The sequence below is a fragment of the Mastigoproctus giganteus genome, chromosome 3, assembly GCF_048544385.1.
Source record: "Mastigoproctus giganteus isolate SK-2022 chromosome 3, ASM4854438v1, whole genome shotgun sequence".
NCBI lineage: Eukaryota > Metazoa > Arthropoda > Arachnida > Uropygi > Thelyphonidae > Mastigoproctus > Mastigoproctus giganteus.
Genome location: NC_143577.1, coordinates 36,260,866 through 36,332,954, shown reverse-complemented (window position 1 = coordinate 36,332,954; position 72,089 = coordinate 36,260,866). Strand labels below are relative to the sequence as shown.

Here is a 72,089-nt window from a genome sequence, read left to right as displayed (position 1 = left end):
GACCGAACCACGTGGTACCATCGGAGACAATTGTAGGGTAATCTCCAGTGCTGCGGTCTCCTGCCCTGATTAAACGGCATGCTGTCCCAATTAAGCGAAGTAAACCCTGGCTATTTTCTCGATTGGTTTCTGTTTTTTAAGATTTGCCCCAAATAAACGGCTGCCCCGATTAACTGGTGGCCCAAATAACCGGAATCCACTGTATTTTGATTTTATGGTTTTAAATGCATGCCAATTTTATCTGGACAAAGAAATGATGGTTTGGTGTGTATTTATTTATTTTTTTCTTCAGATAATTCCTTTGTGTTCATAAAATGATGATGACAGAAAAGAAGTTTATTAATTTTAAATCAGAACAGTAATATTCCAGATACTGTTACAAATTAAATAAGTTTGGCTCAACTGACAAAAAAAGAATTAATGACCCTTACCTCCTAAACCGAAAAATAAACAGACCCAGGTACCTTTAAATTGCAACACCAGTGCATAAGTTATGATTTTAATGGTAAATGTAGTGGAGGTAAAATCCTGCTCATTTTAAATATGTTAACATTGAATATAACTTTATTAGTTAAAGACTTTGCAACTAGTTTCATTAGTGTGCACAGTTATTGAAAAGGTTTTATATATATATATATAGTAAAATTTTGTGGTTGGTGCTAATAATTTTTCTACAAGTATAGTATATTATCATGTACTTCCTTTTCACTCTATAGAATACCTTTTTTCCTTATGTGTGGAGTTTAAAATTTTTCCTTAGGTATACATTTTTGAAATGCAAGTCACACATTCTTAAAATTAACATGAAGTGCACTGAAATTTTTGACCATCTTTATAATATGATGTTATTTTAAATGGTGTCACCTTCCCTTGGAGTGCTTTACTATAAAGAAATATTGGATTTCATGATTGTGCAATGGGAAAATAACATGCTTTGTAGAATGATTATCATTTTACATTTATTTGTATGTTGTTTTTTGCTTAACAGTGTGGTATTTTGCTAATAAGGGATATCAACCACCAGTTATTTGAAATTGTACAGGATTTGGATGAAGTAGCAGTTAAACACTATCATAAAGCAAAAGGGAGGAAACAATATATTAGTAGTCAGTGATAAAATCTCAGGATTTAAAAAAAATATATATAGTTGTTGTACAGAAAGTATGTAAACCTGATACAATTTATACGTACCTCTCACAAACTTTATGAATGTTATATAATGGGAAGAAAATTAAAGGATGAAAGTTATTGTAATCTGATATGTTTCAGATTTATTTTATAAGAATTACATTAATTAGAGAGGTGAATGAATTTTACATAAACATGGTTAAGACCCAGGTATAAGGATAACTTTGCATGTGTATAAAAATATGGAATCACTGTACAGTCAGTCCTCGTATAATACAACAGTTGTATTCCTAAAAACCATTGTGAAATATAAATAACAGGCCTTATGGGAAAAATAGGGATAGGTGCCAACCACCCAAGATTGAACACACATTTGTAACCAAATAATCATAATAAAATACACAGTTGAAATATGTTAAATTCATAATTTAATAATTTAAATTTAGGTTCTTGCCTTAAAAATAAATGAAGACAGGTTGAGGAAAAAGGTGTGAGAAAGGGCTGAAGCAGCGGAATTATGGGAAATGTTGTGGTGGCAGGTTGTCATCATCTGGGAGGTGGAAGAGATGCAAATGAAGGCTTTGGACAAAATGTGGCCACACTAGAACTACAGGGCTGTGGCTCATTTTCTTTCTTTCTTGGGTGTTTTTATAAAAAAGACAAATCTAGTTTCTGTTATTTTCCCAATCTTTAACAAAACAGCTGCTTATGTGGCTGCAAAGCAGATTGAATTGTACAAAGTGCTGTTCTGCATTGTAATCGTTATCTTCTAGCCACTGCATACTTTTCTCAAATGAATTCAAAAACTGAAGATAATGCTGAAGTAGAAGCTGTTTTACATTGGCTTGCAGGCATTCATGGTCATCCTCCCCACCTTCCCCTTCAGCAACAAGTTGTTGCAGTCCTATTAGTTGAAAGTTTCTCTTCATGGGACTGAAGCAACTCATCTAAGTCTTCCTCCAATTCCTCAAAGCCAACCTGCTTTGCAAGGGCAACACAATGCACTTTTAATTTAGGAAGCTCCTTTACAGGATCAAAGCCTTTAAAATCGCAAATAAAATCTGATAAAAGTAACATTTCCTGTCATCCACCATCTTCTGCTACTCCTAAAATAAACACCCAGGGTAGACCTTACAATCCCTTTTAATGCTTGTGGATTGGCTGCATGATAAACAACAGGCTTCAGTTTCAATCAGCACTTGCATTTGCTTAAAATTCCTTAATAAGTCATTCTATCCTTAGCAGCCTTGAAGCCTGTACTTCCTCACTTGAGATATATGTTTATGGTGGTTTTTTTTTTTTTTTTCAATATAGTCCTGTTTCATCAAAGTTGAAAATTTGGTCCAGTGTATAGCCCTCTTCCTCAACTGGATTTTTCAGTATCGGTGGAAATGCCTTTGCTGCTGCTTCATCTGCACTTGCACCTGATAATGTCACATTATGGTAAACGTAACATTTCCTGAAATTTAAACCAGCCACTACTGGCAGTAAAGGAAGGCACTTGAGAGTTTCAGCTTTATTTCTGAGGTCTTCAAATATTGCCAATGCTTTTCTTTTATTGTAAGCAAACTTGTTCCTGATCTCCTATATACAGATAACAGATGCTATCTCTTCTAATTCTTTGTCTTGATGGTGTAATGAATTTTGTTATACTGTTATTCCTGCTATAAAAGTTGCCTTTATTTTCTTGCATTCTTTCTAATTGTTCTCAGCATTGCTAATTTTGGCCTGTAGCACACACAATATCACGTTCTTTCATTTTGCTCAGTGTTTCACAATTTCGTATTTTTTCTCTCTGAACCTGCAGTATCTTCACCAGCATGCTTCCTTTTCACACTTTTTTCAAGTTTTTTTACTAATTTTTAGGAAATTAAGCACAATTACAGTATAAAACAAACAAAAATGAGGAGGCATACTTGATACACACAAACAAAGTAGTGCACATGTAGTAACTGAGAAAACAGTAAGTATTGCATTCAGTTGGGGTTCCACTGCGTTCTTGTAAATGCAAAGGCAAACTGTGCATAAGTGAATTCGATTCGTGTTATATGTGACATTGTCCCCTTATTTATAAATCGTGTATGATTGAATTTGTGTAGTGTAAACGACTGACTATACAAGGACTGACTGTATTTCAAAAACGTGCATTCTTATGTGTGTAAAATTTATTGTCATATCCTGCAAAATCTTGGTAATGTATACCTAGATTTTTATTTATATTTTGTCAATAATAGTGACTGCATGGAAAGTTTGAGAAACTACTCATCAAACCTTGACCTCAATAAACCTGATAGTAGAGTTTTCAGTTGTAAAAATACAGGGTGAATAAAAACTTCCCCTAGTTACATAAATATTTGAAAACATGAAATAAAAGTAACATTAAAATTGCATGATAAAATTAACACACAGTGGGCTGTTAATCGGTCATTATGAACATACTGTAGAATGCAGAGTTGAAGTCTGCTAACAGTTTTACACATTTTGGTATCAGTCATTGTAAATTAGGACTCGCTGATTTCTTTAACTTACTGAATAAACTGGGTTTTGTCATACATCAGCAAAGGAACCATCAGCCTCAATGTTGAAACTTGTTCATGTATGGATCATGTCAAGTAATCCTTGACATACAAGTTTTAGCTCCTGATATTAGATGAGTATCTGTGGAAAAATGCCCAAATTTGAATTTGTCAGTGGTCCACTGTGAAGCAACAATTCGAGGGTTTAGTATCAGACAACGTTAACTACAAAATCATTTTGTAGTAAATGTTTTTGTAATTAACCAAGAAAAAGTCATTTGACCTTTTCTTGGTTTACCGGAAATGTGCTTATGGCCCAAGCTAACTTGTAAACTACCAGAGAAATACATTTCTATGACATATGCATTGTTATTTGTATGAAGTTATCTCAAAACAAAAATGCAATTTTGTAGTTGACACCAAATTGTAGTAGCTATTATCAGAGCAGTGTTAGTTAAACAAGCCAGGGTTGAGGGACTTATCAGTCCTGTATGGTCTGATGATGGGATCCAGCAAGGATTCTGAAACATCACCATTGTGATGTTTAGGAATCAGTTCAAAACACTTAAATTTGCATTATCCACATGGTAAAAAAGTGGTTCATTTTAGAAATTAATCCATGGATAATCACCAAATAGCATTATTTACAAATTATATTTGCAGCTATTGCAAAGAGGCCTGAGGAGTTGGAGGGATTGCTCATGTGTGTATCAAGGAGAGGGACAAAGTGATAAACAATTTCTGCAGGAGGTCATACTTTTCACTGGCAATTCCTTTCAGTTGACCCTTGTTTAACTCTGTGACCAAAATTATGTATGACGTACTTGACTTGTGGAATCTTGTAAATGTTCTGCTTTGCAAGTGTACAGAGATCAAAAGATAAAAGTCAGTCAGTAACAGTTCAAACAGCTGTCACATGCATGATCTGATTGCACATTTTTTGACACTTATGGTGATAGTGCTGATTACTTTTAGAAACCAGTGACATTCTTGGCCTCCTGTAAAGCAAATATGCACACATTAGTTGTCCATCTAACAAGAAAGGAAGTACTTATCAGACCACCAACCAAGTCCAAAAAAAAAAAGCCCAAAAGATCTATTGTATTTGAGGACCAAGGAAGAGGAGAGAGCTGTAATGTTCTGGCTGAAAAAAAATATGCAAGTGTTAGTTTGCTGACAGTGAGAGAATTTTTTCATTGTAAAATTAGAACATGAATTATATAGGCACAAAAATTTACATGCAACATTCCTTCATCCCAATTGACCAGGTCCATGAGAACGGACCAGGTCAATTGTGGTTATCCAAGCCACATTTTAGACAAGTGCTTATTGCAAGCGCAGGAGCTCATGATCCACCCAAGACCATCATCACTGCATGACAATATGCCTACACTCCCTACCATCCAGGCATGTCGGGCCAGATTTCAAAAATCCTCCGGGAATACCACAAAATGCGTGCAGCTACCCCTAGAAGCTTGCGTTCTCTGGTTTCTAACGTGAAGACTCCAGTTGCTCCTCTTATGCAGCAGGATGGTATACCGCATAACTTGCAAAGATTGTGGCAGCTGCTACATCAGGGAGAGCTCGAGACGCCTTCAAGACCACCTTGCAGAGCATGGCAGGTCAATCTGCCTTGGTGAGACTGACCAGTGCGCAATTACGGAACACTTCTGGTTGACCCATCAGGACCTTAACCCCAAGCAAAATTACTTTGTTTCTATAATTGAAGTTCCTTAAGCTTAAAATAGTATAAGACAAATGCTAAATTTAAACAAACCCACTGGTATTGTAGTAACACTGAATACCGACCAGTCTTCAACAAATGGATTGAGTAAACTAAATGCTGATGGCGTCTTTCTTGTTCTTAGACAATACATGTAAGTAGATATAAATTTAAATTGAAAAAGAGTGGTTGCAGGATAGATGTGTGAAATAAAATTTTGGCCAGAGAGTATAACTGATTGTTGCAACATTAAGTGGTTTGAATAAATTATTGGAGGAGATGGTCAAGTGATGTGGTAGTTTTTTTATTATTATTCTGTATATTGTTCATGGGCATATACACAACAGAGGTCAGTAAGCAGTACTTCTAATTTGCTTCCCTGCATCATGTGCCACTAATAATAATGCAACAATGATTAAAACAATTCAAATGAAATTTTATTCAAATTTATAATGCAAAGTTAGAAGATTGCTTTAATGCTGGAAAATTTCTTATAGGATGGCACATGCAGTTCTCCACACAACACATAAAATAGTGGTGAGCACTTACTAAGATTATGCATGTTTGAGTTTGTTCCGGTGTTTAGTGATATTTAGAATGTCTTGAGTATCCAAGACTTATTCAGATGTTTATTATAATTTAGATACAGCCACATTCTTGCTAGTGTGGTTCCAGGTTATCCCTTAATAACTTCATTAGGAATTTAGTTCAATGTCTTAATAACACTGAACAACAAATTGTGGGTCATCTTGTTATGGCATGAAAGTAAGTTTACTTTATTAATAGATTTTGGGATGCTAAACACATAAATAGTGTTTTAAAATGGCAGATTGGCTCTTATTTTTGAAAAAAAGTAGTTTTTTATTTATACAAGGTTTTTTTTTTTTTTATGGCAGTAAGATGTAGCTACAAACATACCTTTATTAAACACGGGATGCTTCCACTTGTATTCAGTTAGGCACCACAGTTTTGCGGGAAGAAATCCAGGTGCGAGTGCAAGAAATGCATCTTCAATGACATGTACCCCAGTTTTTTGTAAGTAATGAGATCTTCCACAAGCTTCTTGTAGTTGCTGGCTTTAACATTTCCTAGAAAACCAGTTGAAATATTTTGAAAGATTTTCCACGCTGATTTCTCGCTGTCACTAAGGATACATTTGAACTTTTCATCTTGGAAAAGTTGCCTTATTTGTGAAACAATGAAAATGCCTGCTTTAATGTCTTGGGAATTTCTCTTGTATGTGAATGCAGGACTGTTCCATTTCCAAAGATTTCATGAAATTATTCATGAGCCCCTGTTTGATGTGAAGTAGTGGAAGCAAATCTTTATTTGGATTTACCAGCAGTTCAAATGCTACATTCTTCATTCCAGGTGTTAATCTTCATTGAGGCCAACTCCTCTTCTCGTAGTGATATCCTTGGCACAACTGTCCCACTTGCAGAGAAAGCAACAATACTTAGTGCAACCTTTTGTAGTCCTAATGAAATTGCGATTACCTTTAAATCAACCTTTAAATCACTACATATCTGCCACTCATTTACAAAGTACTTATACTTCTGACAGTGTACACCTAAGAGGATGTTCTCTGTTTGCATGTGTAAGAGGTATTGAAAGCAGCATATTTCCGTTGTGTAATAACACAGCCTTAAGGCTAACCTTACACAAGTGTCTAGGAACAGTTGCCATTTTTCAGGAATGTGCCTCATGTTCATTGACGCCATTAGACCAACATCCTTACAGTTTTGAGTTCACCTTCTGTTTGATAGAATTTATCATTCATTATTTCAAGCACCTAGTTACTTTCACAGAATGATCTAGAAGGTTCTTGTTGTAGCCTCAAGACCAAAAGCTCTGCCCTATTCTTCGGCAGTTGGAGATACCTGATGTCATTAAGCTCACTTTCTGTGATCACATTTGGTTCAGAAGGATTCGAGGATTACTGCAACAGAGTTGGAGACGCACTTGAGGCAACAACTTATCACATGACATAGAGCAAGGCAACAGTTGCTGATCATATGATAAGAGTGTGGTGGTACTGAAATTATGAATTAGATAGTATGAATCAGAGCTGTAATACTCAATATGTTCTACGTTGATAATAATATTAGTAAATTAATAAGAGGAGTTTACCTCAATATAGTACGTGGAACACTTCCGTATGATACCCTCCAGAAATTAAAACGGAAAAAACGAAAAAATCGACAACTTACCGGTACATTAAAGTAAAATATAAATAATTAAATAATCAATTTAACACAATTCAAAATCAATTCAAAACCATTAAAATTCAAATTAACGCAATTAAAAGAATCTAACGAAAATATTCAAAACGATTTTCCTTCCTGAAGCTGACAATGCTTTTCGACCGACTGTCGTGATCACAGGAATGAAAATTACCGAATCAGGCTAAACCTGCAACTTAAATAGTGATTATGTGTCTTCGCGCATGCGTGTAAAGGTCCACGCATCGGAGATCAAATATGGCCGCCGAACATTAACAGAATTCTCGTGTAATTTAATTTCAACGGTTTCTGCAATTAATAGTCGTGTATAATTACGTTGAACGTTAAGTATTTTGGCCTCGTTAAATAAAAAAGTATGTTTTTCGTTAATGGCATGAAAGGCTAATTCTGACGCTGCTGAACGAGAAGCACGAACAGAGGCTTCGTGTTGATTTACACGGATATTAAGAGAAAACCGCGTGGAACCCTGATAAGACGAGTCGCAATCACCGCAAGAAATGTTGTATACTAGATCATTAATTTGTGTTGCGAACGCCGAAAGAACCGAGCGATTGTTCAGTATAGTGTGTAACTTCCGTATAGGCCTAGCTATAATTTTAAATTCGGTATCTTTAAAGAATCTGTTAAGCTGTTTGTGCCACTGTTCAACATATGGGACAGAAATAAAGTATTTTTTGATATTACTATTGTTGATTGGTGCAGTATTTTGTATCCTATCCTTAGCTTGTACCCTAATTCGATTTATTGTGTTAATGGGATAACCCCTGTTCAAGAATCTGCTAGTTAATATTTGTATTTCTGAGTCTAAAGCAGAATCCGTCGTTGAATATTTATAGGCATTTAGAAATTGATTAAAGATAATCGATCTTTTGTAGGTGAACGGGTGGTAGCTATTATAATGTAGAAGCATACCGGTGTTTGTGGGTTTTCGATAGATGCTAAATTGTATTTTGTTCGAGTCCCGGGTAAGCGTGAAATTTAGAAAGTTTAATGACTTAGTATCCGTATCTTCCCTTTCCAGTGTAAATTTGAGTCTAGAATGAATATTGTTAAGCGAATGTAAAATATCTTGGATAGTACTACTATCGGTAATAACTAGAACATCGTCTAAATACCTCCCATAGTATGTGATACGGGGACGAAAAGGTGTCAAATGTATCTGCTCAATCGTTGAGAGATAGATCTCTGACATTAAGCCACTCAGGCTCAAACCCATTGGTAATCCAAAAATTTGTTTGTACACCTTGTCTCGAAAGGTGATGTAGTTAGCCTCAACTAATAGTTTAATTAAGTGAAAAATCTCCTTTATAGGCAGCTTCGTATAATTAATCGGTGTCGAGTTTTTATTTAACATATCCCAAATAATATCTAATGTGTATTCAACGTTTACATTCGTATATAATGATGTAACATCTAATGAGAATAAATTGTCATTGTCGCCGAGTCTACAGTCTTTAAGATTATTAAATAATGTATCGTAATTCTTAATCCCAAATTGTATAACCTGTCTAAAAGGTTTTATAATGTTATATACATGTGTGGCTAAGGCTGAAAATGCCGAGTTCCTGTAGGAAACAATAGGTCGAATCGGAAATCCAGGTTTGTGTAATTTTACCTGACCAAAAAGTGCAGGAATATTGTATGTTCTGGACTTCAATTCCTTCAACTGAACCATAGTAATGTAGTCGTTTTTACGATATGTGGTTAACGTTTTATTGTATTGATTTACCAAATTGGTAAACAGTGTCGGGTCCACTTCACAATAAGTGGAGCTATCAGATACAACTGAATCTAACTTATTAATATAATCATGTTTATCTAGTATTACCACTGTATCTCCTTTATCTGCCCTCTGTATAATAATGTCCTTATTTTCTCGAAGTTCTCGTAAAGCTGAACTGTCATGTGTATTCAATTTAGGAAGTCGTGTTTCTTTTATGTTATTCACTACTTGGTTAACTTGTTGAATAAATACATCTTTTTGTGGAACACTACGAAGTCCAAATTCAAAATCAATTACGCATTGTTTTTTTGGCAGCTTTCGAGGTGGTAAATTATAATTTAATCCTTTGGATAAAAGTGAAATCTGGTCCTGCGATAGTGTACACGAGGAAAGATTTGTAACCTGTTGATATGTCGGTTCGTTGGATACTGGGTGAGGGGGTGTTCGTGAACTAGCCGACATATTCTGTGGTAGTGCGTTATGTGTCTGTGGGGGGGATGTCACCCAACTCGTGTGAACTTGGTCGCAAGCTCGCGACAATGTGTTAGAATTCGCATGAACGTGTCTTGAACTATTCGATAATGTTTGCAACTTATTAACGTGTCTGTTTTTTATTTCTGAGGCTTGTGCTTCCCGTCGCAAATCTATGGAGGTCTTCAATACAGACCAATCGTTCGGATGTAGATAATTTTTTATTATCGTTCGGATGTAGATAAAAAATTATCTACATCCGAACGATTGGTCTGTATTGAAGACCTCCATAGATTTGCGACGGGAAGCACAAGCCTCAGAAATAAAAAACAGACACGTTAATAAGTTGCAAACATTATCGAATAGTTCAAGACACGTTCATGCGAATTCTAACACATTGTCGCGAGCTTGCGACCAAGTTCACACGAGTTGGGTGACATCCCCCCCACAGACACATAACGCACTACCACAGAATATGTCGGCTAGTTCACGAACACCCCCTCACCCAGTATCCAACGAACCGACATATCAACAGGTTACAAATCTTTCCTCGTGTACACTATCGCAGGACCAGATTTCACTTTTATCCAAAGGATTAAATTATAATTTACCACCTCGAAAGCTGCCAAAAAAACAATGCGTAATTGATTTTGAATTTGGACTTCGTAGTGTTCCACAAAAAGATGTATTTATTCAACAAGTTAACCAAGTAGTGAATAACATAAAAGAAACACGACTTCCTAAATTGAATACACATGACAGTTCAGCTTTACGAGAACTTCGAGAAAATAAGGACATTATTATACAGAGGGCAGATAAAGGAGATACAGTGGTAATACTAGATAAACATGATTATATTAATAAGTTAGATTCAGTTGTATCTGATAGCTCCACTTATTGTGAAGTGGACCCGACACTGTTTACCAATTTGGTAAATCAATACAATAAAACGTTAACCACATATCGTAAAAACGACTACATTACTATGGTTCAGTTGAAGGAATTGAAGTCCAGAACATACAATATTCCTGCACTTTTTGGTCAGGTAAAATTACACAAACCTGGATTTCCGATTCGACCTATTGTTTCCTACAGGAACTCGGCATTTTCAGCCTTAGCCACACATGTATATAACATTATAAAACCTTTTAGACAGGTTATACAATTTGGGATTAAGAATTACGATACATTATTTAATAATCTTAAAGACTGTAGACTCGGCGACAATGACAATTTATTCTCATTAGATGTTACATCATTATATACGAATGTAAACGTTGAATACACATTAGATATTATTTGGGATATGTTAAATAAAAACTCGACACCGATTAATTATACGAAGCTGCCTATAAAGGAGATTTTTCACTTAATTAAACTATTAGTTGAGGCTAACTACATCACCTTTCGAGACAAGGTGTACAAACAAATTTTTGGATTACCAATGGGTTTGAGCCTGAGTGGCTTAATGTCAGAGATCTATCTCTCAACGATTGAGCAGATACATTTGACACCTTTTCGTCCCCGTATCACATACTATGGGAGGTATTTAGACGATGTTCTAGTTATTACCGATAGTAGTACTATCCAAGATATTTTACATTCGCTTAACAATATTCATTCTAGACTCAAATTTACACTGGAAAGGGAAGATACGGATACTAAGTCATTAAACTTTCTAAATTTCACGCTTACCCGGGACTCGAACAAAATACAATTTAGCATCTATCGAAAACCCACAAACACCGGTATGCTTCTACATTATAATAGCTACCACCCGTTCACCTACAAAAGATCGATTATCTTTAATCAATTTCTAAATGCCTATAAATATTCAACGACGGATTCTGCTTTAGACTCAGAAATACAAATATTAACTAGCAGATTCTTGAACAGGGGTTATCCCATTAACACAATAAATCGAATTAGGGTACAAGCTAAGGATAGGATACAAAATACTGCACCAATCAACAATAGTAATATCAAAAAATACTTTATTTCTGTCCCATATGTTGAACAGTGGCACAAACAGCTTAACAGATTCTTTAAAGATACCGAATTTAAAATTATAGCTAGGCCTATACGGAAGTTACACACTATACTGAACAATCGCTCGGTTCTTTCGGCGTTCGCAACACAAATTAATGATCTAGTATACAACATTTCTTGCGGTGATTGCGACTCGTCTTATCAGGGTTCCACGCGGTTTTCTCTTAATATCCGTGTAAATCAACACGAAGCCTCTGTTCGTGCTTCTCGTTCAGCAGCGTCAGAATTAGCCTTTCATGCCATTAACGAAAAACATACTTTTTTATTTAACGAGGCCAAAATACTTAACGTTCAACGTAATTATACACGACTATTAATTGCAGAAACCGTTGAAATTAAATTACACGAGAATTCTGTTAATGTTCGGCGGCCATATTTGATCTCCGATGCGTGGACCTTTACACGCATGCGCGAAGACACATAATCACTATTTAAGTTGCAGGTTTAGCCTGATTCGGTAATTTTCATTCCTGTGATCACGACAGTCGGTCGAAAAGCATTGTCAGCTTCAGGAAGGAAAATCGTTTTGAATATTTTCGTTAGATTCTTTTAATTGCGTTAATTTGAATTTTAATGGTTTTGAATTGATTTTGAATTGTGTTAAATTGATTATTTAATTATTTATATTTTACTTTAATGTACCGGTAAGTTGTCGATTTTTTCGTTTTTTCCGTTTTAATTTCTGGAGGGTATCATACGGAAGTGTTCCACGTACTATATTGAGGTAAACTCCTCTTATTAATTTACTAATAATGAAATTATGAATGCATTTTGCTGAGAGCCGTAGATGATATGGGTAATTCGCTAATATGAGACCCCAACTCTAATTCGAAAATGAGCCAATCCACAAATTTTAATGTGATTTCAGTGTTCAGCAGCATAAAATTAGTCAAGATTGGGTATTTTCATAGTGTAATATACCACTATTGGGTTAATGGATATTTGCTTCCAAGAAAGTACTTTTTTTTTATTCATACTTAGATGACCTCAGAAGAGTAGGAATAAAATGTATAGTCATCTCACTATCAATGTTTGTAGAATGGGTTATAGTGCACATTGATAAAATGGAAGTTTACCAAAATTTAGTTTAAACCAATAGAATGTATCATTTATTCTTTACCCTTGCCATGAGATGGCATATGTCAGATGATGCAATATTTGTTTCTGAAGTTCTGCTATGACCAAGGAAGAAATGTACCATTGAGAATTTGATTGTTGTATATTTCTTGGATGACTTTTATCCATGAAATATACAGCAAAAAAAACAGTGCATTCCTATCAATTGCATTGATCCTTGTCACAGCCTGTGACTAACTTTTAGACCAATAGGATTTGCAGATGTGACATTCACTGCCACATCATGTCAATTTGAAAGTTTAATGAGTGCAATTATGAAGCTCTCATTAAAATAAAGTAACTGGATTTGTCAAGAGTTAAATACTTTAGATCTTTATCATTCTCCATGGTGGTTTAGTAGTTTTGCTACTTGGTTTCAGAGGTCTATTTCAAATCCTATTGAAGATTGGAGCAATTCTTAAGGGCCTCTACAATCAGAGCTGTAATTAAACAATTTTGGGTAGAGGGTCCTCCTCACTGTTGGTTATTCTGCATTTAGTACATCCACCCTTCCTCAGTTTGAATTTATGCCCCTTGCATGTAGTCTGAGTGTGAAACAAGCTACTATCTTTTGTGGAAATGGGTAGTTTGAGGAACTAGACAATTGGAGGAGATGGATAAGCTTGCCCTCTTGCATAATTTGCCACTTAATATTAATACCAATGTCATTAATATATTGTTAATGCATTTAATGGATACATGTTTTAAATAAAAGCTGTTATAATAGTTTAAACAACAGCTGCTTGTTTTTAAATTGTGGAACTAAAATCAGGATTAGCACAAAGTCAACACATGCCATGAAGCAGTAGTGTTATCTATAAATTATGAATAAACTGATTTAATAATACAAATAATATTTGCAACTGTGAAAAAATTAAATAAGAAACAACTTCTACTGCAATTACTTTAATGCAACATATAACATTGAATAAGTAATGCAGAGAAAATGAAACTTTCAGGTATTTCCATTACTTATACACAGGTTTATTTAAAAAAGCTACTCAAGTAGTTTAAATAACATCAGTTGTTTTTAAATTGGGGAACAAATCAGATTTAGCACCAAGGCACCCCAAGCAGCACTGTATTTATAAATTCTAAGCATTGCTTTCATGTCTGCTTGTGAGATGAAAAAAACCCAGGGATATTCCAAGAAGGAAAAAAAAAAATTCAGCACTTGTGGATAAGACTCACTACTCAGTCCTGATTTCAAAGGCATCAAAATATGTTCTTAACATTATCAGCTGAATTCTGTTTCAAACTTTTTCAACATGCAAGTAAGCTGATGTAGTCACTATATTGCCACAGAATCAAACATAAAGTCAGTATTTTTTTTTTTTTTCCCCTTTCACTTAAAATGTATTATTCTGTCAGCTATTCCATATTTCTGTAGTTCTACGCTAAAAAAAAATATTTTTTTTCTATCTAGGTTATATAAGATGGAGAAAATCATGAGAAAAGGGGTGGGGGAAGAATATGCATGCAAATATAGCATTCTTTCCTGCTGGTGTTCAATTCTTAAAATGGAAAATAAATTAAAAATACATAGAATTTTATTTATAAATTGTTCATTTTATATCAAGGATGACTATTATTGTGTATCATATCTCTTTCTTATGTCATTTTAATTGGAGTAGAGGTAATGCTTTACAGATAACTAAATATACATTGCTGCCTTACCCTATTTAAATGCAGAAAGCTGGAAGACCTTGTATATAACAACATAAATCATCAATTCTCGGTACATCCTACAAGAGTTATAAATAAAAGAATCACAGTCTATACTCATTATCACAAACTTCTTCCTGGTGTCAAAGTAATTCACATTTTGCCATACAAAGTACATCAGCTCATGAATATGTCTTTTCTTTATTTTCTAAATTATCATTATCTTAAAATTATATTAATGGGTAAATCTGAAGCATCTGTACTTTTACAGATTCCTTTCTTCCGAATGAAATATTTTTCTAACTACAGAAAGAAAAAAATATTATTCAGCAATATACTTTAAAGGGGAAGAAAGCTTGAGAAAAACAGATCTGATTATTAAATACGCATACCTTGCGAAAAATGCTTTTGATATTAATTATACATATATATGGTTGTATAATATAGGCACATATCACATATTCACAGTATTTACAAAAACAAGTTCACTTTTAAAATATATGTTCCAGTCAGTTACATGGATCAATGGTGATTTTCTTCAACTGGCTCTGAAAGATAAAAGTAGTACTTAAAAAAGCAAAGCAAATGAACATAAAACTTTGTAGCTCAAATTGCTAATTTAAATTTCAAGGTATTATTTTAAAATATAACAATTGACAAAGAGAAATTCAGTATCACACCTTTGGGACTTTGATTGGTGTTGAAAGATATGGGGAACATAAGTTGTATTTTGAACAGCATAAAATATTCAAGCAGTAGACACACAAATGGAGATAAAACCTCTGTTTCTATCTTATTATTCATGCTGTTTTTTGATAACACATGGAAAATTACTTATGCCATAAAAAGAAAGATGAAGAAACAGGAATAAGAAATATGACATCAAAAAATTTATACTTTAATTTATCCTATCAAAAAACCAAACATGACAGACAATATTTAGTAAACATTAAAGTTTAAGCTCAATATGTTTAAAAAGTTTATTCTTCATAAAAATCTTAATTATTATTTGATAATAAAGTAGTAATGAAAATTTGTGGATGCAATGAAATATAGCATATGTAGATAAGTGAGTTTACATTTCATCTACCTTTGAGTTTTTAATAAGTATTTTTTATTAAAATATCTGACTTAATAACTAATTCATTTAGTGTTGCAGTTCACTAAAAATTAAAAAATCTTTAAATACTGCATGCAAGTAACACTGAACTTCTTTGCAACCATTTTGTCTGAGTATTCTCACTAAAGACCACCTGCTATCTGATGAGTGACCAGTTAGCCTTGTAACTGTCTGTTATAGCAGCGTCTCATCTTTTAAACAAATAGCTATTTAACCTTTTGGCAAGGACATCCCCAGATGTCCTCACTGAAAGGTTAATTTGTTTCACAGTAGTGCAATGCCAGAGCAACTTGTTGAAAAGTCAGAAGTTTGTTCTGCTATGTACATTAAGACCATAGCATTATCTAAGCCAGCAGTTCCCAATCGGTGGTTTGCACACCCCTGGGGGTTCTCAAAAGTGTTCCAAGGGGTTCACACTAAAAATTCTGTAATGGCACCTGCTTAAATTTACATAGGTATATATATATATTTTTTTTTTAAACTAAGAATAGTTTAATATTAATTTATGTGGTTCAGTTCAAAATTTATATTTAGTTGTGGTTTGGGTCACATGCCCTTACATAGTGAGTAGGCATGACCAGATGTTAGTGGGTGCAAACGTACCGGTACATATTGCACCGTTTGGCTGTGGTGTATAAAATTACAACTATTAATAAACAAAGATAGAATAAAGTAAAACAAAATTAAATAAAATGCCAATGAAAGAAACCATCTTCCCCAATTCCTTGTAATTAGTTTACTACCTAACAGTATATCGTGTTAAATGTTTTCCATACAAAATTTATTTTTTTCATTCTCAAAGACCACTGTTGTGTATGTCCTTACTAATAATTTTATATTATTATGCAATATTGCTTATAAAAACATAATATTGGAAATATTTTCTAACAAAAATTCTAAACTATTATTCGATTTCAGAGAATATAGGCTTAGTGGTTCGCAATAAAAATATTGTTGAAAGGGGTTTGCGAGTCATAAAAGGTTAGGAACTGCTGATCTAAACATTTTAAATCCTATTTGATGCAAAAACACAAGAAAGGACAAGACTGCTGAAAACTTCTTATAATTTATCATCATAATAATAATAATATTCAAAATTTCATTATATAAAATATATGTAATATTTGATTAAAACTGACAATATTTCAATTTAAAATTATAATGTTGCTACAATAAAAATAGCGTTGAAATATCTTCCTGTTCAAAAGCATGGCAGGGACCCAGCTTAATAAATTGTCTCTCCAAAAACAAGCATTTTAGGTACTGGATGAAATAAGATAACATTATAATAACTCTTCTAGCCTTCACTGTCATGTGAATAAAAGAAAATAGTGTTGACATTTATGATCTTTAATGACTTTCATTATCCCAATAAATTTTCTAATTATTAACTATAAAAATTAAAAACTAGTGCTAATAACAATAGTGATAATAATATTGATACTGTAGAAACTCTAATGATGCTCTTTTCTTCTGAATACTTGAACCTCTCCCCTTGAATTTATACATGACTATCTTTCTTATTGTGAATGATTTACTCTCCCCCTCTCTCTGTCCTCACACAAGGATAAATCACGACTGAGAAATATTCAACTTGACTGATAATAAATCCCTTAAAATTAGCTCACCTCAATATAATCAAAGGAAAGTTATTTTCCACATTTCCATTAAAAATAAATATTAAAAACTGGCTCCTATCCTACACCATATTTCTCTACTCACCCAGGTGGGAGGTTGATTCGGCAAACTCTAAAATCAATAATAGCTGTCCTCGATTTGAATAACATTGACAGGATTTTTTATCAAAATGCTATATAAACTTTATACACCTGTCTTTTTAACTCTAAGAAATGTTTGAAAGAGGCAACCTTCCCTGAATTTTGAAAGGTGGTATTAAAATTAATCCCCAAACCTGGTGCTCCTGCTTCTCTTTAGTAATGCAAGAGGATAGGCTAAGACCTATCCTCTTGCATTACTATCTAACTTGGGTAAACTCTTGGGCGATTTATTGCTGCCCATCTAGACTGTCTTTTTACTGAATGCTCTTTGTCCTCTCACCAGTTTGGTTAAACTTCTTTCCAGAATAAACAGCTGTACTTTTAAATATGAAATGGCTATTTTCATAGGTTTCTCTGACACCTTTAACTCCCTTTGGTAGGGCTTTTTGTTTGCCTCAGGATTGCTTAATGCTCCTCACAACTCCTTACAACTTAACTTGAAAGTAATTTCTCTGCCATTCTGTCCAGGTCACTTCTGGTACTCAGCAACTTAGTTGCACTGTCTCCCTTATATGCCCACAAGGTTTCAGAGCTAGGTCCTCTCATCTGGGACTTGGTTCTAGATGAGTGACTTCTCCATTTAACTTCCCCATGCTTCTAAAATCATGTATGCTGGCAACCTAATGCTTCTAGTCTTTGGAAATTCTTGTTCTTCTCTGGAAAGTACTAATAACATCATAAAGGATCTATATGCTCTGTCTGTTATTAATAAACTTCCCATTTCTCCTGACAAGACTAAACTCCTCTATCTGAAGGGCAACCTTAAAATTTCCAGGCCTCTTAACTATTAAACTTTTTGTTTGCTCTTGCTCTCCGTCGTTGACTCAGATTAAATTTTAGGTATCATTCTAGATTGTAAATTAAACTTTAAGAACCATGTCTTGCACCTTCCTGACAAAACAATCAAATATACTTCTATGCTTATCCATCTTTTGATCAGTCTTGGGATATTAACAACTGTACACTTCGTCTTTTGTACCAGTGGTGTTTGTTCTTATAAGTACCTATGGCACTGGTGCCTAGTTTTGGTATACTAAAAGTGGTATCCAAGAAAAACTCTTTCCCATTCAGAGATGTATCTTAATGATGAATCATTCTTGTCGCACAGTCTTGACAGTTGCACTACAAGTTTTAAATGGCTGCCTACCTTTGGGCCTCCAAATTGCTTATCAAAAGTTTTGCTTCTATCTTAGACATTCCATTACCATTGACTTTTTAGACCTGACTTAATATCCACTGTGATTCTAAACTGAAGTGACTCAATGCTGGAATGATCTGGTCCAACTTTGGCAAGGTCAGTAGTCTTCTTCCAAAGTTATATGGTCACAACTTCTATCGTTGTGGAAGTTGATAAGTTAAATAAATTTAAGGAGGAACTGGACAGGCATTTGGAGGGAATGGTGTGTTTTTTTTTTTTTTTTTGGCTGATGCTGCATAAGTTCATATGCTTGCTTTCTTGCATCACATGCCACTACTACTACTACAAGAAAATTTTTCCTATCTGTGTCTTTTGTTTTTACAAAAGTCTGTTCTAAAATGGTTCTGGCTGAATCTCCATACTCTCTTTTTTCTTCTAATGGATCACGATTCCCTTTGTGCTAACTTGCTATGCTTAATTTGTCTGATTCTTCCATCTGTAACTGTCAGCCCAGAAGACTGGTAACATGTTCTTTTCACTTGTCCATATACTTGGAGCTTCATTAGCCTCTGTCTGCTGCATCAACCATTTTCTCCTGGCATTGAATCATCTTTCTTGAATTCCAAAAAAAAAAAGTTTAACCTTCTGCAAGATTTTGCTCATAAAGCCTTCACCAGACGTGGACAACCCATCACTAATACTTCAGTTCCTGGAACTACTCTTATTCCGGCTCAGCTTAGGCCATCAACCTCCACTGTTTCCAGTTCATGCTACCACCACCGTTGTTTCTACTTCATGTAACCATCTTCATCACCACCTTTGATTTGGACAGTTCTTAATGATACCATTGCAGAATAGCCACTGTTTTCATGTCTACTATCTACTGCTTGTCTTAGGCTATTCCTGAGGGAAGATCATCTGCTAGACAGGATATCTTGTGTGGAATTTACATCTCTACCCTCTACTTTTAATTCTTGTCATTTCCTTTTCGTTTGTTCTATCAGGTGTTTACTTTTTATTCATCCTCCTTTTTCTGCTATACTTTCCTCTATTATGTTTATCTTTGCTGGTATTAGTCTACTGGTGCAGAATTTGTTCACAGTTTTACAATATATATATACAGGGTGATTCACTACCAGTGCGACAAACTTGCAGGTGTAGGGGACACAAAGACGAATCGGAATCACATAGCATTGCAGGGTCCGAAATGCCTTCGTCATGCGGTAGAGGACATTGAACGGGAGGTCGCGTGAACAGCGATCCTGCTGGAAGTCAGCATTTGTGAACCGGTTCCCGAGGCAGTAGGATGGATGAGTATTCAAACATTGAACTGGCCGACATGCACCTTGCGTATGGAGCTGCGGACTGTAACGGGCGCGCCGCTCTGTGCTTGTACCAGGAACGTTTCCCACACAGGCGTGCTCCTCATCATACGATTTTCGCATGTGTGCACAGAAGGCTACGTGAGACTGGTTGTTTCAAGAGAGGTACAATGAATCGAGAGCGAACGAGGACGCCAGACAATGAGGAGAATGTCCTATGTCTTGCAGAAGGCAGTAAGAGTACTTGAGCGATAGGCCAACGATTGGGTATTTCCCAATCCAGTGTATGGAGGATACTGTCAACAAACCAAATGAGTTCATACCATCTGCAACACGTCTAATCATTGGAGCCTGCAGATTATCCACTCCGGAGGACTTTTGCTACTTTGTTTCTTCAACAGAAATGGTTCGCAAATGCTGATTTCCAGCGGGATCGCTGTTCACGCGACCTCCCATTCAACGTCCTCTACCGCATGACGAAGGCATTTTGGACCCTGCAATGCTATGTGATTCCGATTCGTCTTTCTGCCCCCTACACCTCCTGCAATTTTGTCGCACTGGTAGTGAATCACCCTGAATATATATATTTTTGAATGGTTTGGACATTCAGTATGTGACACACAAGTTTAGCTGCGGCTGCCTCCTTTTTGGTACAGATGGGCACCAGGACACACCATCTTCATTGCCTCTTGCTTCTTGGTAGAAGTGGCTAAAAACCACTAAACAACATAACACATATACAGCACAAACAAAGCATAACAAATTCTGGCCCTTCTGCAGAGTTTTTGTATCATCACAGGGTACCAAGGCACAGCTGAACTAGTGTTTGGGAGCCACCCTACATAAGATACTATACATTTCATATGTACAATGGTGCTCAGTTAACAATGAGCCACATATTTTCATAGCATCGTGCAGATTCAAATGCATATGTTATCCCTGGCAGACATGGTTGCTGAAGCAAATATGTTGTACATAAGTGATTGAAATTTGATTCTTAGCTATATATATAAAAGTTGTGCAAATGAAACATAAGCCTTTTGGAATAAATGATGGCAATATTAATCTCATCATGTTACTTATCAGAAATTAAATCAATGCATGATACTCTCCTTCAGCTCACTGACAACCCTCTTCTTTGGGAAGAGTTGGAGATATGGTAGTTGAAGAGCAACTGGTTACTGCTGCAGGCCAAGTATTGTGTATCAATGTTCAGCCTACAGAAAGCTGGATATCAAGGATCACAGATATCACACAGTCTGATATATACAGCACTAAGTTGGACACTAGGGGCTTGGCGAGCCATAGCACTATGTGGGCAATACTACAGCAAGCAATAAATTTCCCAGTCACTTTACAAATATGGCTCACAAGTGCTGCATTGTTTCACTGTACTGATGAGCACTGACTGCAGCACTTGAGGGACAGCAAGTCTTAGCAGTAGTCTGTATTCATCACAAAAAAGAATGTTAACGTCAGCTTCTCTGCACTATATATCCACGATGATATACAGTGCAGTGAAGGTGATATTTTGGACCTGGGATGGAGGAAATGTTTCTTTTGCTGACTTATGCATTTGGTCTCTGGCTGTAATTTCATATTACAATTCATCACTTGGATATTTTGATATATGATCCAAGAAACATTCACCTTCCTTGCAATGGAACACTAGATGCTTGTAGTATGTACTTTTCTCCACTCAAAGTCTACCATATACAGATAACACAGAGTTATAATATTCATCATGACATGCTGGGAATATTTGAAAGTATCCATGTTGTTCACAGCATGTGAAATACATCCACCATTTCTGTGTCAAAGACTTATGAAGGTAACATGTTGCCAAAATCTTTCTTTCTTTTTTTTTTTTTTTTTTTTTTTTGATTTGGTAGTTGTTGGCGCATCGGCTTCTGTGGCCATATTGCACCTCCCAAGGTTTTTGCAGTACTTTGATCCAAGCCCGAGGCGGGAATCGAACCCGCGACCTTTGCCAAAATCTTTCAGTATTTGTGATTAAGTTTTGCTGTCTTATGCCTACCTACCAGATTTAAACAATTTTATTTTATAAATATAATTTATAACGTTAATAAACTATATACAGAATTTATTTTATAATTTTATTTGTGCTTTACAATAAAACTTTGTCCAATTCTATGTCAAGAAAATATTGATGATGGTATTACACAATGTCAAAATTTTCTGGTGATCGTGAGCAGTGTTATTAAGAGCAACAATCACAATGTGTTACTAGAAGACTTGGATAAATTATGCATTTCATTTAAAAAGAAAAGTTAAGCTTTAATGCTAATTTAACATGCTCAACACAGTTAAGGATCTAAAGGTAATAATGCAATAAAATAAAGCTGTCTCTATATGGGATTCTATCAGTGATATATACAGATGTAATAAAGAAGTAATTATCCCACCATACAAATCAATGGTCAGAAAACACCTTCATAGTGGATGCAAGTCTGAAAAACCTTTCGAGCTTTTTTGAAATTAGATTTTTGGTCACTAAGAAATAAGGTCCACATACTAAAAGTGGAAAAGGGCATAAAGTTATCTACAGGATTCAGTTATGATGGTATGCACTGGCACCCCAACGGACCTATTAGACCGAGATGATGATGGACTACGCTGGACATGTACTGTATTTCCACTCTCATGTTTTACTTAAACTGTGTAAAAAGTCTGGAAAGTTGATTTCATAATGCCATCAAAATTTTTGAAGGGATTTGTTTCCAAAATTGAAGAAGCTTTTGAGAAGAGGGGGAGAGAATTTCTACCCTAGTTGAACTCAGTATAGCTGTAGACAACACTACATAAGTACTCACTGTGAAAAGAGCTCTTGATGGCATATCTTACCAAATGATAAAAAACTGTTACTGACAAACTTAATTATAGGAGGATTCTTAGAAGTTATAGTATGACTTAAAGTACTGTTTTATTGGACTAAATTCAAAAAATAGCAAGGGCTTAATTTTTCAGTACTCACCTTGATCGATCTGCAATTGTTATGGTTTGAATGGCAAGAGGTGACTAGCTTTAAGGTGATTGGTTCTTAAATTAAGGGGTGGGTAAATAGTAATTATGATGAAAACGGGATTAAAATATGCGCAAGGAAGTAGAAGTGCACTAACTCCGTCCTTGGTTGTCATTAAATTGGGTTAAATTGGGAATCTCTAAATAGTGGATAAGCCAAAAGTCATAACAAAGGACTTTCGTTAAACTTCTTCAGTTGGCAAGTTAAATGAAAAGGGAACGCGTACTGTATTTAAGAAGAATTTTGTAATCCCGTGATGCACTTTGTTACTTGCGGGAATCTCGGATTGGTGAGATTCCAAACCAGAGAAAGATTGAAGGGGAGTTTCACATTTATAATATTTAGATCGGAGTGGTGACGAAACCATTCTATAATGAGGGCTTCGAATTGTAAAATTTTGTAACTGTTTTTTAATTTTAATATGGTAATAGCTGAGTCAAATAAGGGAGTATGGTTGTTAGAGTGGGCATGTAAAGTAAGTTCAGTGCTAGATTGTCCAGTTCTGAAGCTATTGTAGTGGTAGTACGCTCTGGTATTGGATGATCATTGGATAGGTCGTCTTGTGAGGTGCTGAATTTAATGGCATTGTAGATTTGGTTATAGAGAACGGATTTTTTTATGTTGAAAGGGTAATATAATATTTATTATATCACCTTAAACCCTTTCAACATAAAAAATAAATAAATCCGTTCTCTATAACCAAATCTACAACGCCATTAAATTCAACACCTCACAAGCCGACCTATCCAATGAGTTACAATATCTCACAAAAAAATTCATAGCCAGAAATTACCCTCCAAAATTAATCCAACATACAATTTCCATCGCAAAAAATAATATCAATAACCCCATAAAACACATCAAAAATAGTAAAACACGTCTTGTCCTTCCTTATCATAGTAATCTTGCAGGACAATTTCGGCGAATATTTGAAGGTACAGGCATCACTCTTATTTTTTCCACTTATAACAAACTCTGATCACTTTTCAATAAATATAAAGAAACACGTAAATATCCAACAAGCAAAATGAATAATATTATTTATTTAATAAAATGTCAACACAATTGTAATGCCTGTTACATTGGTAGTACCACAACCAAATTCGGTTCAACCCAATCATCCAATACCAGAGCATACTACCACTACAATAGCTTCAGAACTGGACAATCTAGCACTGAACTTACTTTACATGCCCACTCTAACAAACATACTCCCTTAGTTGACTCAGCTATTACCATATTAAAATTAAAAAACAGTTGAAAAATTTTACAATTCGAAGCCCTCATTATAGAATGGTTTCGTCATCAAGACAGCCTCCGTAGCCGAGTGGGCAGGAGTGGGAGTGCAGTAGCACACGCTCTTTGAGCAGACCGGGGTTCAAGCCCCTGACTGCTGAATACGGTCGATCTGCCAACCCGCACTGGACCAGCGTGGCAGATTATGGTCCATTTCCCTCAGCATGAATTGTTGAGGAGGCGTCCATCCTGCAGTGGGTTGAAAATGGCTGCACTTTACTTTTTTTTTTTTTTCGTCACCACTCCGATCTAAATATTATAAATGCGAAACTCCCCTTCAATCTTTCTCCGGTTTGGAATCTCACCAATCTGAGATTCCCGCAAGTAACAAAGTGCATCACGGGATTACAAAATTCTTCTTAAATACAGTACGCGTTCCCTTTTCATTTAACTTGCCAACTGAAGAAGTTTAACGAAAGTCCTTCGTTATGACTTTTGGCTTATCCACTATTTAGAGATTCCCAATTTAACCCAATTTAATGACGAAGTTAGTGCACTTCTACTTCCTTGCACATATTTTAATCCCATTTCCATCATAATTACTATTTACCCACCCCTTAATTTAAGAACCAATAACCTTAAAGCTAGTCACCTCTTGCCATTCAAACCATAACAATTGCAGATCGATCAAGGTGAGTACTGAAAAATTAAGCCGTTGCTATTTTTTGAATTATACGAGGATTATATTTAAGCTTTATAATTGTGCTTTTTTCTAATAAACTACATAATTTATGAACACCTGTGCAGATCTTATTGATCAGTCCTCATGTTAAAAAAATTTTTCCCTTCAGCTTACAAACTTTTTTATGACTCCATTGTAGTAAAATACTTCAAACTTGTTATTAATGATAACATAAATTTAAGAATCCCTTTAACACTAGACGGGATAAAAGTATTAAGTACAGAGATACACAAAGCAGTAAAATGTAGTTTACTCACTGACAATTTGGACAGTGAACTTAACCACACCAGGATGGTTCTTGGTAATAGCAATTATCCTATGACAATGATAAACACTGGCATTTCTGCAATTAGCCAAAAACTAGAACCTTCTCCACAAAAAAATAAGGTACGAAGAAAGCTTAGTTCCTTCATATTTTTTCCACGACAGATTCATACATGGCAAAATTAGCTTTCATAAGTGATTTAAATAATTACAATGTCAAGATTGCTCCTCGAAATTCATATACAGTGAAACTTCTCCTAACGGACACCTCTTGTTAACGGACATCTCTCTACAACGGACATTTTCAAATTCCCCAACTCACCTCCATTGGTTTTAAAGTGTTTTCAGCTTCTGTCTAGCGGACATTTCCTGTAACGGACGCGGACAGGCAATCTGCACTGTTTCGTTTAGATTAGCACTTAATTTGATCTCCCCATAATGGACAGCGGGCGAGCTCATGGCCCTTTTTCTAGGAACGTTTCTTCCATGTATTGCCTCAATCGTGTGTTTATTTTCTATTTCCGATTCTCTGAATTTTATCAAGGTTTACGTCGCGGTTCTAAACCCTTTTTCAAGAATTTTAAGGCAAGTGTAAAACTTCTGATGAATTCAGTGTGTGCAGGGGGAGTGGGATATGGTCGGCCTTTCGTCTTTTCAGTTTCAGTTTTCAGTTTTGTTCAGTGTCGTGTGAAGTGCACGATGTCTTCTCGTAAACATTTAACTTTAAAAGATAAAGTCGAACTCATTAATGCGTATGATCAGCAAAAAAATAGTGTTCGCAATCTCGCTGCAAAATTCAAAATCGGGAAGACGCAGGTAAGCGACATCCTAAAGAAAAAAAATGAACTGCTCAAACAATTTTGGCAACACTGAAATGATCAGGTTCAAAAATCATTCCCGAAAACTGTTGGACTTCAAATTGACAATGTTACGTATGAGTGGTTTTGTCGCGCACGTGCTAAAAAAATTCCCATTAATGGGCCTCTTATTAGGGCTTTGGAGGTTGCGAAATCTATGGGAGTAAATGAGTTCAAAGCTTCTGCGGGATGGCTAGACAAGTTCAAAACTCGGCATGAAATTTCTTGGAAAACCGTAAGTGGTGAAGGTGGATCTGTTGATACTGGGGTTGTAACAGAGTGGACTGTCAAATTGGAAGATTTATGTCGTGATTTTGAAGCTAAGGATATTTACAACTGTGACGAAACAGGGTTGTTTTTTAAAGCTCTTCCTGAAAAAACAATGAGTCTAAAAAACGAAAAGTGCCAGGGCGGAAACATTTCTAAGGAACACTTGACTGTACTATTGTGTACAAATATGCTGGGAGACTTTGAACAACCTCTTGTTATAGGAAAACCACAAAATCCTCATTGTTTCAAGGGCATAAAGTTGAATCTTTTGAATGTTGACTGGAAGTCTAATAAAAAAGCGTGGATGACATGAGATATCATCAGCGAATGGATAAGTCACTTTAACCAAAACATGATTCGTCAAAACAGAAAAATTATTCTTTTCATGGATAATGCTGCATCTCACCCGCACATTGAATTGTCCAACATTCAAATCGTTTTTCTGCCACCAAACACATCTGCAGAGTGTCAGCCCTTGGATCAAGGGATAATAAAAAATTTTAAACTTCACTACAGAAAACGTGTTTTAAGACATCTCATTGCAAACATGAACGATGTAACATGTGCGAGTGACCTTGCAAAGAAACTCAGCATCCTAGATGCGATTCAATAGATTTCCTCTTCAGTAAACGCAATTAGAAAACAAACTGTCGTGAACTGTTTTGTAAAGTCTGGCTTCTCAAACGCAAAAATTGAAATTGTGAGCAGCAATGTGGAGCACCAAGAAGAGCAAGAACTTCAACATCTATTGATAATGTACGATACTTCAGTTACAAGTGACCCTGGCTACAAAGATATAGACTCGAACCTCACTACAGAAGATGGTGCTCTAGATATCAACGACATTATCATCGATATTTTTCAAGAAGTTCCTCATGAGGATGAAGAAATGGAAGGAGGTCATTCTGTCGAAGAACATATTAACGACGAACCACCGATGAAAATAGAAGAAGCGCTCATACAAATCAATCGTTTAAAAATGTTTTTCACCGCTGAAGAAGATACTGAAGGACTTTCGATGGTTTCTTCACTCCAAACAAATGTTGAAAACAAAATTATCAGCCGGAAGAAGGTGCAGAAGAAAATAAGTGATTACTGTATGTATTTTTCTTAAGATAAAGTCATAATATGCATAGCACAATTGTATGTATATTATTTACAAAAATATTGTGCAAAATCTGTATATAATTTAATTTTATTTTACATTAAACGTCTAACGATTTTTCTTTATCTCTCGTGTATGTAATTGTATATTATTTACAAAAATATTGTTCAAAATCTGTATATATTTTAATTTAATTTTACATTAAACGTTGAACGATTTTTCTTTCTTTCTTTTTTTTTTCTCCCTCAGACTTCTTGTTAACGGACACTACTCTCTAACGGACAGATTTTCATTCCCCATAGCTGTCCGTTAAAGGGAAGTTTCACTGTATTCCAGTTGTACCAGATATAACAAGAAACAAAGTGAGATGATGATGCAGCCAAAAATTTCAAATATACAGGCTTATTAACACCAGTATAATTTCACCTTTATAATATGAGTGAGCATACATTTTTTAATATGAGGACTGAGCATACATTTAAAAGAAACACCATAATCCTAATTGCATTAATAATGCTCAAATTCTGACAAAACTACATAATGATTATAAGCTTCATACTATGGAATCCTAACTGTAAAATATTTCAATTCTCAAATTTTAAACAAACACAGTTCTCTCCAAAATAAGATTTCCAATAGCAAACTAAGATGTGTTTTCTTTATATGATGGACTATGTTGGACAGCTCTACTAAGAAGTTAATAAAACAAGGAAATAATCATGTTGCCACATGACTGTTTCCTTTTTTTTTTTTATTAACTACTTACTTTTGTGCCTTCATTAACATTTTACTCGACAATGGCTCACTTAAAAAGAACTCACAATCCTACAACTTAATTTGTATTATATGTTCTGTTTTAATTGTGCCATATTAACAAACTGACAAAAAAAGCATGCTTCTTTTGGGAATTTATAATTTTAAACTTTTAATGGTTTATTTTTCACATTAGATTATATAACTATGGCAGAAAGGAGCGATAAGTTATAATAAGAAAGATATTTTCTGTTAATCTTGAATATTCTCTATATAACTGGAGCTTCTGCCATAAAAAATATCAAATACAGTCAGTCCTCGTATAGCACGATAGTTGTGTTCCTTGAAACCCTCGTGCAATGGAAAAACTGGGTAGATATTGCGAAGAGAATGAATACAATTGAACTGTGGTACGCTTTTAAAACATTAATCACAGATGCCTTGAATGCGTATATACCAATAAAAAAATACTCCACGAGAAGGGTTCCAAGTTGGATGAATAGCGAAGTTGCCACATTACTTGAGCAGAAAAAGGTGGCATGGAAAGGTTACAGAGCAATAAAAATTACTGAAGCCTATAACAGCTACAAGGTGATGTGTAATAGAGCCACAGAAAAGGTTCGACAGGCAAAGGCAGTTTATGAGAAATCACTAGCAAACAGAGCAAAGAGGGGGGATAAAGAATTCTTCACATATATAAATGCCAAGAAGAGCAGGACAAACCAGATCAGACCTTTACGTAAGGGAAAGGGGATAGTAATAAATACACCAGCTGCCGTTGCAGATGAACTCAACAGTTATTTTGCATCGATATTTACAAATGAAAAGCCTTTTGTGGCAATGGGAAATTGTGGGAGCGAAGTTAAAAAATATGTAATTAATGATATCGAAATTTCGCAAGACTATTTAATGAAAAAAACTTTCGAGCCTACAGACCGGTAAGGCTCCTGGAGTTGATGGAATATACGCTATAATCTTAAGGGAGGCGGCAAGCGAGTGCATTGAACCATTGAGGCTAATTATGCGAGCATCACTAGACTCTGGGGAGATTCCCTTGGATTGGAAAAGTGCAAATGTATCTCCCATACATAAGGGTGGCTCTATAAGTGAAGTTGGAAATTATCGACCTGTCAGTCTGACTTCAGTAGTAGGGAAAATCATGGAGGCAATGATCAAGGGTGGAATTCAGGATCATTTGGATCGAATTGAAATTCTCAAGGATACTCAGCATGGTTTTGTAAAGGGAAAATCATGTTTAACAAATCTGGTTCGCATCATGTTTAACAAATCTGGTTCGCTATTTCGAAAGAGTCACTCACGAGCTGGATTTAGGGAATAATTTCGACATTGTTTATTTAGATTTCAGCAAAGCTTTTGACTCAGTCCCACATGAGCGGTTGCTTTATAAGCTGGAAGAGGTTGGAACCACTGGGAAAATCCTTAGATGGATAGAAGGATGGCTTCAGGGCAGGAGGCAGAGGGTTGTGATAAATGGCTATTCCTCAGATTGGGTTGATGTAAGAAGTGGGGTTCCCCAAGGATCAGTATTAGGACCATTGTTGTTTTTAATTTTCATAAACGACATTGATGAAGGGATAGAGGGCATGATGTCTAAATTTGCAGATGATGTTAAAATTGGTAGAGTAGTTAATGATCACTGTCAAGCTGAGCTTCTTCAGAGAGACCTCGATAGACTTCAGGAATGGTCAGAAAAATGGCAGCTATGCTTTAATCCAACAAAGTGTAAGGTATTACACCTGGGAAACAGTAATCCCAAAATAACTTATTCACTTGGTGGAGTTCAACTAAACCCAGTACTGGAGGAAAGGGACTTGGGTGTTACGATACGGTCAGACATGAAATTCTCTGAGCATTTTAAACAGGTTGCAAGGAAGGCCCATGGTGTCCTATCGAACTTTTGCAAGTAGAGATAGGGACATGATAATCCCATTATATAAGGCTTATGTTAGACCACACTTGGAATACTGTGTTCAAGTATGGAGACCGCACCTAAAGAAAGACATCGAGCTTCTTGAAAGGGTGCAAAGACTGGTAACTCGCCTGGTTAGATCGGCAAAAGGGCGTCCTTATGAAGAAAGACTTCGAATATGTGGGTTGCAGAGTTTGGAAACTAGACACCTTAGAGGAGATTTGATTGAGGTGTTTAAGGCTCTGAGAGGCATCAGTAAAATCAATGAGGACGAAATTTTCAAGATTATAAATGATGCTAGAACTAGGGGACATAAATTCAAGTTATGGGGGGAAATGTTTAGATTGGACTGCAGGAAGTTTTATTTTAGCCAGCGAGTTATAAATTACTGGAATAAGTTGCCTTCATGGGTGGTAGAGGCCGACAGTTTGGGGAAATTCAAAGGTCATCTGGATAGTACTTTCGGGTAAGGAAAGCGCATCGGATGATAGGTTTAATTTCCTTTTTTTTTTTTTTATTAATTATTATTATTTAGTTATTTTATTTATTTTTTTTTTATCATTGTTTTTTTTTTTTTTTTTTTGGCTGGTGCAGCATAAGCCATAGGCTTTCTTGCACCATGCGGCCGTTACTAATACTAAATACTAATACTAAAATAGTTACGTATTTTATTACGACTATTACATAATAAAATATTGCTAATTCTTTTGCTTCTATCGTAAGCAAACTTGTTTTTTGTTTGATTTTCTATCAAAACAGATGAGAGCTGTTCCATCTCTTCCAATTCTTTGTGTCTTAATCTAATGGATTTTAATTACACTTTGAGTGGTTCCTGCTATGAAAGTTGTTTTTATTTTCTCTGCATTCTTTGTAATTCTGGGCGTTGCCTCATTTAGGTCTGTAGCATGTGCAATATCACATGGTCTTTCATTTCGCTCAAAGCGTTTCACAATTTCATATTTTTTCTCTGTCGATAGAGGCGGACTGGCCATAAGCCTTACTGGGTAAACCCTGGTGGGCCAGAGGCCGGTGTGATTTTGGCCATAAACCATAGTATGAGGCCACTATAAATTTTCCCGGGTGAGAATTTTTGACCCAGTCCGCCTCTGTTTACCGATATTGCTTTTCTTTTCTCTCTGAATCTGCAGTGTCTTCACCAGGACGCTCTCTTTTCACTCCTTTTAAGTATTTTACTCATTTCTAGAGAATAAAGCACAATTACAAAACGAGGAGGCACGCTTGATACACATAAACAAAGCTGCGTGCGTGTAGCAACTGAATAAACAACACCATAAAGGCAGAGATACACTATTAACACCTCACATTTTACTAAAACACATTTCTAGGGGTTACTACCATAAAACAATAAAAACAATTTCCAGTCGCATTTCTGCTAGTGGAATCTGTTATAAACTGGTAGTAAACTCGATCTAATTGCATTTGCGATAATACCGATAGATGGAATTTTACGTTATTATGGTGAAATATGTTTCCCCTTCACTGATATAAAAAACATAAATACATTTTCAGAATCTTCTCTTCATTCTTATTGTCTTGCGTTCGACTGCCATTTCTTGTAAACACAAAGGCGAATCGTGCATAAGCGAATTCGGCTCGTGTTATATAAGATATCGTTCCCCTATTTATAAATCGTGTATGATGAATTCATGTAGTGTAAACAGGTGTTATAAGAGGACTGACTGTATGCATTTAAGTAATAAAATAGGTACATTTGTGTATTTTGTACAAGTATAGGTGTCTTTTGAAGTGGCTAAACTAATATTTACAAATCATCAGTAATTCCTTGGTAATCTCCAAACTTCCTATCAATGATTTATCAAACAACAGACTACAGAGATGGGAAGGTCATAATCCCACTGTATAAGTCAACTGTAAAAATGCTGGGACATCGTGCTTCTTGAATGGGTCCAAAGATGGACAACCCATGTGGTGAGAGCTACAAAAAGGCAGCCGTATGAGGAAAGACTGATTATATGGGCTACAGAGCTTAGCAACCAGGCACCTTAGAAGGGGGTCTGACTGAGGTACATAAGGATCTGAGAAGAGATAGTAAAATGAATGAAGGCAAAATTTTCACTGTTACTGTTACAAAGGATTGTAATGAAGGAAGAAGGCTGGTAGTGCCCCCTATACGGTTATTAGTTTCCTCATAATAATAAAAAATATAATAATAAAAATAAAAAAAAATTGTTTATCAAATGGAATCAGATACACAGAGGGTTGATCTCACATGTGAAAAAAGTTGTGGTGTTGAATTGAAAGAGGTTGCAGGTTCTACAAATCTTGAACGTGGTGCTAAGGAGTCTAATCTCACTGTTGGTACAGAGACCACTAAGTCCGCAAATTTCAAACGTAAATTTAGGGAAGAATTGAAATTCTTCGCATAAGCTAGAATTTCAGAATACAAGTATATATCAAGATAAATTGTCACTGAGTCAAAGCAAAGAATCTTCTGAGGCCTCTATCTCTGGAGGTGTGAGAAGATGTTGGAATGGGAGGAGGTTCTCTCGGGCAATGCTATCATGTTAGCAGAATTGGATAGCGAGGATAAGGACATTGCACTTTTGACACCACATAGATCTGAATATTCCATCAAAACACGTCAAAAGGCGGATATGCTAAAGTGGAGAAGAAAGTTCAGTTGGATCACTGTTTTCATCATGTAGTAGGTCTCCCGTTTTAAAATGAAATAATAAGAGGAAAGTCAAGATCAATGTACCTAAAAATGATTGGAATAAAGAATTACGTAAAGTTAAGAAAAATGTTCAGAGTGATATGGATTTGGATGAGAAAAATGAAAATTCTTCAGCTAAAATTGAGATAGGGAATGACACTGAAGCGAGTATCTTGTCATCGTGTTCAAAAGAAGTTAGGAACAAAAACATGAATTTTAATCCTGTTGTCCAAAAACATGACTTCTTCTGGAGAGAGAATCTGCCTCGTGCAGATGGTAATTTCGGAAGAAATAATACTCAGCTTTACAGAAATAACATTTAAATTACGCAAAGATTTGGAAGATTTCCTTTTTGCCAAGGAGAGTGGTATCAATCGGAGTTCAATCAGAGGGATACTGTCTAGATGGGATCTTGAAGCATGGTTTTGAAACTTGGAATACAGAATGAGAAATCTAAGGAACGGATACAATGTATGCATGAATCCGCTCAGAATTATAGGCAAGATACAGATAACCAACAAAATCAGAAACTTTATAGTGATATAGTTAAGTGATGTGTCTTCTGTTGCAAAGGACGTTGGCTTGAAAGTGAGCTCATCAGACAATGAAGCAGCTAGATCATATGATAAGCATGTTTTATTAATTCAAACTAATGATGACTCTGTACATAAAAGTAGTGAAGATGTCCGAATTGCTGTGGATAAGGAAATGAGAAACTCATTGAGAGGGATCAGGATACGGAAGGTAAGAAATGAGCAAACCCTTAGGGTAAGTAAGCAAACCCTTAGCCATAATTATGAGAGCTTCCTTGGACTCAGGGGAAGTACCCATGGACTGGAGATGTGCAAATGTGACCCCAATTCACAAAGGAGGTCAAAGGGCGACACAAGTAATTATAGACCTGTTAGTTTAACTTCTGTTCCCGGAAAATTAATGGAGGCACTGGTTAAAGAAGCACTGCAGGATCATCTAGACAAGACTTCAGTTATAGCTCAGACACAGCATGGTTTTGTTAAGGGGAAGTCTTGCCTGACCAATTTGATTGGATACTATGATGCAGTCAGAAAAGAACTTGATGCAGGGAATAACTTTGATATTATATACTTGGATCTTATAAAGGCTTTTGATACTGTTGCACATGGAAGACTGCTGCACAAATTGGAGCAGTGTGGCATTGGAGGCAAATTGCTGCTATGGATAAAGGGGTGGTTGACGGGGAGAAGACAGAGTTGTAATCAATGGACACTGCTCATTGTGGACTAATGTTATTAGTGGAGTCCCTCAGGGTTCAGAGTTGGGTCCATTGTTGTTTTCTGTATTTATAAATGATATGGATGATGGTACATCAAGCTTAATGTCCAAGTTTGCAGACGATACGAAGGTTGGCAGGGTTGTCAAGGACACTACTGACACTACGCTACTGCAAAAGGATCTGGAAAGGTTGAGCAGATGGGCTGAGAGGTGGCAAATGTAAAGTACTACATATGGGAAACAGCAACCCCAGAACAACGTATCAACTCTGTGGTACTACAATGACAGTGGTAGAGAATGAAAGGGACCTGGGGGTGGTTGTGCAGGCAGATATGAAGTTTTCTGAGCAGTGCAGATGGGCTGCAAGAGTAGCTCATGGTGTATTGTCGATGATACATAGGAATTTTTCTAGCAGGGATAAGGAGGTGATTATTCCCTTGTATAAGGCAATGGTCAGGCCACACCTAGAGTACTGTATACAGGTCTGGAGGCCTCATTTCAAGAAGGATGTAGAGATGCTGGAACGAGTACAGAGAAGGGCAACAAGATTAGTGAATGGAACAAAGGGGTGCTCTTATGAAGTTTTGAAAATTACAGTGTCTGGAGACTAGGCACCAGCAAGGTGATCTGATAGAGGTGTATAAAGCCTTGAATGGTTTGAGCATGCTTAATGCTGATGGGATTCTTCCTCTTGCTCAGAATAATCTCCTGAGAGGGCATAAATTCAAATTGAGGAAGGACGGATGTAGGATAGACGTGAGGAAATTTGCCTTTAGTAAGCGGGTGGTTGGTTGGTGGAACAGACTTCCATCCCTTGTCGTGGAAGTTGATAGCCTAAATAAGTTTAAGGCTCAGCTGGACAGGTATTTCGAACGAACAGAGGGGTGAAGTGGAAGTGATTATTTTTTATTTATTTATTTATTTATTTTTTTGGCTGATGCTGCATAAGCTTGCTTTCTTGCATCAAATGCCTCTACTAGATGCTAAATGTATTTAATCGTGGCATTGTTTTAGAGACACAAACTAAAAAAGACATAGAAGAAATAAAAAAGTGCAAACAATTTACACGGCTTGGATTAGCTTTTGTATTGCCCAAAAGACCTGGAAAAGTTAATTGTGTATGATGTTAGTAAGGAAGTTCAGAAGGATGATATCTTCTACGTGACATGTATGAGAAAAATCTTTTGCATTTAGGATTAACAAAAGAGGAGATGGTTGCCAAGGTCACTGTTCGCTTCATAAGTAGAAACAGGAGTGATTCTGGGAATAACTGGATTTGGGAGGTTTCACAAAGAATTAGAATGTTTCTAATGCAACAGCAGTGCTTGTTTGTTGGACTGATGTCATACAGGTTAAACGATTTCTATCTTGTGGCTGTATGTTACAATTGTCAGGGTTTTGGGCATACTACCAAAACATGTAGACGACAAGATCCTATATGCAGCCATTGTGCTGGGAAAGGCCATACATATAAAAATTGCAAAGACATTAACAAAGAGGATGCGTGTTCAAACTGTATTGCTAGAAATCGTGTGGGAGACCATTCTGTTCGTGAAAAAAAAAGTGTCCAGAATATCAAAGAGTACTTAAACTAATTAAACTGCATATGGCTGATTCCTTCCATAACTATGGCCAATAGTCCGAATTACTGTAACTCAAATCAGTACACTCACAATATAAGTTTGTTTAAAGGTTTGAAAATAATGCAGTTGAATGCACAGCATTCTCGATCTGTTGCGGATAAAATAGAAATTGTATGTCAATGAGAAAATATCAATGTTGCTTGCATCCAAGAACCTTATTATGTGATGATAAGATAGTTGGTTATCCCCTTTCCTGTAGGATCATATATAATCCTTGTCCAGAAGTGAGAGCTGCAATAATTGTTTTTATTCTGATTTAGTATTAATGAAAACTGAATCCTTATGTAGCAGTCATGCAGTTTGTGTTAACGTTCAGTCTACTATTGGCGCATTCATATTTGTTTCAATATATTTTAAATACAACTCAGACATTCGGCCATATTTAGTTTATATGGATAGTGTTCTTGATAAGCTAGGAGATTTGTCTGCATTGTTTGCAATTGATTCTAATGTCAAGAGTTCACTTTGGTTCAGTGACACTACTGATGATAGAGGGAAGGCTTTAGGTGATATGATAGCAGAGCGGAAGCTTATGGTTCACAATCAACCTGAGAAGGAGTCCACCTTTTGGACAGTAAATGGTGAATCAAACATAGACATAATTCTTACACACTCAACTGGCGCTAGATTTGTCTGTGGATGGAAAGCCAAATCTGACTGAGTATTGAGTGATCATCGTGTGATATTTTATGAAATCAATACATATAGAGAAAACAGTGTTGGCTTGAATCAATTATGCACTTTTCTGTTAAGCATGCTGTTGTTGTTATTTGGTTTTTAGGATCATTAGCAACTAAAGCCATATTGCTCCGAGGATATGCGGTGGTCATTCCCTGACCTTTCCGCATCCTCCATATTTGGTGGTCACGGACTCGAACCCCGGTCTAATCAAGAAGCGTGTGCTACGCACTGCCGCTCCTGCCCACCTAGCTACGGAGGCGCCTGTTAAGCATGCAAACTGGGATAACTTTGAGAGAAGTCTTCAGCGGGCTATGATTGTGATCTCTGAGTTATCTAACATGACAGGTGAAAACACTGTGGGGTTTTTGAAAAAACGTATCTATGATGCATGTGTAGCTTCTATGAAAGGAAACAAATAAAACACAGACCAGTTAAGTGGTGGACATCTTAGCTTACTCTATTAAAAGAAACAGGTTAATAAGCAATTTCAGAAGAGAGAAAGTGCCTTGGAAGTTATTCGATTAAAGAAAGACTATCAAAGTCTTTGTAATAAGTATGTCCATGCTATCGCTAAACAGAAATATGACTGCAGGAAAAGGTTGGCGAAAACAGCAGGAAATAATAATGACCCTTGGGGATTGGTTTATAAAATTTGTACATTCAAATTCAGAGTAGCAGCTGATGTTATATAATCTCTATTGGCAAGGGCACTACCGAGACATATAGTTGGGAAAATTCCATGAGTGCAATCTTTGATCACCTTATAAGTAATGATAGCATGGCTGATAATTCGTGTGTTAATCTAGAATATCATCACATGCATGCGTTGAATGAGTCATATGGTAATGACACTGAAGAATTACCCTTTACCCATGATGAACTTCCCACCATTGTTAAGTCCATTAAAAATAACAAATATCAAGGTATGGACCTACTGGAAGAGGAGGTTATCAAAAAGTTCTCTAATCTTTATTCAAACGAATTGTTACAAGTTTTTAATAACTGTCTAAGAGATGGTGTATTTCCATCTCCTTGGAAGAATGCACTGCTCAAGATTATCTTAAAATCTCCAACCAAGCCAACCAGTTCACCTGCTTCACATAGACCTATTGCATTGCTTCCTGGTCTTGGTAAAGTTTATGAGAAGCTTTTAGCCATGTAGATTGCTATCTACCAAAGTAATATTGGCGTTTCTAACAAACAATATGGTTTCACTCCTGCTGTAGGTACCGAGGATGCACTTCACTCTTTAGTTCGCAATGTTTGGGAATCGAATTATAAATATACCTTGGAAATTTTTGTAGACTTTGCTGGTGTCTTTGATTCCATTGGATGGGACAGTGTACTGATGATGTTGCACAAGGCTAAATGTTCTTTTAATATTTTCTCTATAATTAAAGATTACTTTAGAGATCACACAGTAACAGTTAAGTTGAATTTTGGATTAATTACGCGTCGTGTGACTCGAGGCTGTCTGCAGGGATCTGTCTTTGGTCCTTTAATGTGGAACTTGGTTTTGGAACATTGGCCCGAGAGAGAATTTGACCACTCACACACAATAGCTTATGCAGATGATATGGTAATACTTGTGCACAGAAACACCAGAAAGGAGCTTGAAATTAGGTCTGATTGCATATTGAAAGAATTACGTAAATGGTGTAATTTACATAGGTTGACAATCTCTACATCCAAAACTAAAATCATGATGTTGAAGGATAAATTGGCTCTTAGCAGATCTCCGCTTGTAAGGTTGAATGGTATTTCCTTACAGCAGGTGTTAATTATTAAATACTTGGGAATATGTATTGCTAGTGGCTTGAACTTTATCCCTCATATTAACTATATATCAGAGAAAGTGAAGATTTTTATTGAAATGATCTGAAGAATAATGCAGGTGGAATGGGGGATAAAGGGGAAAGCAGTCCATTTGATTTATGATTGCATTTTTCTGCTGATTGTTAGGTATGGTTCATCAATCTGGGTTGGCCATGAAATCAAAGTAAGAGCAACATCAGAAAGCTCTATTCTATATATCGAATTATGTTACTCAAAATGGTTATGGCCTACAGAATGGTTTCCACAGAAGCTTTGCAAGTGTTAGCTGGCAAAATGCAACTTGATTTGCAGTTAGTGTTTAGAAGCCTATCGTTTTATTTAAGAAGAGGTATAAAATCCAAGTTGTTGGGCATCGAAATTAACACTTTAAATGATTTCAGAAACAAAAAGAGGAGGATTTGGGAGCTTCTTTTACAAATATGGCAAAACAGATGGAAAAAGGTAGAATAACATTCAAATTTTTCCCTTATGTTAATGGTGTGAATTATATTAAACCAATCTGGTTAGTACCAAATCTAAGTTGTACATTCTTACTAACAGGTCATGGATCATTTTTTTGCTAAACTGAATAGTCTTGGAATAGTAGCAAGGTGCAACTGTACATGTGGTGATCTGGAAACATGGGAACATGTTGTTTAATTTTTTGGAATATGCTGATTTGCATTTGGATTTACTGAATAATGCTGATAATGTAACTCATCTCGTGGTGGGATTGAGATATTACTTATTAAAACAAGGGAAAATTTTATTGCCTTTCAAAATTTTGCAAATTCAGTTTTCATGAGAAGGAATATACTTTTCCAATTGGAAGAGTTAAGGTTGAATAATGGATGAATTGGTGGACTGTACCCTCTTTCTTTACATGGAACAGTATGTTATTTTTTATATAGGAAAACTGAGAAAATTCTTTGCAGAGGTGGAGAGGATGTTGGTACTCTGTTTCCTTAATGGGTGGGTGTCCAACTGCTCCTGCCAAAGCAGTTGGCAAGAAGTTTTAGTTGTTGTTTTTCTTGGATTTGATCCTGCAATAACACCTTCTTCCAGCTTTGTTTTTCTGGTTAATATGAATAACTTCTGTTGAGCTCTCTAGTAGATGGTTGTTCATTGAACTCTATCTTTTGGAGAATACCAGGGATAATCAGTCTCTAGGATGTGATGCTTGTGCTCATCCGTGGACAGTGTCTCTTCATCAGTTTCTGCTGAAACCTACTTGCCAGGTTGTTGTGCTGTAGCTGAGGGGATAACCATTGCAGAGTATAGTTGATATGTAATGTGAATGTGAAATTTGTATTATTAATAATTGTATACTGTGCCATACGTATGGCAGATTTGCCAGATTATTTTTGGCTAGGGGCCGCTTTACTCAATAAATGAAATGAAAAAATGTTAAAGGATTCCAGAACTAGGAGCCATAAATTCAAATTATGGAGGAAGAGGTATAGACTGGTTTGTACAAAGTTTTCTTTTAGCCAGCCAGTTGTTGATTACTGGAATAAGTTACTTCTGTGAGTTGTCGAGACTGACAGTCTGAATAAATTCAAAGATCCAATGGATAGTTATCTATGTGAAAAAGGGAACAACATATTTAATCTATTCTTTTATTTACATTTTTATATATCTTCCTTTATAATTTTATTGCTGTTTTTGATTTATTTATTGTTATTTTATTCTTTTAAATCACCGTTGTTTATTATTATTGTTTTTATTTTTAATTTTTTTTTATTTCATTTATAGGAAAAGTATAAAAATAACAGTGAAAGGAAAGCCTTGGCTTATTTGCGCTATACTGCTAATACAAATACTAACCTTCCTTAAATATTGAAAAAAAAAAAAAAAAAGCATAAAAATTTTAAATATTTAAAATCATATTCACATACTTCCTGAATCTAATTCTTGTTGTACATCAGCAGAACTTTCTTTCTGTCCTCTAAGTTTCTTTAGTTCAACATGACCCCTACAATTCTCACATTCATCATCTGTATCTGAGGAACTTTCTCCAAAATTCCGAGGCTTTTCATATATGCAACAACCTAAAAAATTTTAATCACTTTGAAAAGTAAAGAAAATCAACACGAAAAAGCTTCCCACAAATTTTTGCTCAATTAAAAAAATCATTACACGCCACACATAAGGAAACTTTTCAGGAAAAATTCATTACATTGATTTTTTTCAAAAATAACCCAGATAAAACATAATTATCAGGACAATTTAGTATTAGCCATATAAATGCAAAGCAATTTAACATCAGCATCATAAAGTAAATAGGTTTTATAAGCTTGCTTTCTTGCATCATTTGCCACTATTAATATTAATACTAAGAAAACAGCACCAATACTAACAAAAAGATTTTAAAAATTTTAAATTCCCTCACATAAAGGTTGCAGAGTTATATGTTAAAAGAGGAAATTAAAATTATTTGAAAATTGTGCATATTTCTGTATTCAATTTCCATAATACAGAAATCACTAACTGACACAAACATCATCATCTGACTGTTATCCAGTGACCTTGGTATATCCAAAGTCACTGTGATAATATAAAGTCAATCCTAGACTGGTGGACAGTTTGATCCCTCCTGTGATGACAGCCAGAAGTTGGCTCTCACTGGCAATTGACACTTACATTAGACACAAAACCTTTATTCTTGAGTTTACCTAGGTCAGTCAACCCATGAATAATGGCATGAACTTCAAAGGGCACTACTGCCAATTAGGATACATTGTATAGCTGAATTGGCACCAAGGTAAGGATAACACAGAAATCAATTTAACTGGAACAAACATCTTCATATAAATCTGTTATCCAGTGGGTATACCCAAGGTCACTATGACCATATAAATCAGTCCTAGACTATGCTATCCACGATCCTATTTCAAGTTAGATCTTTATTCCTAGCTAGAGTAAGCCTGCTTTTCTTTAATGCTTGCTTACTTGATACCATCAATCCACTTTCTTCTTGGTTTGCCTGTGAATCTATTACCGTTCAATTTTTGTTTCTAATATTTGTTTCACTAATCTCCCTTTACTCATCTTTTCTACATGCCCATATCATCTTAAGTTTACTTCATTTATCTTTGACTGGATATTTGTAATCCCAATTTTTTTTTTTTTTTATTTCCACATCTGTCATATGGTCTTACCATTACTTCTACCTGTTGTTTCTGTTCATTATTCTTTTTTCATTCAATTCTCATTTCAGAATATTTCAATTTTTGATTGATTCCTTTATTCCTTCTCCAGTTCTTAGCTTCATACATTAAAATAAGGCTTAAAAACTGTCATAAATACAATTGAACTTGGTTATAACAAGTATCAAGGGACTGACAAAATTTTGTCATTATAACCATTACTCGCTATATCAGTGATAGGGGAGATGGGGAACCCCTGGGGCCATTAAACAGTGAACACTTTATATCAGTGATGGGTTAAATCTACCTCCTATTTTTTTTTAAATTCTCAATAACTTGATAAAAGATAGATTCAAAAAACAAAAGATATATTAAAGAGAAAAAAATAATATAAGTATATACCTACATATTATTTGTATTAACATGCTTGTATAAACTACAATACACTTAATACTAAACACGATTTATTTCTCTGTAATTAAAAACAATACTATTTAATAATAAATTATTTCAATTAGTCTTTATTTATGAATCTTAAAATTGATGTTTATTTTAAATATTTCACTTTAATATTTCTTAAGTTTCCCCTTAAGACGTTCAACACGTTAAGTCTCATTACTTGCCTCAGTTCCTTCAAAAAAATTGACTAATGTCTCCATTGCCCCTTGAGATTGTGAGATTGTCAGCACTGATTGATTCACTTTCAACTGTCATCATATCATCATCACAATCATCATCTTTACCATTGTCGTTATCGTCTTTGTTGAGCACAGCATCTACAATGTCACTCTCTGTAGGAAGACCACTAGTTAACATGTTGTTATCGACTTGTACAAATTCATCGATGTTACTTGTATTAAAATCTACAACGTTGTTACGTAGCAACCAACCATTTGGATAATGGTAAGTTTTCTTCGTTTCCATCATCTTCATCTGCGACTGAAATTTCATTTGAATTTAATTTTGATTTCTTGAAGCAATTCGATATGGTTGTCAAAGTAGCATTGTTTCATGCATCATGCATCATTCAATAAATTTATAGCATCCAATATTGATATAGAGTCAGTAAGTTTCTGTTCTCTTTGACTGATCAGACAGAACTAGAAATCTTTTATAAAATCCTTTCAAACTCTTGATTACACCTATGTACATTGGTTGTAAAATTGATGTCGCATTGGGAGGCAGAAACACTAGCTTAATGTTGGAAAAATTTTGAATCTGGTAATGTTCAGGACAGTTATCAACTAACAATAAAATATTTTTCTTCTTTTCGAATAGCACCTTATTCCAATCATTTACGTATTGCCTAAAAATATCCGAAATCATCCAAGCTTTCTTGTTTGCAGTGTAATCCACAGGAAGTTTCCTTATGTTTTTGACACACCAAGGTTTTAACAATTTTCCAATAACAAACAGTTTTTTTTATCAGTTCTTGTCATATTTACGTATACAAGCACCATCAAGTGAGCCTTTGATTTTTTTCCACCAACACATTTTTCCCTTTTATATTGAATTTAAATGTATTGTCAGGTGTCAAATTATAAAAAGTCCTGTTTCATCAGCATTATAGATGTCTTCGTCATTGAAATCTTTCCTGCTTTCTGCCCAAACACAGTCAATCCATTCATTAAATAGATCCAGCCATCCACTGTTACACACAAAATTGTCGCGTCCAAATTTTTTAGCAAATTTTTTCGCTTGAGCCTTCAAGATTGGACCATCTATTGAAAATCCAGTACTTCTTTGTGTGGTGAACTATTGAAGCAATGCTTCATCGGCGTTTGTAATCTCGCACTTTCTAAATTTTTTTTTTATTTTTCGGTTATGTTTTTTTCCAGTGCCAATATGTAAAACATCTTTATTCTTCCACAATGTCGATACACTTGAAGAGGACAAAGAAAACTTTTTACACACTGCAACAGTTTTTTCACCACGTTCTAACTCACAAATAAATTCGACTTTTTAAAATTGTGGTATATTATAGTAATGATAACAGGATTACCATAATGATAATAAGCAAGCTCATTTTAATTATCTTTGCAAGAATATTTAACTTTTTCTTCCAAAAATATACTACTTTATTCTGGCATTTAAATGCATATTTAACTACTTTTTAGAAAACAGACAGATTCATAAATATAGGGTTTTTTTTTAATGTATATAAATCCTCTCTCCAACTATAACATAACTTACATTTGGACTTTTTTTTGTTCATGTGTTCATTATCAACGGTATCTGCAGACCAAGCTACTTTCTTTTTAGGTTTAGGCTTCTTCAGCTTCAATCGCATAGTTGGCACAACCTGTAAGAGACGGGCAAGAAATGGTAAGGTTTTCAGCTGGTCAAACAGATTTCTCTTTTACTAGTAACAAATTTATTATTTTTGGATTGAATGAAAATGATATAAAAAACTGTATAATGAAAATAAATAAATAAAATAAAACTACATAAAGTATATAATTATAAAACTAAAAGATGCAACTTAAGCTTCATTAACATCTTTTTGTCTTTAGTATTTATTTTACAGCTTCTGTTTCAGATGCCAAATACAAGACATGTCATAGAACTGACATACTGAGGTAAAAAACTTGTTTCAGCTTCTAAATGTGCTAGCACTCATTTTCAAGGACTGTGAACAAACAAATACCAGACAATTTTAGAACAGTCATTACTTTCTGCTGAATGGGCACCTACTTCTGGAATGAAATAATGAAATTATTTAGCATTAGTATTTGTAGTAGAAAATAATGCAAGGAAGCAAGTTCATAACAGCACTAGCTTAAAAAAAAAAAAAAAAAAACACCATCATTCCTCCCTCTCCTCTAATAATTTGTTTAATCCTTCCTTAAATATATTTGCACTACCCGCTTCTGCAATGCAGATTGAAGTCTGTTCCAGAAATCAATTACTCTCTGGTGAAAACAAATTTTTGCACATCTATCCTTCAACTGTCCATTATCAATTTAAATGTATATCCCCCTTATGCACATCATCTGAGAAGAAATAAGGATGCCATCAGCATTTAGTTTATCAATCCATTTAAAATCTGACACACTTCAATCAGGTCTAACCACACATACTTAGTTCCAGATGCCAATTTGAAGAACTGAAATATTTTTGGTAAAAGAACCCATTGTGACCCCAAATAATTTTGTTGCTCTTAAGAGTAATGTTAAGAAGATTGTCAATAAAATGGGTGAATTTGAACTCTGGTTAGGACAACTAATGCTAACATAATAGGATTAACAGAAGCATGGTGCCACCATGAAACTGGGTATGATGAGTTCCACTATGGTATGTATAATGCATTTAGAAAAGACAGGGCAGAAAACATGGTGGAGTCGTGCTTATTATCAAAAGAGGCCTGAGCATGAAAACAGCTTTTGCTGAGTCAGAAGTTATCTGCCAGCATAGAATCTGTGTGGTGTGAGTTAGCTGGATGCAAGGTATAATGAGGGTGAGAGTAATCTACAGACCAAAGGATGCAGATAGAATGGGCAAGCAAGTGTGAGTCTCATTATGGGTAACTACAATTTCTCTTAATTGATTGGAATAAGTGGAAAGGAAACTCAAAATGGAAAAAAAAAATTTAAATAAACTATATGATTATCACTCGTACTAGCATGTTAGAGAAAATACTAGGGCTAAGAATATTTTAGACCTCATCATTAGTCACAAATCAGATGACATCACAGGGCTTACAATACAGCAACAATTCACAGGTAGCTATCACACAGTCATTAGTTGGAAGATGAAGAAAGATGTTACAGTAGTTAAAAGCACGGGGTTTTAATTTCAGAAAAGGGAACTATGACAGTTTAAAGCCCTACAGAACATCTGTTAATTGTGTGGACTGTAGAGGGAGGATAAATACATTAGAATTATTGAATACCTTTAAAGCAATAATCACAGAAGATATGAATACATATATTCCATTAAAAAAATACAACACAAGGAGGATGTCAAGATGGATAAATATGAAACTGGCCAGTCTAATTGAACAGAAAAAAAGATAGCGTGGCATGGGAAAGCTATGTGAGAGAGATCAATGAAAATGATGATCTATAAGCTTTCTTCTTGCTTCATTTACAACCACCAATTAAAAGTACTGAAGCCTACAACACAAGTTGATCTGTAATAGTACCACAGATAACGTTAGGAAGACCAAGGCTGAGTATGAGAAAGTACACTGGCTAAGAGAGCAAAGAATGAGGACAAGGAGTTTTTCACATATGTGAATATAAAGAAGAAAACAAATCAGACTGGAACCTTGTGCACCAGGTATGGTAAAATCTTAGATAACCCAGATGATGTTACTGATGAAATTGAATAGATACGTTGCATTAATCTTTAATAAAGAAAGACCCTTCATGCTGAAGAAAAGCTGTGCAAGCAAGACTGAGACATATGAAGTTAGCGATTTCGAAATGACAGATGGCTGTTTATTAGAAACACTTTCGAGCCTACAGGAAAGCAATGCTCCTCAAGTTGATGGCATATACCCAGTAATTTTGAGGGAACAATCAGAGACTGTTCCCTCACTGATTCTGATCACTATACTTTTCTGATCACTACTGCTTACAAACAAATGAACTATTCTAGTTATCTGAAGTGGTACTGAAAGTTATTTATTTTCCTTTATTGAAAAAAAAAAAAAAAAAAAAAAAATGGCAAAAATTTAATAAACTAACACAAAATGCAATTTATTAGTAGAATCAGCAAAAAAAAAAAAAAACACCACTCATCTCACTTGTCCATCCCCTCTAATAAGTTGTCTGATTCTTTCTTAAATTTATTCATACTACCCACCCCACAACACCAGATGAAAATTTGTTCCAACAATTAATCATTCTCTGGACTAAAGCAAATTTTATCACATCAATTTTACAACCATCCTTTTCGGTTTAAATTTATGTCACCTTATTTGTGTCATCCAAAAAAGAATTAGGATGCTATCCACATTTAAACAGTTCAATCAGGTCTCCTTGCAGGTGCCCAGTTTCCTGATGCTGCAATTTATGGAACTGAAGCCTTATGGTACCTTTTGTGTCCTTGACTAATATTGTTGCTCTTCTCTGTACCCATTTCAACAGATCTACATCCTTCCTAAAATAAGGCTTCCAGAACTGTACACAGAACTCAAAATGCAGGCCTAATCATTGCCTTATACAATCACCTCCTTAATCCTGCTGACAAAATTCCTGAATTTCATTGATAGAAAGCCCATAAGCTGTCCTAACAACCTGTCTACACTGCTCAGAAAAATTCATATCAGGCTGTACAAGTACCCCCCCCCCAGATCTATTTATTTCTCTACTACCCTGAGTGTGGTACCACCCAGTTCACATGTTTTCTAGGATTAATGCTTCTTCCCACATGCAGCACCTTGCATTTTCCAAAGTTAAACCTTAATTGGTACTTCTCAGCCTATCAGCCTAATTAACATGTCTTTCTATAGTAGTAGTATGCCTTGATTCCTGGCATTAACTACCATCCCAACCTTCATATATACATCCCTTTATCAATAACAGTAACCTGCCTCTAATTATTATTTATTATTATTAGCCATATGGTGCAAAGAAGCCTGAAGCTTATGCTGCAAAAGCCAAAATAAATTTCTGAGTTACCCTGAGAGAGAGAGAGAGAGAGAGAGAGAGAAGTAGAAGGGAATCACCAAGACAGAGACGAATCATGATATCCGGCTCAGAACCCTGGGTGTGCTAAGCCCATACTCACCAGATGTGAGCCCCTGGGGATAATGCCACACTGCTCCAATTTGTATAGCAGTCTTTCATCAAAAGCTTTACTGAAATCTAAGTATACAGCATCAAAATTATTTTTTGCATACAGTTGCTTTGTTAAGTCATAGCAGCCAATCACATATTTGTCAGACAAGGTTTTCCTTTAACAAGTGCATGCTGTGAACTTGTATCACATAACTGCATTCCTGTCAAATGATCCTGCGTTACTTTGATCACTAACTTCATTATTTTTCCTGGAACAGAAGTCAAGCTTATGGGTCTATAATTACTTACTTTTCCCTTTGATTCCCTTTATGAAGGTTGGGGGGGGGGGTATTTGCACATCTCCAATCCATATGACCTTCCCTGAATCCACAGATGATCTCATAATTATGGCTAAATGCTTACTTACCTCTTTTGCTACTTCTTTTATTACAATTGGATAGATCACATTTATCACAAAACCAATCAGCTCCCAGTGTATTTCTGGTGTGAATGTAGAAGCAATATATTTATTCAGTGTGTGTGTATAGATTCAAAACATTTATTCGGTGTGCCAGCAAACAGAAAAGAATCAATAGTTATGCCATTTATATCTAGTGGACTAATGTGGTTCATGGATGTCAGATGAACTGATGAGGCATATGGCAGAGAAGAAACATGCATGGGATACATACAAATTAACACATGACACAGAAGCCTATCATAGATACAAGTTGATCTGTAACCAAGTTACAAAGGAGGTTAGGCAGGCGAAGGCAGATTACGAGAAATCTTTGGCAAGGAATGCAAAGAAAAACAGCAAAGAGTTCTTTACTTATGTAAACTCTAGAAGGAAGGGGATGAATCAGATTGGTCCACTTGATATCGATGGGTCAACTGTTGATGATCCTGCTCAGGTAGCTAACAAACTAAATGAATATTTTGCATCGACATTCACACATGAGGAGTTATTTAGCGAGGGGAAAGCCAGAGGTGTATTCAACTCTAGCAGTAAGCTAGAGAATCTTGTAATAACTGAGAGTAAAGTGGAGGAGAAATTGTTGAAGACAAACACAAGAAAGGCACCCGGGGTGGATGGGATCTATCCAGTTATATTAAAGGAGGCAGCAGAGGAAGTAAGCAAACCCTTAGCCATAATTATGAGAGCTTCCTTGGACTCAGGGGAGGTACCCACAGACTGGAGATGTGCAAATGTGACCCCAATTCACAAAGGAGGATCAAAGGCTGACACAAGCAATTATAGACCTGTGAGTTTAACTTCTGTTCCAGGAAAATTAATGGAGGCACTAGTTAAAGAAGCACTGCAGGATCATTTAGACAAGACTTCAGTTATAGCTCGGACACAGCATGGTTTTGTTAAGGGGAAGTCTTGCCTGACCAATTTGATTGGATACTATGATGCAGTCACAAAGGAACTGGATGCAGGGAATAACTTTGATATTATATACTTGGATCTTAGAAAGGCTTTTGATACTGTTGCACATGGAAGACTGCTGCACAAATTGGAGCAGTGTGACATTGGATGCAAATTGCTGCTGTGGATAAAGGGGTGGCTGAGGGGGAGAAGACAGAGAGTGGTAATCAATGGACACTGCTCGTCATGGACTAATGTTATTAGTGGAGTCCCTCAGGGCTCAGTGTTGGGTCCATTATTGTTTTCTGTATTCATAAATGATATTGATGATGGTATATCAAGCTTAATGTCGATGTTTGCAGACGATACAAAGGTAGGCAGGGTTGTCAAGTACACTACTGACACTATGCTGCTGCAACAGGATCTGGAAAGGTTGAGCAGATGGGCTGAGAGGTGGCAAATGAAGTTTAACATTGACAAATGTAAAGTACTACACATGGGAAACAGCAACCCCAGAGCAACGTATCAACTCTGTGGTACTACACTGACAGTGGTAGAGAATGGTGGTTGTGCAGGCAGATATGAAGTTCTCTGAGCAGTGCAGATGGGCTGCAAGAGTAGCTCATGGTGTATTGTCAATGATATATAGGAATTTTTCTAGCAGGGATAAGGAGGTGATTATTCCCTTGTATAAGGCAATGGTGAGGCCACACCTAGAGTACTGTATACAGGTCTGGAGGCCTCATTTCAAGAAGGATGTAGAGCTGCTGGAACGAGTACAGAGAAGGGCAACAAGATTAGTGAATGGAACAAAGGGGTGCTCTTACGAAGAAAGGCTTAAGTTTTGCAAATTACAGTGTCTGGAGACTAGGCACCAGCGAGGTGATCTGATAGAGGTGTATAAAGCATTGAATGGTTTGAGCATGCTCAATGCTGATGGGATTCTTCCTCTCGCTCAGAATAATCACCTGAGAGGGCATAAATTCAAATTGAGGAAAGACAGATGTAGGATAGACGTGTGGAAATTTGCCTTTAGCCAGCGAGTGGTTGGTTGGTGGAACAGACTTCCATCCCTTGTCGTGGAAGTTGATAGCCTAAATAAGTTTAAGGCTCAGCTGGACAGGTATTTTGAATGAACAGAGGGATGAAGTGGAAGCGGTTTTTTTTTTTTTTTTTTTTTTTTGGCTGATGCTGCATAAGCTTGCTTTCTTGCATCAAATGCCTCTACTAATGCTAATGCTAATTCCTTTTCTTCTGGTATCAACATAACAATCTCTCTCCGCTAGTTTCTTTACATTCCTAGCCAAAGACTCCTTATAATCTGCCTTAGCCTGCCTAGCCTTTGTGACTTGATTGCAGACTAATTCTACTACTGTACATTTCTGCGAAGCCTTCATAATTTATAATCATCCTGTGAATTTTTATTCTAAGTCATAGGTCATTAGTTAAACAGTTCATCTGTCATCCATTTAGTTCTAAATCTTAAATGCTATCTCTCAGTTAGTATGAGAAGCTTGGTGGCTTCTACAATTGCTTCCTATTTAGAATTTGTTGTTGGTAACATCATTAGTTGGCCTCAGGGCCATGCAGAGTCATTTTAGTACCCAAGGCAAGAATGAAAAATTGTGCCCTCCTCTAAAATATTAAAAAAATATATATATGACTGATTTAAAATACATTTCTGGTACACGTTTTAATAAAAAATTAAAATTGAGGTTATAAAAATGACAACCAGTGGGGTAACAACCATGGTGGTGCCCCACATAGTGCTGACGCACAGAGCTCAGTATCTGTTTGGTATCGACAAAGATTTTTGTCTTGCAAAAGGAAGATGATAAATAAAATGGAATAATCAAAACATAAAATATAAATAAAATAATGAAAACATTCGCAATTATTTAATCTTTCTTTTGGCCCCCCCTTTCAGCTTTTAACAGGAGGCAAGGACCTCATTCGCCTCACCCTCGACACGGCTGTGGTTGGCCTTGCTAAAAAGAATTTAAAAACTGTCTAAGACCATTGTAGCCACCTTATGAAAGCAAAATCCCTTCCCTTTAGCCTTGACAGTAGTTACATCTTTATATAATTCCCCATTAATAACAAAAAGTAAATGAACTGGCACAAAAAAGTGATACAAAACATTTAATAAACCTGACAAAAACATTTAATAACCTTGACAAAAAAAAAAAAATTCAAGTTTTTTTCTTCTTTATCTAAATGAATATTTTGGTCATCTCACTATTACTTCATATTACTTTTTATTTGTTGCAAATTTTCAAAAACATTTCGGAACTAGTTATTCAATCTATACAAACAGAAATGTTTTAAATGGCAAGCATCCTTATATTTTTCCAACTCTGTATATAATCCTTTCAGCTCTTTAACACTTTTAGGTACACCTTATATTTTTGGTGCTACAACGGCCGAATGGCCCTACCCAATATAAGATTCATGGTATTAAAGAAACACTAACCATTTCTCCATAATTTTAATATTTTTTATCAGCCTTATAGGGATATGATGCTTTTTTATACAAAGCAGCTGATAGTTCAAGTTCTTGAACATATTGAAGGAGCAACTGATGACCGTAAATGGTGATGGCTTCTTCAGGTTGGTCCATATTAATTCTCTCCAGTCACAAGTGAAACTATAAATTCCGTCCCCCATGTGATCTATAATGACCAATCCAACCAATCATTGGGCACTCAACTCCTCAACTTCGCCCCCTCCCCCCTGCATGGTGGTAGAACTGCAGGTATGACAGTTTCACCAGTCTCAAATCCTATAATAATTTGGAAAAAGGAATAATGGTATTCAATGTTTAGATAAATAATGGACTCATTATTCATGGAATGGATTAAAATGGAATGGATTCACAGAATGTATTAAATTGCTCTTAGGCAGCACACTAATATTTTATGAGCATTTTATTCCTGAATGTGTTTGGCATTTCCATTTCATTAATTGCTTGATAAAACCTTTCTTGATGTACCACTTGATGTAGAGAGAGCTATTAGAGCTTTATTAGTAAAAATAATAAAGAAAAAAAAAATATATATATATAAAGACAGTGAGAGAATGTTGACAATAACTGCATCGCAGGTATGAATGGAGTGTTTCAAGTTCCACAAAGTATTAAAAATTCATTTAAATCAGACTGCTCTCTTAATAAATGTATATTTTCTACACATCCTGTAATTGACGATTAACTTCCAGTCTAGCACGCAAATACATTTATATGCATGACTAGAAGAAGATGCTGAAAGCTCCGGCTTCACTTCAGTTGCACTAAGAATTCAAATTTCTTTTACACTGTTTGGTTCTCTAAATAAATGCATATTTTGTATACACTGCGTACGCCTATATGTCACGAACCCCCCCCCCCCCACCCCAAATCTCGAGCGCATACAAAAACAGGGCTGGATATGGGCACAGAACACTGCTCCGGTTTGTCATATGAATCTGTAATATATACTAATTAACTGCGTCAGTTCTGTTATCCTGAGCATTCTGTTTCGTAAAATTTTCCATTAAGAATTCTGCATTGAACAAAACAAACAAATAAGAAAAAAAAAAAATCTAAATTAATAAAATATATATAAAAAAAAAATACCTACCTCCTAGCGATATTGCTTAGCATCACAATACCTGTTAATACCGCTCTTACCATATAAAAATATTAATACATATAAAATTCTACCATTGTATAAAAGCGTTTATAAAGTATACAGTACATGCCTGATTTTCTCCCTCAGAGTCTGATTCTTGATAAGTAACTGTCGATGTCGAGGCAGTACCATCTTCTACTGCTAGCCGACCTTCGGCCATCATCACTCGATGCTGAAATAGAATTAAAACATGATCTGCTTCGTAGAGATCGTAGTAACAAAAAAAAAAATAATAAAAATAAAAAAATAAATAACCAATATTTCTTAGTCAAAAAGTTTATTAATATTAAGTTCTTTACTATTTCTTATTAAGAAAGTTTATTATTATTTGTAAATACAGAGATAAATGAAAGGGTTTTTTTATATACCTCGTTTTAAAACAATTAAAAAATATATTCACCACAGGGTGGCAGAATAAAATCTTGAGACACGAAATTTATTATTATTATTATTAAAACTTTTGTGTCCTTTATGAGTACTGATACCAAGTGAATGGGGTGGTTGTTTGTAGTAGTAGTGGCATGTGATGCAAGAAAGTAAGTGTATGAGCTTATGCAGTATCAGCCAAAAAAAAAAAAAAATCCCACCATTCCCTCCAAATGCCTGTCCAGTTCCTCCTTAAATTTATTTAACCTATCAATTTCCACAACGACAGATGGAAGTTTGTTCCAGCAATTAACAACCCGCTGGGTAAAGGCAAATTTCGCACATCTATTCTACATCTGTCTTTTCTTAATTTGAATTTATGCCCCCTTAGGTTCGTTATCTGAACAAGTGGAAGGATCCCATCAGAATTCAGTGAGCACGGTTACTTTGTGTCCGGTTACTATTATTATTATTATTTTACTTTGCAACAGAGCATCCTGTTGAAAGTGGGTATGCAAAAGTTACATAAAATAATTGGAACTGCATTAAAAACAGAAATAGAAAATTATGAACAGCTAACTCGATACGACGTTTACTACTATGGGACTGTAGCTGTAACAATTTAATTGATTTAAACTGGTAAAAGATAGGATGGTGTCGATGTTATTATTCTAAAAATTTGTTTATTGGATATAGTACAGATAATTTCGCATAATGGAATCGTGAAAATTCGAGAATAGAGAGCACCGGCTCTTAGAACTGGCTGCGATCGTGGTGTAACGTATGTGGCAACAGGCCGCACAGCACAAGATCAGTCCCGTACACCGCACATAAAGTGACCTTGAAAACTATTGTAGGCAAGTCGGACAGTTATTATAAAAGAATTTCTTATATGTATTATCGTCAACACAACCGGACAAAGGACTGTGAGATCACATATTATCTAGCTGTTATATATATATATATATATATGAAAACTTTTTGAATGAATGAGTTCGTAAAGAAGGAAGTTTACCAATACTTACAAAAAAGTAACCCACGTTTAAAAGTACTTTCACTTTCACCTGTGTACAGATTGAGTACCAATCAAATCGCAGTTCACCTACGCACAAAGCTTAATTAACAATTTCTGAGAGCCTGAGTTGCAAATAGAATGCACGATATTCCTCTTAAAATATATAAATGAGGTCCAAATTTTTATTTTTTTTTTCAACTGAATTAAAAGCAAGATTAGTAAGCATATCACAAGTTTAGTAAGTAATAGGTGTTTCTTTCAATTAATAAAACAGTTTAAAGGACTCAGTGTTGGTTCATTGAGTTGTTATAGTTTTGTAAAGCAAAATTCCATTTTAAAACAAAAATACTTCTGTGCAGGACACGCAACTGTATCTTGCTTGCAGCTGAAATGAGAGTTTCAAAACAATCCAGATACTTCTCTCACTTTAGCTGCAAGCAAGATGAAACTGAGTATTTTCTGAAGCGTTAGCTCTGGAACTGGCTGTAGTGGAAGGGTAGGATACGTAGCCATCAGACATCATATTACAAGTCAATACATGAGAGAATATGAAATCTTTCATATAATTTATTTTATAACATTTGTTCTATTTATTTTGAAAAAAAAAAACAAAAAAACTGTAAAGTTTGATTTTACGTTAGCAACATTAAACCATACCATAGTCAGGGTTAGAATAAAACAAAGGCTACTAAGTGATCGCCGTAATGAAGATTCTTGCCATGAGGTGTCATTTGGATTAACAACAAAACACTGAGCACCAATTTAACGTGACTTATGTTGTGTTCTGTCATTTTTTAGCCGATACATTATTAGCATTAGCATTAGCATTAGCATTAGTAGAGGCATTTGATGCAAGAAAGCAAGCTTATGCAGCATCAGCCAAAAAAAAAAAAAAAAAAAACCCACTTCCACTTCACCCCTCTGTTCGTTCAAAATACCTGTCCAGCTGAGCCTTAAACTTATTTAGGCTATCAACCTCCACCACAAGGGATGGAAGTCTGTTCCACCAACCAACGACCCGCTGGCTAAAGGCAAATTTCCGCACGTCTATCCTACATCTGTCTTTCCTCAATTTGAATTTATGCCCTCTCAGGTGACTTTTCTGAGCTAGAGGAAGAATCCCATCAGCATTGAGAATGCTTAAACCATTCAAGGCTTTATACACCTCTATCAGATCACCTCGCTGGTGCCTAGTCTCCATTATGAGTCACTTTTCAACAACAAATATCTGTATCTTTTGAAAGCAACTTCGAGGACAGTAGAGGAGACCGGCTATGATTATAATAATTTTTTTACAATTTTGTGCCTCTTTGCTAAATGTTTTATTTTTATCATATATAATTGTTTAAGAAACATTCATGCTTCTACAAAGCCGGTTCAATACGTAAGCTGTAAAAGTTTTGTTATCTGAGATATTGCAACCGTACTTCACATACATAAAATATAGCCTTTTCATTCTCTACCACTGTCAGTGTAGTACCACAGAGTCGATACGTTGCTCTGGGGTTGCTGTTTCCCATATGTAGTACTAATTTACATTTGTCAATGTTAAACTTCATTTGCCACCTCTCAGCCCATCTGCTCAACCTTTCCAGAGCCTATTGCAGCAGCATAGCGTCAGTAGTGTCTTTAACAACTCTGCCAACCTTTGTATCGTCTGGAAACTTGGACATTAAGCTTGATATAGCATCATCAATATTATTTATAAATACAGAAAACAATAATGGACCCAACACTGAACACTGAGAGACTCCACTAATAACATTAGTCCACGATGAGTAGTGTCCATTAATAGGTGTCTTCTCCCCCTCAACCACCCCTTTATCCGTAGCAGCAATTTTCCTCCAATGCCACACTGCTCCAATTTGTGTAGCAGTCTTCCATGTGCAACAGTATCAACAGCCTTTCAAAGATCCAAGTATATAATATCAAAGTTATTCCCTATTATAATCTGGTCAGAAAGCAACTGGATGCAGGGAATAACTTTGATATCTTATATATGGATCTTAGAAAGGCTTTTCATACTGTTGCCCATGGAAGACTGCTGCACAAATTGGAGCAGTGCGGCATTGGAGGCAAATTGCTGCTATGGATAAAGGGATAGTTGAGTGGGAGAAGACAGAGAGTGGTAATCAATGGACACTGCTCTTCGTGAATTAATGTTATTAGTGGAGTCTCTCAGGATTCAGTGTTGGGTCCATATTTATAAATGATATTGATTGTTTGTATATCAGGCTTAATGTTCAAGTTTGCAGACGATACGAAGGTTGGCAGGGTTGTCAATGACACTAATGACAATACGCTGTTGAAACAGGATCTGGAAAGGTTGAGCAGATGGGCTGAGAGGTGGCAAATGAAGTTTAACCTTGACAAATGTAAAGTACTACATATGGGAAGCAGTAACCCCAGAGTAACATATCAACTCTGTGGTACTACCCTGACAGTGGTAGAGAATGAAAAGGACCTGGGGGTAATTGTGCAGGCAGATATGAAGTTTTCTGAGCATTGCAGACGGCCTGCAAGAGTAGCTCATGGTGTATTGTCAATGATATACAGAAGTTTTCTAGCAGGGATAAGGAGATGATTATCCCCTTGTATAAGACGATGGTCAGGCCACACCTTGAGTACTGTATACAGGTCTGGAAGCCTCATTTTAAGAAGGATGTAGAGCTGTTGGAACGAGTACAGAGAAAAATGGAACAAAAGGTTGATCTTACGAAGAAAGACTTGATTTTTGCAGATTACAGCGTGTGGAGACTAGATACCTGCGAGGTGATCTGATTAAGGTGTATAAGGCCTTGAATGGTTTGACCATGCCCAATTCTTCTTGGATTTTTCCTCTTGCTCAGAATAATCCCTCAGAGGGCATAAATTAAAGGTGAGGAAAGACAGTTGTAGGATAGATGTGCGAAGTTTGCCTTTAGCCAGCGGATATTTGATTGGTGAAACAGACTTTCATCTTTTATTGTGGAAGTTGATAGCCTAAATAAATTTAAGGCTGAGCTGGACACGTATTTGAAACGAACGGAGGGTTAAAATTGGAGCGGTTTTTTTTTTTTTTAGGCTGATGCTGCATAAGCTTGCTTTCTTACATCGTATGCCTATTCTAATGCTAATTTCCCCCTAAAATTGGCAATGTGAATAGAGGAAAATTGATAATGTTGCGTAGTGTACCTGAATAACTGAGATGTTCAGATGTGCTCTAGTTTTGATGGTGCTCAACAGTTGATCAAAATCCTGAAATCATTTCAGGAAAATATTCTTTATACCATTATTAATATGATTAAGTACTTATTAGCCAAAGCTAAAAAGTGCAACACTCCCCTTAATACCTCTTACTTTTTAGTTGTCTGCGCGTGTTGCACAGTTCTTATGTTCACCGTCTTCTGAACACTAGGTGGAAAAGCCCGTGTTCGAAACCCGTCAATGACGCAGTAATATTTATGGGCTTTTTTCACTCTGTAGCTGAGGTAGTCGATCTCAGTCGAGAACAGCAATCATTTCTTCCTCCCAGAAACTCGGGATTTTCGTCCCTTAAAACAGGCAAATCGCCCACAGAAAGCACGCAATTTATAGTCTTAATATACATGGCCATGTATGTTAGGTCTTCAGTAGCCCTAATATGACAATTTTTCAGTTTAGTCTTCTTGGATAGCACAGTGGTTAAAATCACCATCCTCCCCACACCAGCCGTGAAAAGGTGTTCTGGTTCAAATTCTGTCAATGAGAGGAACTTTTATAGGCATTTTTCACCCAGTGACCGAGTTAATTTGAAGTAACGACAACAAATTGTTTTTCCCGAAACTGCGTGTTGTTCATTCAGCAAAACAAAAGAAATAGACCAGAAAACACAGGCAATGAGGTAATTCTCGGGCTCCCCTAATATTACAGATTTTCCCCTTCTTAGTTGGTATGTTTTCCTCTTGGTTTAAGCATCAATTTCGAAATTTTGAAAATTACAATTTCCGCTTCACTGCATTTATTGTCTCTACTCAAAGCCTGATAGACTTCAGTCAGCGACCGTTTATCAATTTCATCAAGCGTATTCTTGTCTTTTTTCTTTCTGGCATGTTCAAAGGCATTCTCAATGTTGCCGTATGTAATGATATGAGCCTCGCATTCTCGAGGAGAAATTGTTCCATAAATCATTGACAAGTCATCACGACCTTTCCTTGCCGTTTGTCTGTACCGAACTGAGAACTTCTTGTCTACCTGTACCTCAATCTCCAAATCTCTTTTTTTTCTTATCATTTTTAATTCGGCTCCTATTTTGGGACTGTTATTTACCAAATGCAAAACCACACGTTTGGCAACGTTAAGCAAAGTTTCCACTTATTTTACTGTCTAAGTGGTCCTGAAGGAAGGCTGCTAGACTCTGGTTATTAACCACTCTCCCAGTCTTACTTCACCTAGAAAATTTGATTTTGTCCCCCATGACGTTGACGGAGGTGAATGTCACAGAAACTCGGGATTTTCGTCCATCAAAACAGGCAAATCGCCCACAGAACACACGCAAATCAGAAAATCAGAAAAAAGAGTACCGATAAGATAATGAGTAGCAGTAGCAGTTTTAGGCACATCTCCAACTTAAGCCATATTACGTCGTATATATATGTCTGAAAATTGCGTGAGTTCTATAGTTGCTTTTCTGTTTATCTGGATGAAAAATCCGAATTTCCGGAGATAAAGCCTGCTAACCTCTCCCCTGAAATGAGAAAGACGTTCTGAAAAAGTTCCATAAAAATTCGATGCGTCATTGACGGGATGCGAACTCAGATCTTTTCCATCTGGTGCAGGAAGAATGCTGATTGTACCAACTGTCGTACACACGAGGGCAGTAGCAGTACAGATCAAAGTAGATCTATTTTCCATGCTGCTGTATTCCATAATATTTCTACTGAGACATTCAGCAGCTTAGAAAATAGATATGCATAGGAAACATGAGCGAAAATTAATGGGCCTGCTTAGGTTCTCATTGGAAAAGCATATACATATGGGATGTTACGATTACTAAGAATAAAAACAGACACACACACATATACATGATTGTACACTAATCCTAGGATTATAGCAAATAAATTTGATAAATAAAGTATTGGTCAAGTCTTGGATATCAACTTTTTTTTTTCTTTTTTAGTGTCTTTCTTTTATTGTCTTTTATTATATTGTCTTTACCCAAAGCCTGATAGACTTCAATCAGCGACCTTTTATCAATTTCACCAAGCGTATTCCTGTCTTTTTTTCTTTCTGGCATGTTCAAAGGCATTCTCAATGTTGCCGTATGTAATGATATGAGTCTCTCTCTCTCTCTCTCTCTCTCTCTCTCTCTCTCTCTCTCTCTCTCTCTCTCTCTCTCTCTCTCTCTCTCTCTCTCTCTCAGGGGGTAACTTCACTTTTTTTTTTACCTGGTGCAGCAGAAGCCTCAGGTTTCCTTGCACCATATGGCTAATCATAATATAATAATAATGTGCACATCTGCCTTCGCCTGCCTAACATCCTTTGCAACCAAGTTACAAAGGAGGTTAGGCAGGCGAAGGCAGATTACGAGAAATCCTTGGCAAGGAATGCAAAGAAAAACAGCAAAGAGTTCTTTACTTATGTAAACTCTAGAAGGAAGGGGATGAATCAGATTGGTCCACTTGATATTGATGGGTCAACTGTTGATGATCCTGCTCAGGTAGCTAACAAACTAAATGAATATTTTGCATCGACATTCACACATGAGGAGTTATTCAGCAAGGGGAATGCCAGAGGTGTATTCAACTCTAGCAGTAAGCTACAGAATCTTGAAATAACTGAGAGTAAAGTGGAGGAGAAACTGTTGAAGATAAACACAAGAAAGGCACCCGGAGTGGATGGGATCTATCCAGTTATATTAAAGGAGGCAGCAAAGGAAGTAAGCAAACCCTTAGCCATAATTATGAGAGCTTCCTTAGACTCAGGGGAGGTACCCATAGACTGGAAATGTGCAAATGTGACCCCAATTCACAAAGGAGGATCAAAGGCTGACACAAGTAATTATAGACCTGTGAGCTTAACTTCTGTTCCAGGAAAATTAGTGGAGGCACTGGTTAAAGAAGCACTGCAGGATCATTTAGACAAGACTTCAGTTATAGCTCAGACACAGCATGGTTTTGTTAAGGGGAAGTCTTGCCTGACCAACTTGATTGGATACTATGATGCAGTCACAAAAGAACTGGATGCAGGGAATAACTTTCATATTATATACTTGGATCTTAGAAAGGCTTTTGATACTGTTGCACATGGAAGACTGCTACACAAATTGTAGCAGTGTGACATTGGAGGCAAATTGCTGCTACGGATAAAGGGGTGGTTGAGGGGGAGAAGACAGAGAGTGGTAATCAATGGACACTGCTCATCCATCGTGGACTAATGTTATTAGTGGAGTCCCTCAGGGCTCAGTGTTGGGTCCATTATTGTTTTCTGTATTTATAAATGATATTGATGATGGTATATCAAGCTTAATGTCCAAGTTTGCAGATGATACAAGGTTGGCAGGGTTGTCAAGGACACTACTGACACTATGCTGCTGCAACAGGATCTGGAAAGGTTGAGCAGATGGGCTGAGAGGTGGCAAATGAAGTTTAACATTGACAAATGTAAAGTACTACACATGGGAAACAGCAACCCCAGAGCAACGTATCAACTCTGTGGTACTACACTGACAGTGGTAGAGAATGAAAGGGACTTGGGGGTGGTTGTGCAGGCAGATATGAAGTTCTCTGAGCAGTGCAGACGGGCTGCAAGAGTAGCTCATGGAGTATTGTGAATGATATACAGGAATTTCTCCAGCAGGGATAAGGAGGTGATTATTCCATTGTATAAGGCAATGGTCAGGCCACACCTAGAGTACTGTATACAGGTCTGGAGGCCTCATTTCAAGAAGGATGTAGAGCTGCTGGAACGAGTACAGAGAAGGGCAACAAGATTAGTGAATGGAACAAAGGGGTGCTCTTACGAAGAAAGGCTTAAGTTTTGCAAATTACAGTGTCTGGAGACTAGGCACCAGCGAGGTGATCTGATAGAGGTGTATAAAGCCTTGAATGGTTTAAGCATGCTCAATGCTGATGGGATTCTTCCTCTAGCTCAGAAAAATCACCTGAGAGGGCATAAATTCAAATTGAGGAAAGACAGATGTAGGATAGACGTGAGGAAATTTGCCTTTAGCCAGCGGGTGGTTGGTTGGTGGAACAGACTTCCATCCCTTGTGGTGGAGGTTGATAGCCTAAATAAGTTTAAGGCTCAGCTGGACAGGTATTTTGAACGAACAGAGGGGTGAAGTGGAAGTGGGTTTTTTTTTTTTTTTTTGGCTGATGCTGCATAAGCTTGCTTTCTTGCATCAAATGCCTCTACTAATGCTAATGCTAATGCTAACATTCTAGGGTTATCAGAAACCTCCTGCTACTTGGATATAGTGGATGCGGAATTGCAATGTGGTAAGTATAAGTTGTTGTTGTAGACTTTTAGGAGCCTCAGCAGCTAAGGCTATATTGCTCCACATATGGTCTGTAAATTGGGTGTGTTCTATGGTCGATTTTCTGTTTGCTGGTCGAAAAAGCCAAGATCCCGGGAGAAAAACCATGCTACCCTCCCTGAGACCGTCTAACTCAACCAAGTTGTGAAAAACGACCATAAATATTCCTTATGTCATCGACAGGACTCGAACTTAGGTCTTTTCCACCCGATGTGGGAAGGACGACGATTCTACCAACTGTGCTACCTACGAGAGCAATATAAGTTTTACAGATAGGTTAGATGGAACAGTATTGGGCGAAGAGTTATGCTCTTGTTTAAGAAGCACAGAATTTTTAGGGATTTTCCTAAAAGCGACTACAATGGACTTAGACAAATTTTAAAACCCTTTCAGTAGGACCATCTAATGATGTTAACTGCAAGTTCAAATTCTAAATGAGAAATAGTCAATGAAGTAATTAAAGAAGTTACCAAGCTGTTTATACCGAGAAATAGTGTTCACCGTTTAGACCTAAATGTAATATGAAATGCAGTGATAGGTTCTCAGATAGACAAGGAAATTATCGGATTATTATATATTTTATGATGACACAGAAACTAATCTGTGACCAAGTCACTGCTGGGTTGGGACAGCTAACGAAGATTATGGAAAAAAACTTGTAGACAGCGTTAAAGCCAATCTTCGGATTTGATACCACCATGTGTCGCTTCAATCTAGAGTGGGGTAGAGTCGAACATGTGTGAATGCTGGATTCTTTCAAGAAACATTTTCAAATTGTTGTTATCATTTTGAAAATAATGTCAGTTCAGCGGAATTAGAATATGTATACTCTGGGACGATGAAGTGATGAGGCAGATGGAACTTGGGACCGCTGTAATATTATTATTCTCCTTCCAAAGTTTAGCAATGGTAAGTTGGATATTTTGTAGTGTCTACACTTTTTGTTATACTTTTTAAAAAAAAAAAAATATTTCAGCTAAGGGTTATTCTCGATTAAATTTTATCAAACTTATTTTTGTTAAACAAATAATACCCAAAAATTTAACAAGGGCGGTCGTGTGCATCCCCTCCTCTCTTTTCCCCGAGCCACAGTCTTCACACTTCCATTTTCACTTCGAGTTCAACCAGCTGTCACTTTGCAATTGCTGACATGTGATACTGGATTCTTTCAAACTAGTATTTAGCAAAATTTTTATATAATGTTTTTCAGAATGATAAGTATTTTTTATAAGTTTAAGAGTTTGTGTTGTTTCATCTTTTGATTACTGCAGTGATGACGTATAAATAGCATAATTTTTACATAACGATTATAGTGTAAAGATGAAGGGCAAAATTATCATGTGCTGTGCCGTTTAGTTTATGCTTATTAATGCAAGGTGGTTTGGAATTGCATTACATTAGACATTGTCATAAATTTACCATGATCATCACAGTAGGCAATGACCATGGTAATATTTATATTGAAAACTTAATCAAATAGAAGTATTACAGCCCATATTGTCTAAAATTTATAAGAACTGGTATAAAAGGCTAATGATACATGTAAAAGTGTGCTTGACACTAATTGGTTATAATAACATGGAAAGTTAAATTGAAACTCTCAAATCCTTGGTAAGCTTTACAATTTATCCAACAACTTTTTAGCAAAATCTAACATTTTTCAAAATAAAACCAGTAAAAATTGCATTAGCATTAGTAGAGGCACATGACGCAAGAAAGCAAGCTTATACAGTTTTAGCCAAAAAAAAAATTTCACTGATCCATTCATTCCAAATGTTTGTCTAGTTATGCCTTGAATTTATATAAGCTGTCAACTTCCACGACAACAGATGGAAGTTTGTTTCAGCAATCAACTACCTGCTGGCTAAAGTACTTCCGCACGTTTATTCTACAACTGTCTTTCCTCAATTTGAATCTATGCCCCCTCAGGTTTGTAATCTGAGCAAGAGGAAGAATCCCATCAAGATATCCATTCGAGGCCTTATACACCTCAAACAGATCGGCTCGCAAGTGCCTAGTCTCCAGGCGTTGCAATTTGCGGAACTTAAGCCTTTCTTCTTAAGAGCACCCCTTTCTTCCTTTCACCAGTCTTGTTGCCCTTCTCTGTACTCATTCTAGCAACTCTCCATCCTTCTTAAAATGAGGCTTCCAGACCTGTACATAGTACTCAAGGTGTGACCAGACCATTGCCTTATACAAGGGGTTAATCACCTCCTTATCCCTGCTTCCAAAATTCCTGTATATCATTGACAAGACCCCATGACCTGCTCTGGCAGCCTGTCTACACTGCTCAGAAAACTTCATATCTGACTGCACAATTACCACCAGGTCTCTTTCATTCTCCACTACCCTGAGTGTAACTGTAACACAACGTAGTTGGTACATTTCTCTGGGGTTACTTCTAACAATATGCAGAACTTTGCATTTGTCAATGTTAAACTTCAGTTGCCACTTCTCAGCCCATCTACCCAACTTTTGCAGATCCTGTTGCAGCAGCATACTGTCATTACTGTTATTAACAACCCTGCCAACCTTTGTATCATCTGCAAATTTTGACATTAAGCTTCATCAATATCATTGATAAATATACAAAACAACAATGGGCCCAACACCGAACCCTGAGGGACACCACTAATAACATTAGTCCACATAGAGCAGTACCTGTTGATTACCACTCTCTTCTCCCACTCAACCATCCTTTTATCCATTGTAGCAACTTGCTTTTGATGCCATACCGCTCTAATTTGTGCAGTAATCTTCCATGTACAATAGTATCAAAAGCTTTCCTGAAATGCAAGTATATGATATCAAAATTATTTTTTGCATCCAGTTCCTTTTTGACCACATCATAGTATCCAATCAAATTGGTCAGACAAGACTTCCACTTGACAAACCCATGCTATGTCTGAATTATTACTACTGTCTTGTCTAGATGATCCTGCAATGCTTCTATAACCAGTAACTCTATTATTTTACCTGGAACAGAAGTCAAACCAACAGGTCTGTAATTACTCGTGTCACCCTTTGACCCCCCTTTACGAATTGGAGATACATTTGCACATCTCCAGTCCGTGGGGACTTCTCCCGAGTCCAAGTATGCTCTCATAATTATGGCTACGGGCTTGCTTACTTCCTTTGCCCCCTCCTTTAATATAACTGGATAGATCCCATCTACTCCAGGTGCCTTTCTTATGTCATCTGGCCCTCTTCTCCTTGAATAACTCATGTGTGAATGTAGATGCAAAATACTCATTTAGTTTGGCAGCTATCTGAGAATGATTATCTACAGTCAACCCATTGATATCAAGTGGACCAATCTGATTCAACCCCTTCCTTTTAGAGTTTATACAAGAAAAAAAAGTCTTTGTTGCTTTTCTTTGCATCCTTTGCCAAAGATTTTTCATAATCTGCCTTCTCTTGCCTAACCTCCTTTGTGACTTGATTACAGACTAGCTTGTATCTACCATAGGCTTCTGTGTTGCCTGACAATTTATGTGCATCCCATGCATTTTTCTTCTCTGCCACGAGTCTCATTAGTTCACCTGACATCCATTTGGGCCTAAACCTAGAGCAGTATTTCTTAGTTGGAACAAAAAGCTTAGTAGCTTCCAAAATTATCTTTGAATGCTTTCCATTTAGAATTTGCTGTTGGTCCCACTGTATTGAACCTAAAAAAAATCTCTGAGACCACTGTAGTTGCTTTTACAAAAGCAAAAACCTTTCCTTCACCCCTGATGGTAGTTACATCTTTAAGTAGATCCCACATCAGTACCCTGTGATCACTGCCACTTAGTGGTTCCTTTATCTGTAAATTCTTAATGCGTGAATAATCACTGCTGATAATCAGATCAAGAGTGTTACTCCCTCTTGTTGCCTCTCTAACATGCTGTAGAAAACAATCATCCAATAAATCCACAAAAGCCTTGCTAGTGTGCGAGTGACCAACCCACAAGTTCCAGTCTATATCTGGGAAGTTAAAATCTCCCATTATAAGACACTGATTTACTGGCCCACTCTATTTCTCTGTACTTCGATTTTACTCGATACTTGGATTTTAGGAAAGCTTTTGTTACTGTGGAACATGGAAGACTACTGTACAAATTGGAGCAGTATGGCATTAAGGGCAAGTTGCTAAAATGGATAAAAGGATGGTTAAGTACTGTATACAGTTCTGAAGGCCTCATTTTAGGAGAGATGTGGAGCTGCTGGTACGTGTACAGAGAAGGGCAACGAGATTGGTGAGTGGAACAAAGGGTTGCTGTTACCAAGAAAGTCTTAAGTTCTGCAAATTGCAGTTTCTGGAAACTAAGGCACCTGCGGGGGATCTAATTGAGGTGTGTAAGGCCTTGAATGGTTTGAACAAGCTCAATGCTGATGGGATTCTTCCCCTTGTGCAGATTACTCACCTGAGGGGACAAATTCAAATTGATGAAAGACAATTGTAGAATAGATGTGCAGAAATTTGCTTTTAGCCAGCAGGTGGTTGATAGTTGGAACAAACTTCCATCTGTTGTAGCGGAGGTCAACAACTTAAATAAGTTCAAGGCAGAACTAGAGAAACCTTTGGAGTGAATAGATAGGTGAAATGGGATTTTTTTTTTTTTTTTTTTTGGCTGATGCTGTATAAGCTTGCTTTCTTGCATCATTTGCCTCTGCTAATGCTAACTGTTTAGTCAATTTGATATATTTTTTTGATGGTGTAGCAGCAAAATTGTAATCACTGAAGAAGCATAAAAAAACATCTTGAGACTATTAGTAAATGATTTCATGTCAAGTATTTTTCAAGCAAAGTTTTACTCATAGTGTTGATCTTAGTAGCACAAAGTATTGATCTTTAAAAATTCGCCATGAAGATGCAACATACAAACAACAAATCCTAGAGTTATTTTCTATTTAATCAGTGAACAGTGACTCAAAACCATGGATTGTAATTCAGTCTCAGACTCACCCCAGAATGACATTACTGATAAATCTTTCAGGGAAAAAAAAAAAAAAAAAAACCCAATTTACTGCAAGATCAACTTGTTATTTCAACTCTTATTTAAACCAGTGGATTTTAGCATACTTTAAACACAACACAATATGTTAAGGTGTAAAAAAAATATGAAAAAAACTTTTATCTGTCCTGATTATATTTTTATTAATCACTATATTTTTATTATTATTTGGCTGATTTTTGTTTAATTTTAATTTATGCACTAAATGTAACTGAATGCCTAACTTGCCTATATATTGAATTCTAATGCTGTTAATAAGTTCCTCATTGCAGGTGTCTCTCGTAAACCCAACTCCTTGGCTCTGAAGGATCATTTTGCCTCTGCTGTATTCATATTTAATTATAGTAAGCAAAATAAAGGTTATTTATCTATTTAGATAACCTACACAACTTGCTGTTCAAATATTATATTTGTACTATTCGAAACTCCACAGGCCATGTTTTTAAAATTCAAACAGCCATAGCTCTGCTTCTGTTCAGAGTCAAACCAGATTACAGATGGCACTAGTAATAATGGGGTCATATGTAATATTGGCACAAGACTATGCCTTTGAATTCCAAATATAGGCCTTTATCACTGGTTGGACCAAAGTAACCCCAAGACAAACTAAATGCAGAAATTGGTACAATAATTAAATTTTATGTCTATGCCTACATAAGTATAACTCCACACCCTTTACTCTTTCAGCATTAACATTTGTTACAGAATGGTACTTTAAAAATGAAAAAAGTCACTTGAAGAGATGAAGCATAGTTGATGTTACTATGTGCTTTGAAAGCATATGCTTAGAAGTAAATAAATTTTGTTTATACTCCGGGACAACCACATGGATAGAGGAGTTCACAAGATAGAGAGAATACAAGAAATAGCACTGTATTTAGTAGTCATGGGTTTGATGTAAGTAAGAAAAATTAGAAGTCACAAATAAGTGAAACCAGTTTATCCAGTTTTTATAAAGATGTCACCTAGCAATACAGTACACAATACAAAGCATGGTTCAGCCATACTACAGAAGATAGTTCTTATATCATAAAATAGGCAACCATCACACACCAAGTAAGTGAAATTGTTTCTTACAATTTCATATACTTTGCGTGTTCAAAAATCAGATTCAAAGTTGGAGAGAATTTTGCTGCCATTGTTCAGTGTTCATTACATCAGTGTAAAAATGGCATAAACACTTCTTAATATTCATTATATAATTCCATAGGAGTATAATTAACATTAGAAATGTTTTTATTGAATCTTAAAGAATAAACTAGTTTATAGTTTTAAAGTACAACTAATAGGTAGTGATCATTAGTTTATAGAACCACTGGCTGGTAGCGATCATAACGTATTGATGTAGGATTTCTTTAAAGATATAATTCCTTCGAGGGTATATTAAAGGGATTTTTCTGTCAATGGACTGATGAGACTAGTGACAGAAGAAAAATGCATGGAATGGTTATAGATTATTAGAGGACACAGAAACCTCCAGTAAGTACAAACTAATTTTCAGTCAAGTTACTAAGAGGATTAGGCAAACTAAGGCAGATTATGAGGTGTCTTTGACTAAGAATACAAAGAAAAGTAGCAGTTCATTGCTTATTGTTAATACTAGAAGGAAAGCAATGGACCACGTTGGCCCACTAGATATGAATGTCATAATTATTAATGATCATGTTCAGGTTACTGACAAACCAAACAAATATTTTGCAACTACATTCAAGCATGAAGAAGTATTTAGGATGGTATACTAGTAGTATGCCAAATTATAACTGGGAACTAAATGATTCTGCAATAACTGAGAAGAAACTAGAACAGAAATTTTTGAAGCTAAAAGTGAATGAGGCACCTGGGGTTAATGGAATTTATTCATCAAATATAAAATCAGGGTGTTATTTCAACACAGGTATTGAAATTATTTGAGAAAAAGCACTTGCACTGCATTAATATTTCTACTGCTGGTGGGGGGACAGCATTTTCTCTCCTGTGACAGAGCTTGGGCTTACTCAACTAAAAATTATATTACTTTAGGTCAACTCATAGATAACGTGGTCATTTCTAAAAAGCCATAAACCCAAGCTCTCAGGAAGGAGTCAACATTTTGATCCAGCAGTAAAGATAAAAAAATTAATGCAGTGTGAGGATTTCTCTCGAACTAAAGGAATTTGTCCAGTTATGTTAAAAAGCAGCAAAAGAGGTAAGCAACCCATTAGCCATCATTATGAGACCCATCTTGGGGTCAAAGGAGATCCTTACAGATTAGAGATGTGCATATCTCTCCCCTATTCATAAAGGGGAAAGTGAGACCCATGAGCTTCACTTCTGTTCCAGATAAAATAATGGAGCCAGTGATCAAAGCAGTCACTCAGGACCATCTTGACAGGAATATAATTATATGATACTACTACTCTACATTTTGAAAAAAATTCACTGATGTTTTCTGAAAATGGTGTTTCTGAATCATTTTCTAATGCTCATTTCAAAATGACTTCTGTTTGTTTCCACATGTCAGATGCTTGAAAAATCAAATATGGCACAATTTGTGCACTGAAATCATAACAAAATGCTACCTTTACCAGCCTTTTTATATTTAAATATGTGTTTATAATATCAGTGTTTAGATACACCATAGACAACTCTTAAAAAACTACAAAGTAGTTGTTGTAGGCATCATTTGCTCTTTCTCATATTGTGCTCTGCCTTCACGACGAGTTGCCATGATATTGCACTACCTCGAATAAGTAATGCTTCACTAATAGAGAAGACTATTGTTACTTATTCTCGGTGAGTACCACCACCCAGACATGTGAAGATAATCACACAATATGAGAAGTTAAGATAATCACACAAAGTGTGATTATCTTAATATATCTTAATCTATATCTTAATATCTTAATCTCTCTTATATTGTGTGAAGATAATCACACAATATGAGAGAGATTAAGATATTAAGATATTAACGTATTATCTAGATGTTCTGGGGGCAAAGACGTTTCACGTGAGCAGGTAGCTAATATCAGGGAAGAGAGCCTAAAAAACTTCAAGGGTTGTGTTAGGGTTGTTAAATATACAAGAACAGTAAATCTTAATTGTTTATACAGTAACGTTAGAAGTGTCGTCAATAAAATGAGCGAATTCGAACTGCTGGTTAAAACAAGTAACGCGGACATAATAGGGCTTACGGAGACGTGGTGCCACCCGGAAATTGGGGATGATGAGTTTCAGTACGGCTTGTATAATGTATTTAGGAAGGATAGAGTAGATAGAAGGGGTGGTGGGGTAATGCTTCTTATCAGAAGCAGCCTGAGTGCGACGATAGCTTTCCCAGATTCAGACATTTCACATGCTAGTATAGAGTCTGTATGGTGTGAGATAGTTGGAAACAAAGGTACAATGCGAGTAGGCGTAATCTACAGACCAGGTGATTGTGAAGACTATGACAAAAGCCTCTACATGCAAATGGAATGGGCAAGTAAGCGTCAATGCCTTATTATGGGTGATTTCAATTTGCCTCTAATTGATTGGAGTAAATGGGAAGGAAACTCGACATGGGGAACAAAATTTTTAAATCAACTAGATGACTGTTATTTGTATCAACATGTCAGGGAAAGTACTAGAGAAAAGAATATCCTAGACCTCATCATCACACATGAATCAGATGACATAACAGGGCTGACAGTAGAGGAACCAGTAGCAGGAAGTGATCACGGAGTTCTACGGTGGATGATGACGAGAGAGGTAGCAGAAGTAAAAGGCAAAGGAATGGGTTTTAATTTCAGAAAAGGAAATTACGATGCCTTAAGGTACTACATGGCCTCTATTAACTGGGTAGATATCGCGCAGAGAATGACTACATTTGAACTGTGGTACGCTTTTAAAACATTAATCACCGATGCCTTGAATGCGTATATACCATTAAAAAAATACTCCACGAGAAGGGTTCCAAGTTGGATGAATAGTGAAGTTGCCACCTTACTTGAGCAGAAAAAGGTGGCATGGAAACGTTACAGAGCAATAAAAAGTACTGAAGCCTATAACAGCTACAAGGTGATGTGTAATAGAGCCACAGAAAAGGTTCGACAGGCAAAGGCAGTTTATGAGAAATCACTAGCAAACAGAGCAAAGAGGGGGGATAAAGAATTCTTCACATATATAAATGCCAAGAAGAGCAGGACAAACCAGATCGGACCTTTACGTAAGGGAAAGGGGATAGTAATAAATACACCAGCTGCCGTTGCAGATGAACTCAACAGTTATTTTGCATCGATATTTACAAATGAAAAGCCTTTTGTGGCAATGGGAAATTGTGGGAGCGAAGTTAAAAAATATGTAATTAATGATATTGAAATTTCGCAAGATTATTTAATGAAAAAACTTTCAAGCCTACAGACTAGTAAGGCTCCTGGAGTTGATGGAATATACCCTATAATCTTGAGAGAGGCGGCAAGCGAGTGCATTGAACCACTGAGGCTGGTTATGCGAGCATCACTAGACTCTGGGGAGATTCCCTTGGATTGGAAAAGTGCAAATGTATCTCCCATACATAAGGGTGGCTCTAAAAGTGAAGTGGGAAATTATCGACCTGTCAGTCTGACTTCAGTAGTAGGGAAAATCATGGAGGCATTGATCAAGGGTGGAATTCAGGATCATTTGGATCGAATTGAAATTCTCAAGGATACTGAGCATGGTTTTGTAAAGGGAAAATCATGTTTAACAAATCTGGTTCGCTATTTCGAAAGGGTCACTCACGAGCTGGATTTAGGGAATAATTTCGACATTGTTTATTTAGATTTCAGCAAAGCTTTTGACTCAGTCCCACATGAGCGGTTGCTTTATAAGCTGGAACAGGTTGGAATCACTGGAAAAATCCTTAGATGGATAGAAGGATGGCTTCAGGGCAGGAGGCAGAGGGTTGTGGTAAATGGCTATTCCTCAGATTGGGTTGATGTAAGAAGTGGGGTTCCCCAAGGATCAGTATTAGGACCACTGTTGTTTTTAATTTTCATAAACGACATTGATGAAGGGATAGAGGGCGTGATGTCTAAATTTGCAGATGATGTTAAAATTGGTAGAGTAGTTAATGATCACTGTCAAGCTGAGCTTCTTCAGAGAGACCTAGATAGACTTCAAGAATGGTCAGAAAAATGGCAGCTGTGCTTTAATCCAACAAAGTGTAAGGTATTACACCTGGGAAACAGTAATCCCAAAATAACTTATTCACTTGGTGGAGTTCAACTAAACCCAGTACTGGAGGAAAGGGACTTGGGTGTTACGATACGGTCAGACATGAAATTCTCTGAGCATTGTAAACAGGTTGCAAGGAAGGCCCATGGTGTCCTATCGATGATCTATCGAACTTTTGCAAGTAGAGATAGGGACGTGATAATCCCATTATATAAGGCCTATGTTAGACCACACTTGGAATACTGTGTTCAAGTATGGAGACCGCACCTAAAGAAAGACATCGAGCTTCTTGAAAGGGTGCAAAGAAGGGTAACTCGCCTGGTGAGATCGGCAAAAGGGCGTCCGTATGAAGAAAGACTTCGAATATGTGGGTTGCAGAGTTTGGAAACTAGACACCTTAGGGGAGATTTGATTGAGGTGTTTAAGGCTCTGAGAGGCATCAGTAAAATGAATGAGGACAAAATTTTCAAGATTATAAATGATGCTAGAACTAGGGGACATAAATTCAAGTTACGCGGGGAAATGTTTAGATTGGACTGCAGGAAGTTTTATTTTAGCCAGCGAGTTATAAATTACTGGAATAAGTTGCCTTCATGGGTGGTAGAGGCCGACAGTTTGGGGAAATTCAAAGGTCATCTGGATAGTACTTTCAGGTAAGGGAAGCGCATAGGATGATAGGATTAATTTCCTTTTTATTTAATTTTTAATTTCATTTTATTATTTTTATTTATTTATTAATTATTATTATTTATTTATTTATTTAATTTTTGTTTTTATCATTGTTTTGTTCGGATTTTTTTTTTTTTTTTTGGCTGGTGCAGCATAAGCCATAGGCTTTCTTGCACCATATGG

At 36.1% G+C, this 72,089-nt stretch overlaps 1 protein-coding gene across 1 annotated transcript; it reads right to left on the bottom strand.

Moving 5' to 3' along the window:
* Positions 1-14,895: 14,895 nt before the first annotated feature.
* Positions 14,896-52,374, bottom strand: LOC150087877 (uncharacterized). The gene is made up of 4 exons (XM_090370487.1): positions 52,263-52,374; positions 43,620-43,728; positions 40,176-40,328; positions 14,896-15,182 (listed from the first exon to the last, which is right to left on the bottom strand). Exons 1-4 carry the CDS (start codon positions 52,353-52,355, stop codon positions 15,157-15,159), a joined length of 381 nt encoding a protein of 126 aa, XP_090226613.1. The 5' UTR covers positions 52,356-52,374; the 3' UTR covers positions 14,896-15,156.
* Positions 52,375-72,089: the final 19,715 nt, after the last annotated feature.

Coding starts and splice junctions, on each gene's coding strand:
- LOC150087877 (XM_090370487.1), bottom strand. CDS start 52,355: ATGATGGCCGAAGGTCGGCTAGCAGTAGAAGATGGTACTGCCTCGACA. Junction 40,329..43,619: donor GAACAAAAAAAAGTCCAAAT/GTAAGTTATGTT, acceptor AAAATTTTTTAG/GTTGTTGCATATATGAAAAG. Junction 15,183..40,175: donor ACAAGAATTAGATTCAGGAA/GTATGTGAATAT, acceptor TTTATCTTTCAG/AGCCAGTTGAAGAAAATCAC.